General features: G+C 30.5%; 3 protein-coding genes and 1 non-coding gene across 4 annotated transcripts; 3 read left to right on the forward strand and 1 right to left on the reverse strand.

Annotated features, from left to right (window-relative positions):
- Positions 1–12,059: 12,059 nt before the first annotated feature.
- On the forward strand, positions 12,060–17,980 carry LOC115720938 (putative respiratory burst oxidase homolog protein H). The gene is made up of 14 exons (XM_030650150.2): positions 12,060–12,910; positions 13,015–13,180; positions 13,273–13,321; positions 13,441–13,554; positions 13,669–14,481; positions 14,624–14,719; positions 14,904–15,019; positions 15,103–15,205; positions 15,683–15,774; positions 15,874–16,033; positions 16,128–16,268; positions 16,999–17,127; positions 17,231–17,309; positions 17,580–17,980. The coding sequence occupies exons 1-14, from the start codon at positions 12,508–12,510 to the stop codon at positions 17,687–17,689; spliced, it is 2,571 nt and encodes an 856-aa protein (XP_030506010.2). The 5' UTR covers positions 12,060–12,507; the 3' UTR covers positions 17,690–17,980.
- A 20,134-nt stretch (positions 17,981–38,114) lies between these two features.
- Positions 38,115–42,914, forward strand: LOC115720939 (putative respiratory burst oxidase homolog protein H). The gene is made up of 14 exons (XM_030650151.2): positions 38,115–38,497; positions 38,632–38,797; positions 38,890–38,938; positions 39,028–39,141; positions 39,237–40,040; positions 40,135–40,230; positions 40,316–40,431; positions 40,529–40,631; positions 40,717–40,805; positions 40,890–41,049; positions 41,433–41,573; positions 41,765–41,893; positions 41,994–42,072; positions 42,561–42,914. The coding sequence occupies exons 1-14, from the start codon at positions 38,329–38,331 to the stop codon at positions 42,668–42,670; spliced, it is 2,325 nt and encodes a 774-aa protein (XP_030506011.2). The 5' UTR covers positions 38,115–38,328; the 3' UTR covers positions 42,671–42,914.
- A 3,938-nt stretch (positions 42,915–46,852) lies between these two features.
- On the forward strand, positions 46,853–46,926 carry TRNAR-UCG (transfer RNA arginine (anticodon UCG)). The gene has a single exon. It is a non-coding gene; the product is annotated as a tRNA-Arg (tRNA).
- Positions 46,927–52,633: 5,707 nt separating this feature from the next.
- LOC115720942 (WUSCHEL-related homeobox 3) lies at positions 52,634–54,416 on the reverse strand. The gene is made up of 2 exons (XM_030650154.2): positions 53,844–54,416; positions 52,634–53,218 (listed from the first exon to the last, which is right to left on the reverse strand). Exons 1-2 carry the CDS (start codon positions 54,270–54,272, stop codon positions 52,832–52,834), a joined length of 816 nt encoding a protein of 271 aa, XP_030506014.2. The 5' UTR covers positions 54,273–54,416; the 3' UTR covers positions 52,634–52,831.
- Positions 54,417–72,089: the final 17,673 nt, after the last annotated feature.

A 72,089-nucleotide genomic window follows, 5' to 3' on the forward strand; every position in this document is an offset into this window, starting at 1 on the left:
CCCACGTAATACATGGTCAGATTTGAATCCATACTACAAGTCATGAACCTGAACCCACAAATCCAGTGTATTAATCACAACAGACCGTGAATTCTCCCCTCACTTCAATCTTGCAAACACAAATTTCATTCTATTGAACGTCCACAGAGAACCTGCCACAACTCTTTTGAGATCTAGATCATGATAAAACTAAAATAAATATCGATTCACATCCAGCTCTTTCACATACATTCCCTTGCCATGCTGTCATAACGAGGCCATCAAGTGCCTCATCACTTCAAAATCAAGAGTCAAAAAATGACCTACAACGCACCATCACTCATTAACCTTTTGCTCTTCATTCTCAGGGAAATCACATATGAACTCATGCTCCTCTTTCCCTTCAATCACAACACATTCTTCCTCTAGATCACGAACATACCTACTACTAAAAGCTATAGTACGACCCACAATTTCTACAACTCCTCTGAATTCTCACGACCAATGTGACCACGAAACCTCCACAAAAACCCTAACCTTAAAACACACGCAACACACTTGAATCACACAAACACACTAGAAAAAAACCTAACGAGAATGGAATTTTTGGAAAAATAAACTTTTGTTAAGGCAAACCCCTATTCACAATAAATATTTAATTTAATTTCACATTTGCTTGATGAAAAAAATATAACATACATTTTTGGGTAAACAATATAGAAGAAACATAATATAAATTTTCTAATAATTTCCAATTTTTTTCTTTTTTTCTTTTTTTTTTTTTTTTGTATAGGTCTTTATTATTTCCCTTGAAAGAAAAGTTTGAAACTCCTATAAGATAGCATCTATATTCTAAACTAATCAATGATCGATCATGCATAACCGATTAATTAAAGCCATAATTTAATATGATTCCAAACAAAATATATATTAATTATATAATCTTACATTAATTGCTATTCGTGTTCTTTGTCTTCGAAAATCAGAAACCTCACTACAAATTTGTTAAGTACTTTTGGCTCACAGAAAAACATATAATATAATTAAGTAAAGGCTTATATGAGCCAGTATAGCTCAGTTAATTATAGTCTTTTTTAAAACATATATATAATCCCTTGTTCAATAATTTTCCCTAGCTAAAAAAATGCATTATTTGGTGTATATATTATGTCCAAATTAAGTTATAACAACTTCTAAAATCTGAAACTGGCTAGTCAATCCATCTTATTAGATTTTAGTGGAAGGGAATCTCATATCTCCTCTCTATATAAGTATGTGAATTTTTATTAACTGGTCTTATTAAAATTCCACCAGCAAAATGAGAAATCTCAAAAGGCAAAATGAGAATATCAATTATAATGTATCAAGTTAGTTTTGATAATTAGATAAGTATTATATTTGGTATTTATTTATTTTTTGTTTTTTTTTTCTTTCAAAAAACCATTAAAATTAGAAATGATCTAAGTTTTTTTTTTGAAACTTAGACATCATTTGAGTTGCCATGTCCTTAATAAAAGGCACATCTGATGACATCCACGAGTCAATATTTGTCTTAATTTCACAAATTTTAGGGAAAAAAATATTGGCGGTAGGGTACTTTGTTCCAGAGAATAGCTCTGTCACTTCATGAAACACCTCTAATTTATCACATAATTGTTGAGCATTTTGCCAATCAATTTCCGAAGGGGCACACCTCAATCTCAACTCACGTAACCTTGCACGTTCAAATACTGCCTTGTACGATAAAGCTGTGCTAAGCATTAGAAAAGTGGAATTCCACCTTGTTACACAATCAAGTGATATTTTTTTGGTGTATAGTACTCCAAGTTGACGAGCAGTGTCCTCAAATTTTTCATGTCTTTTTGGTGTGCCCGACCAATAAGCAACACTGTCTCGAATTTTGTCAACACTATCACCAATGACAGATAAGCCATCCTTGACAATTAGATTTAAAATATGTGCACAACAACGCACATGTAGCAACTTTCCCTTCAAAATAAAACTGTCAGGCTCAAATTGTCCTTTCAAAAGATCTATCATGGAATCATTTGCACTACAATTATCGAGAGTCACTGTACTGATCTTGTCTTCTATTTTCCATTCATTAAGACAAGATCTTAGTGCCTCAAGTAGTGCTGGAGCATCGTGAGGGCATGGAACATACTTAAAACTCAGAATCTGATTGTGCAAGTTCCAAGAATCATCAATAAAATGAGTCACATTACAGCCATATATCCCCTCTTCTGATGATTAGCAGTCCACATGTCACTGGTTATGGCTATTCTACTCCTACTTTTTTCCAAACTTTGCCTACATTTTTCTTTCTCAGCTTTATACATTTTCATGATGTCAGACCTAATTGTATTCCTTGACACCATTTGAAATGTAGGACATAGAGTACTTGAATATTCGATGAACCCGCTATGCTCAACCATGGACAATGGATACTCATGCTTAACGATCATTTGAGCCAATTTGATCCTTGCTAAATCAGGATCAAAATTGAAAGAAACTGAAGGACTTGTAGTTGGATTAGCAGCAAGTTGGGCCTTTCTAACTGGACACCTCTTCACGTGAGTATTTAAATGCGTAGTCCCCGCAGTACTTCCTCCCACCAACTTACGCCCGCAATGATTACAAACTGCTTTAATTTTACCATCAATTTCTTGTCGAGTAAAATGGTCCCATGCACGTGAAGTTCTTTTTCTCCCTGTATTCTGATTTTCATCTAATGTATTACTACCGTATTGTATTTCTTCAACATTAGTTGATGGCACAAAATCAACATCATCCTCCGAATTAGAACCGATTTGACCAGACATTATTCTTTAATCAACCTACAATAACATCATATTCTCATGTCTATCAATGCACACAACTACTTAAAAAATATGATAAATATATTTTCAAAAAAATCGGACAGCATTTTCCCTATTTTATTAATCTAACCATCTGTCAATTTTAATCACAAACAATCAGATAATACACAAGTTTTCATCCTTATATCACCGCAGCACATAAAGTCTCAGAACCTACTTCTCTATGGATGAATATATAAGATATTCAAACTCTTCTATTAATATCTACAAGCTCTTAAATAAAAGAATGTTATATCATAGTAAAAGTACCTTCAATCAAGATGCTGCCTTCGACTTTTTCATATGCTTCCTCTGCTTCTTGTAAACTTTTAAAGATAACAAAGGCAGTGTACAGTGTACTTATCTCCTTTAACTCTCCTATTTGACTGAAAAAACATTAAAATAGTTAAGTATTGAGTACTATAAAATTATTAAATAGCAAATTAAAAGAGTACTTATATGGATCATAGGTATTGATTGTCTCCCAATAATGAATTATTTAACATAATAGCTTCATGGACTCTTTCTTTCAGTTCGTCATCATAAAAACACAAACTACAATACCATGATAAATTAAAGTGCCTAAAAGAAAAGATCCAAAATAATAAATCAAACACCTTCAATTTCTCCATTAGTACCATGATAAATTTTCTCTATCCAAAAACATATGATAAGTGTGCAGTTTGAACTTGTTACTCCAACACTCAAACCGTAATTTTGCAGTGAGAAGTGGACACTATGAGCCTTTTTTAAAAATTTAGATTAATGTATACTTAAAATATAAATAAAATAGTTCAATCTATTAATTAATCAAAACTACTGGCTCACAAATTCAAATCTAACCACAATAAAAAACTACATTCTATGATAAGATTTAAAAGTATAAACTAAAACAGAACAAGCCTTTTACTTAAATAACTTGAAACACCACTAAATAAATTCTTACATAAGGCTTAAGAGAGAAAACAAGAGTTTAAAGGAGTAAATGTAATTAAGCTTCGAGCTCGAGATAAAATTGAAAAACTGTAGAGAATAATGACATAAATACATATATGTGGGGTTCAGTACAGACTACAGTCTAGCGATCTAATCAAAAATATTGAAGCAGTCAACATAAGAAAGAAAAAAGAAAAAAGACTTCCAATTCTCAAAGATACCATACACCCAAAACATCTTTACATGCTGTAGAAAGATAACTTCATGAAAAGGCTGAAACGCCAACAAAGTACCAAAAGTAAGACTACAAAACTAGAAAAGACCTTATTATAACTGATTGGATCATAAGCAAACGGATATACACATAATCATGTAAGATAATTATCAAAAACAAGGGACACAACATACCCAAAGAATAACCAACAAAAGCAGAAAAATATAGGAGAATTACCACATATTTTTTTAATTTTTTTTTAAATTTACTGTTTGAATTTCTACAGTGATCGATCATCAATAGTTTCAATAGGGGTTTCTATACCATTTTTTGTTGCAAAAACTGTTTTGAAGAGTAAAAATAAAAAAGCCCCAAAAATATATGCAAACCTAACATTATTGCAGAGCTAGAGATAGAAATTCCAATGAAATGAATCAAAAAACAAAGTAACTCATCACAATTCATCGAAAGACATTTGGTTAATAGCACTAAAAAATTTTTACAGTATGGTCTTAACACAAATTGACACTCACGAACACAGTAACAATCTCATTCTTTTCAGAGCAACATAATTAAAGATAGTAATATTCCATTGATCAAGATTATAGAGTCTCCATACTCAAAATTCAGGGCAAATGTGATAAAAACAGTCATAACGATTTCTTAACACTACTGAAACCAACAAATCCCAAAAACATAAATATTACCAAACATAAATATTACAGTATTAGCATAAAAATTAATTGAATACGATTAAAGAGCTCATTCCATATTACAGAATCCAATAAACAATAATAAGTTACAAAAATAGGATACCCCCATTTCATATCTTATCTCATACTAAATCAGTAAATGGCTTCATGAAAACGAAAAGAAAAAAATTAGAAGAAAACCTGGAGAAGAGAATTAGAGGGAGGAAAAGAGAGATATCTCTAGTTCTCTAGGAACCCTTGTCTCTGCAACTCTGAAATTTCAGATATCAAGAGTTAATTTTTCTAACAAGAACTTCATCAAGCAGGGAAGTATTTCAAAAACCAGCTCTCAAATTTGAAAAAATAAACAACCCAACAAACTAAATTACAATGTTCATAAAAATAACAAAAAAAAAAAGAAGAAGAAGAACATTACCGTTGCAAGTAGTTTGCTGGAAATTCGAGATAGTGAAGAAATGTCGTTTGAGGACGGAGACGAGGGAGTCGTGTCCGGGGCTTTGAATTATCGAGACGGTGAAGAAATAACGTTTAAGGATTTAGGGTTTTAGTAAAATTTGGTTTTTTTTTTTTTTTTAAATTATCGAATCGGGTCAGCCCCGACCCGAAAAAATTTAACCGGGGCGGGGCGGGGCGGGGCAAAGACCCGATTAGAGACCCGATTGTGTCGGGGCGGGACTGCCCCGTCGGGTCGGGGCCCCGACCCGATCCGCGAAAAAGCTTCAATTTGCCATGCCTAATTAAGAACAACAACAGCAATTCCAAGGGTAATATGAAAATGCACTCGTTATAATTAATAACATTAATAGTTACAATGTATTTGACTCTAATAATAAGAGATGCTCATTTTCTAGTACTATACGACAAAGATGGAGACCATGAAAGATGGTAAGTTCAAGCATTATAAATTTTTTTACTTTTAGTCATAATAAAATTTATAACTAAATATAAAATATTACTAATTATAAATTATCATTCTTATATTGTGATTAAAAGATTTGTAACTAAATGTATTAGTCACAAAAATTACAATTTATTGTTACTAAATGTATTTTTAGTCACAATAATTATTGTGACTAAAACTATATTAGTAACAACTTATATCTAAATATTATATTTTAGTCACAAATAATTTTTTGTTGTAACTAAAAATCACAATTAAAGTAGCTCATTTTTATTTTTTTTTTTTTTTTTTTTTTTGAATGAAAAGTGAATTCCATTAAATTAAATCACTCATCACCAAGGATGAGATTACAATAGGTAAAGAAAAATCATAACAAATACAATCAGAGTTACAGTTAGTGTTAGTGTGAACGGGTACTAAAAAAAGGTTTTTTTTTTAACTAATTGGTATAACTTATGTATTTTATATATAATATTATATTTATACATATTAATATTATGAGATTCTCTAACATATTTTAAGAAATTGATAATTTCACTATTTTTTGTGAATACATCTCAAAATAAGTAAAATGACTATTCTAATATAAGATGAAAATAATCATAATATAATTCTTTTTTGATCTGTTTCCTATAAATATTAAAGTCATTCAATTCCATTCTATTTGTATTCATATTCATATTCTCAATCTCGATTCCATTCATATTTTTATATTTTTATTTCTTTCAATAAAACATACTCTGTTACTACGAGAAATAATTCATAATTAACCTACAATATAATTAGTCATGGATTTGTCCATTTATTGTCACATTATTATTTGAATGGAGAGTTCTTATATCTATTCATGGATTAACTAAAACTTACTAGTAACAATTTTATTTTCAATGACTCATCTAGCTTATTGCAATGGGTGATTGGTCATAACTGTAACGTCCCCGCTTCAAGCCTCCATTGGGTCCTTCCACCCACGGACTCATGGCTCTTATATACGAGTACGCCACTCTGGCTGCTTCATGGACTGATGACTGACCCTACAGACCAACACGAGTGCTTTCAGCGTGCTTTGTCCTCACTCGCACACTTCCTAGGAAAACTTCCCAGGAGGTCACCCATCCTTGAAATTACTCCAGGCCAAGCACGCTTAACTATGGAGTTCTTTCGAGATGGGCTACCGAAAAACAAGATGCACCTTGTTGATATAGGTAGTACCAATCAATCCATTTAAGCTCTCTTTAACTGTGTAGTCCCATACCTACACAAGCCTCGTAATCATCCCACTAGTACCTTCCCTGTGCGATGTGGGATTGCACAGCCTACCCGCATTTCCCCTTACGGATCACGGGACTACCGACCGTCACAATCACCCCCTTACGGGGTCCGACGTCCTCGTCGACCACACTTCCGCCGGGTCAAGGCTCTGATAACATTTGTAACGTCCCCGCTTCAAGCCTCCATTGGGCCCTTACACCCACGGAATGAATGGCTCTTATACACGAGTACGTCACTCCGCCGCTTCATGGACTGATGACTGACCCTACAGACCAACACGAGTGTTTCCAGCGTGCTTTGTCCTCACTCACACGCATCCTGGGAAAACTTCCCAGGAGGTCACCCATCCTTGAAATTGCTCCAGGCCAAGCACGCTTAACTCTGGAGTTCTTTCGAGATGGGCTACCGAAAAACAAGATGCACCTTGTTGATATAAGTAGTACCAATCAATCCATTTAAGCTCTATTCAACTATGTAGTCCCATACCTACACAGTCTTAGAATCATCCCACTTGACCTTCCCCAGGCGGTGTGAGATTGTACAGCTTACCCGGTATTTCCCCTTACGGATCACGGGACTACTGACTGTCACAATCACCCCCCCTTACGGGGTCCGACGTCCTCGTCGACCACACTTCCGGCTGGGTCAAGGCTCTGATACCATTTGTAACGTCCCCGCTTCAAGCCTCCATTGGGTCCTTCCACCCACGGACTCATGGCTCTTATATACGAGTACGCCACTCTGGCTGCTTCATGGACTGATGACTGACCCTACAGACCAACACGAGTGCTTTCAGCGTGCTTTGTCCTCACTCGCACACTTCCTAGGAAAACTTCCCAGGATGTCACCCATCCTTGAAATTACTCCAGGCCAAGCACGCTTAACTATGGAGTTCTTTCGAGATGGGCTACCGAAAAACAAGATGCACCTTGTTGATATAGGTAGTACCAATCAATCCATTTAAGCTCTCTTTAACTGTGTAGTCCCATACCTACACAGTCTCAGAATCATCCCACTAGACCTTCCCCAGGCGATGTGGGATTGCACAGCTTACCCGGTATTTTCCCTTACGGATCACGGGACTACTGACAGTCATCAGTCCATGAAGCAGCCAGAGTGACGTACTCGTGTATAAGAGCCATTCATTCCGTGGGTGTAAGGGCCCAATGGAGGCTTGAAGCGGGGACGTTACAATAACACATGCACGTGCATGATTGAGATTAATGGTGTTAAAAATTGAAGATTAATTCTTCTTATTATTTTTATTATGAAAATAATAAGTACTCAGGCAGAGTAACCTAATTGACTTGTAATAACAGTTAAGACCGACACTTGTTACTTGTAAATACCGGGTGTAGTGTAAAGTAGGAGCATTGAGCATAATCTTATTAAGCTTAATATAATTAACAAAATAAAAATTATAATAATTAAGAAAGAAAAAAACTATAGTTATATATATATTGCCAGCCATGCATATGCACATATATATATTTATCAAACTCTTTTGACTTTTTTTTATAACATAAATTTATATATAATATAGTATTAATTTGTGTTTGTGTATCTGAAAGATGCCTTGCTAAAACTAAAAGGGTATAAACGTGCAAACAAGTCAGTGATCCAAAGAATTTGACCACATTATATGAGATTTGATAAATTTAATTAATTAATTAAATACAAACAGAAATCTTTTGTGTTAGAGTATAATTCAAAAATATTACACATGACATTACTATATATATATTTTTATGCGTCGGTTTTGGCGTACATGCAATGCAATGTATATTCATTCGGAGAAAAGTGAGAAATATTGTAAAAAAAAAAGTCAAGTCAAATAAAATTATGTTACAAAATTTATCATGTATATTTTTTTTAAAACTATAAATATATAGTTAGGTTAGGTGAGGTAATCAACACGTTAATGATTAAACCTTACAAAAATTATTTGAAAAAAAAACACGTTAATGATTAATGGTATCCATTCATTCAACAAATTATATATATTTTTTGATCAATATTCCATGTGGTATGTGGTTCTCTTAATGATAATTTTTTAGTTACAACATAAATTTTTTGTGACTAAATATAATTTTTAGTTATAATAAAAAGTTATTTGTGAGTAAAACATAGTATTTAGATACAAATTGTTATTAATTTAATTTTAGTTACAATAATTGTGACTAAAAGTATATTTAGTCACAATAAATTATGATTTTTGTGCCTAATATTTTTAGTCATGAATTTTTTAGTCACAATATAAGAATCATAATTTATGATTAGTCACAATTTTTTTACTTTTAATCACAAAATTTTATTGTGATTAAAAATAAATTTTTTTGTTTTGCATATATTTATAATTATCTATATACTATTATATACCTTTTTGAATCCTTACTAAATATTTTACAAAATGAAACATAACATATAATATCTTGATCAGTCTAATTTTTTGGTCAATATTTTTTATAACATCAACTCTATAGCTTAAAGTTTTATTTTCTTTACCCTATCATAATGCACACACATAAATATATATTTATTAGTGTCATAAAAATTTATAATTTTATATCGTCTTGTTTATTTTATAATTGTAAATGTATTTACTTAATTATATATATTTGAAATATTTAATAATCCAGTACAATAAACTTTTATTACAAAAAAAAATTGTCAAGAATTTATACCAAAACTATTAAAATTGTGAAGAAGAAAAAGAATAAACGGGTGATTAATATTATTTAATTAAGAGAAAAAGGATAGATTAAAATAATATAAGATAATGCTTCAGTAGTATTAAAAACGATTATGTAGAGTCATCTTTTTTTTTACATTTTAAAAATGAAAGAGTCATTCTTTTTAATATGTATCATTATTTTTTTTTATGTTCATTAAATATTACTTTATTTATTTATTTTTTTACACATATAATTATATTAGTTAAAAACACTATCATTCCCTTAAAAAAAACTATCATTTACTTCATTTTTTTTTTTTTTAATCTAAAAATTCTTAAAAGTTGCTTATCAAAAAATCTAAACTAAGAGGTTTGATATATTTTTTTTAAAGTAAAATAAAGACTGAGACTCAAAAATTTTCTAATAGCAAAGTCGAAGAACAATGTAAAAAAAAATTGTACATATTTCTCTCTCAGATCATATCCACCAAAAAATATTTTTTTTGGTAGATACGAGTAATTTTGACAAATGATTATAATAGGGAAATAAAATTAAATATAAACATAAAATAAAATAATTACACTTATTAAAAAAAAATAACTCTATGTAAAATTATTTTCAATACCTCATTATCCTAAACTATATACCAAAACTTGTGCCACCTTTTTTGTTCCGGCAAAAAGCTAGGCTAGGCATCGACAATACTTTATAATAGGCAGAAAGTTAGTTAACTAAGCTTCATTCATAAGGCATCAATAATAATGGGAGAATCTTGGATGCATACTGTACTTAGCAATAAATAAATGATTTCAAATTTGATTTCCATTTATAAAATATTTAAAAAATTTATAAATTGAGGGAGTATCTACTTTAATTATAATGTAATCAAAAATGAAAATAATTATTAATAATAATAATATAAGGCTAAATAGAATTTTTATCCCTTAAATTTAAATATGTATTAAGTTATACCCTTAAATATGATTTTTGTCTAAGTTTACTATCGGACGTCTATTTAGGGGGGAAATTACGAACAGAAAAAATAAAGGCCCAATAAAACGTAAAAAGTGTAAAGGCCCAAATAAAGTAAATGCCCAAAAGCTCAAAACCCAAATAATTAGCGAAAATAAGAAAGACCCAATACTGGATGGCCCAGTTGAAAACCCAAAAGATAAAAGCAAATAAAAAGCACAAACGACAAACGCAAGAAAGACAAAATAAGGATCATTCCCCGAAAAAAGTAACAATAAGAAAAACCAAGAAGACGTATAGGTGCCGACGGAAATTCGATAGAAAAATAAAAGAGGGTTTAAAGCCTATTGCCTCGGACCGACGGAGGAAGACCAAACGATGGATAGATTCGAAAGAGACTCAAAGAGGATCTTCTATCTAACTCACTGACGGAAAACTCACTTCCTAAGAAGTATTGGGCGGCATAGAACAGAAAATTCTTAGAATACGACAAAGAAATACCTCCGTCGGAAAGAGGCACCAAAATAAAGGTTGACATTGAGATTCCTCCATTCACCACGAGTAGTAAAAAGGAGTTTCGAGGGAAGAGAGGCCACGAACCAAAAAGGCGAGACAAACAACCCGAAGAAAAGATACAATACAGTCGGACCAAAAGAGACAAAAATAGCATCCACTACCTAACAATTAGACGCGTGGCAAACCAGGGTAAGCTGAGAGAAAGGACACGCGTCAAGAGAAGAATAGGTCAAGGACAAATCATCCATGCAATCAAAGGACATACCATATAAATAAGAAATAGACTACGTAAAAAAGGGGAGGATTAGAAACTGAAAAAGAAAGGACTTACACAAAATATTACGACTGTTTTTGGCTAAAACAATGTCTAACTTGAATTAAACTTTAAGGGTAACGATTTGATAGATGTGAAAGTGGGGCATGTTTTTGTAAATATCAAAATTATGGACATAATTTGGTAGATGGATAATCACTGCGTCAGTAAAATTGAACGAAATTAGACATAAATTTAAAAGAATTTTTAGCGACTTGAAAATTTCGAGAAGCTTCATTTAGTACATGTCAAAGTAGGGTCGTCTTTATAATAGGGCACCTAAAGCGGTTGCCCATGGTCCCTCAGTCTAAGAGGCCTTCCAATCTCTTTTATTTTTAATGATTTTTTTTTTAACATTAGTCCATTGAAGTTCTATTTTTTTTTTTTAGAAAAACAGTTTAAAAACTTATTTGAATTTTATTTTAAATGCCAATTTTTAAAGCTTTGCCCTGGCCCCCACAAAAGTTAATGACTACTATGTGTCAAAGTTAGGCAAAAATTCTAATTAATTATTTAAAAATAATGACAAAAAAAAAAGTATGTAGCATTAATCACTGCCTACTATTTTTGCATGGAAAAAAAAATCAGCCTTTTATTTTTATTGGGTAGATTAGATCTACTTTAAAATAAAAGAGAACAGCTTCAAATGAAAACACCACAAAGCACAAGTGGGAAATTTTCTATTTATTCTTAATTTTTTTTTTTTTTTGGAGATATGAGATCATTTTTTAATCAAATTATTCAGTTCACTGCAGCCACGTTCATTTTATTATTATCATATATTAATTCTTTTTACGTGTTTAGTTGTAATTTTACAATATTATATATATATATATAAGTTTCAGCACCTACACTGGTCGCGATCTTATAGTAAACCAATCACTTAACAACATACTCTCGTCGTTTTACAGTTTTTAGTGTCGTTTTGCAGTTTCTACTGTCGTTTTTGCTATTATTAGATTAAAGACACAATAGACAAAGCCTGTGTGAGCCTTCATTATATAACTCTTTCCCTCCTTCGACACCAGTTTGACCATTTCATCTAAACTTTTTTCTCTTAATTTCATTAACCAAAGATCCAAAAGCTTCGATCTTTACATTTTTTGTGGAAGAAAAACAGAGCTTTATAGAGTTTGAAAAACAGAGGGTGGTGTTGTAATGAACAACAACAATAACAACAACATTAATAATAATAACATCTCTGAAAAAGTGAGCAAAGATGAATCAACAAAATGGATTCTTGAGAGAATTGAAATTGACCAAATGGGTGATTTTCCCTCTGACCAATCAGAGGCCACAGCCACACCACCCCAATGCTCAAATGGGATTTGTTTGACCAAGATTAATAATAGCTCTGGGAAGAAGAAGAATGTTGGACAGAGTAAGCCACCAAAGATCGGAAGAATGGCTTCTGGAGCTTCAAGAGGCCTTAAAAGTCTTCGTTTTCTTGGTAGAACTGTTACTGGGAAGGAAAATGATGCTTGGAGATCGATTGAGAAGCGATTTTATCAGCACCAAGTTAATGGGAAACTCTGTCGAGACAAATTTGGTGTCTGTATAGGTAAAGTTTGAATTTTTATGTTTGTATAGGTATGTATATGTATGTATGTTTATGGGTTATGGAGTTTGAGAGATTTTGGAAAATGGGGTTTTGTTTTTTTGTAGGAATGGGAGGAGATTCAAAGGATTTTGCAGGAGAGTTATTTGATACTTTGGCTAGGCGTAGGAGTATTTCTGCAAAAGATGGGATAAATGAAGATGTTTTAAGAAAATTTTGGGAAGATATGACTAATCAAGACCTTGAATCCAGATTACAGATATTCTTTGACATGTGAGCATTCTTACTCTCTTTCTCTCTCTCTCTCTTTTCTATTGTTTTTGTTTTTGATCTAAAGAGTGAAATATGGTGGAAATTATTATTAGGTGTGATAAGAATGGAGATGGGAAGCTTTCAGAAGAAGAGGTTAAGGAGGTGAGAGCAAAGAACCAAAAGTATTGTTCTTTTTCTCTTCTGTTGTTTTGTTTGCCATTTTGTTATATTTTATGTTCATGTGTCTGAATTCTTAATTTTGTTAAAAAAAAAAAATACAGGTTATAGTTTTAAGTGCTTCTGCAAACAAGTTGGCTAATCTTAAACAACAAGCATCAGCATATGCATCTTTGATCATGGAAGAGCTTGATCCTGACCATCTTGGTTATATCGAGGTGAATCGTTGTTCATGTATCATATTGATGTTATTAAGTATCGAGTCTGTGTTAGTTTTTTCATTTTTTTTTTCGATTCATCTTTCTCAGTATGTTGTTTCCAATTTTTGACAGATGTGGCAGCTAGAAACTCTACTCAGGGGAATGGTGAACTCGAACCCCGAAGAGACTAGCAAACTTTCGAAGAAAACTCAAACTCTCACAAGAGCCATGATTCCCAGAAGATACAGAACACCATTGAGCAAGTTCTTGTCCACAACTGAGGAACTCATCTATGAAAATTGGAAGAGAATTTGGGTTATTGGTTTGTGGTTAACCATAAACCTTGTCCTCTTCGTTTGGAAATACTATCAATACAAGAACAAAGGAGCTTATCAAATCATGGGTAGATGTCTTTGCCTTGCCAAAGGGGCTGCTGAGACTCTCAAGTTCAATATGGCTCTCATTCTTGTCCCAGTTTGTAGGAGAACTCTCACAAAACTAAGATCATCATTTCTTAGTAAATTATTTCCTTTTGATGATAACATCAATTTCCACAAATTGATTGCACTTGCAATAGCTTCAATGACATTTGTACATGTCATAATGCATTTGACCTGTGATTTTCCAAGACTGATTTCATGTCCCAAACAAAAGTTTATGAAAATTTTGGGACAAGATTTCAACTTTAATCAGCCAACATACTTGGATTTACTCAAAAGTATTCCAGGCATAACTGGGATTCTAATGATCCTTCTAATGGCCTTTTCCTTTACTCTAGCAACACACTCATTTAGGAGAAGTGTCATCAAATTGCCATGGCAATTCCACCATTTGGCTGGCTTCAATTCCTTCTGGTATGCACATCATTTGCTGGTTCTTGTGTATGTACTCCTTATCATACATGGCTACTTTCTATATCTCACTCATGATTGGCACAAGAAGACGGTATGTATTTTATATTCTCGATAATACTTATCTGATACCCTGTAATTAATTTTATATTTTGTTAAAACACAAGGTACTAAACGAGTATATCATTCATAAACAAGACTTGAAATGATGATGAAATTATTATGTGTGTGTGCAGACATGGATGTATATCATGGTCCCGGTCTTATTCTATGCAACCGAAAGGACTTATTCAATCATCGACGAAAGCAACCACCGAGTAAACGTTATTAAGGTCAGTAGAACCATTATAGCACCACGATAAGGTGTCATAAAACTGCAGGTGTAATTCAATATCGAGTCTTACTTATTTTATATAAAACCGCTACTCATTTATAGGGTTTTTTCATTGTGATTTGTCTACTTATGAAGTTTTGCATTAAATTTAATTCCTTATATATATTCCTTGAACATTGCAGGCAATAATATACACAGGAAATGTACTAGCTTTATACATGAGCAAACCTCCAGGATTCAAGTACAAAAGTGGGATGTACCTTTTTGTCAAGTGTCCAGATATATCAAGTTTTGAATGGTACATAAATTATATATATGTTTAGAAAAATTGATTATCATGTCATGAACTAAATTTAACGCTCAGATAAATGATATTTTCAGGCATCCCTTCTCCATCACCTCTGCTCCTGGAGATGACTACTTGAGTGTCCATATAAGGACATTAGGAGATTGGACTACAGAGCTTAAAAACAGATTTGCACAGGTGATATATCTATATTAAGTTTTTGTTATTGCCTAAATGAGATTATTTGTGTGGAAAATGTGAATTGGAATGGAATCACCATTCTTAAACATATAAGATTCATTTGTTTGGTTTTTGCATATTATACATTGGAAAGGAATGAGTGCTCTAGTATTTAGTGGAATAACAATTTGTTATCATTTTCAAAAGAAGAATGAAGTAGGAATATTTTTAAGCTAATTATGGTTTATTCCACTTGAATTTTCCATGCAGTTAAAATTTTTTCCCAAATTATTGAGATTGTCGAATTTAATGATTTCTGTTCAATTCTATTAAAGGACTAAGCATCTGTTAATAAAATTTAACGAAAGTTCTTGAATCCAACAATTTTAATAGTTTAGAAAAAAAATTGAACGGTCTGAAAATGCATTAATTAACATTCTTGTTCTTATTCTTATTTCATTCCACTTAATCAAACGCCACCTTAATGAAATGCAGGCATGTCAACCAGAAAATACGCAAGCAAGGAGAGGAAACCTCGTTCGAATGGAGACCAAAGCAATCTCAGACTACAAATGTCCACAACCAGAGTGAGCACCAAGAATCTCAGACTAAAATCACTCATACTAAACTTGTCCATTTTTTCTATATGGTACCTTACCAAACATGTCCACTTTTTCTTATGTTAGGTACCCAAAAATCCTCATCAAGGGACCTTATGGAGCACCAGCTCAGAATTTCAAGAAGTATGACATTCTCTTGCTCATAGGTCTTGGAATCGGAGCGACGCCTTTCATCAGCATTCTTAAAGATCTTTTGAACAACATTAGGACAAATGATCCAGAATATGTGAGTCATGAAAGGCTAATCAATCAGATATAGTATCTTGTTATGTTGGAAATATGGTATTTGACTTGAAAATGTTTGAATTACTCTAATGCAGGGATCTTCACCAGGTGGTATTTCACTAGATTCAAGTAAAAAATGTCCTAAAAGAGCTTACTTCTATTGGGTTACAAGGGAACAAGGATCCTTTGAATGGTTTAAAGGTGTCATGGATGATATAGCCGAGTACGACCAAGATGTATGTTTCGAAAACTCATAACACACTTATTTATGACGTGTTTGGTTAGAAGTAATGAAATGAAATAGAATAATCAAGAAGAATAGGAATGAGGATGATATTTTTATTTCTATTATCATCTTCGTTCCTATTCTTTTGTTTTCATTCTACCCAACTAAATCTATTTTTAATTTTTTTTAAAAGAATAATAGAAATAGAAATGAGAATGAGAATAGAAATAGGAATAGAATGAAATGAAAATTTAAAATATATAAAAAAAAATTGATAAAAAAATCATTAAGTTTTTACTCATGTTACATTTAAATGATTTTTTCTTTTATTTCAAAATGGAATAATCATTCTACTAAAATAGTGAAAAGGGTATTCTATTAGAATGACATTCTAATACTGTAAAATGCAGCCAAACAAAAGAATGAAATGAAAATAATTTCCTTTCCATTCCATTTCATTACCTCCAACCAAAAGTCACCATAAATTATTAACATAATAATTTTTTTTTTCTATAATCATAATAAGTAATTTTACAACTTTTGGTGGGTCTCACCTCAAATTAATTTTTCTATCTACTTTTCTTTCTAACCAAACAAACATTTGTCTTTTTTCACTTCTCTCTACATTTTATTCCAAACTTTTCTTTTCTCTCCCTTTTCTCATCTACCAAACATAGGTAGTAGTTTTAGAACTCTTCAACTCATGTCAATCTCTATGTGGTCTTTAAAAATATTTGCAGCGTATCATAGAAATGCACAACTACTTGACAAGTGTATATGAAGAAGGAGATGCAAGGTCTGCTCTTATTGCCATGGTTCAACAGCTACAACATGCTAAGAATGGAGTTGATGTTGTCTCAGAAAGCAGGGTAATTAATCATTATTAAACCTCAAAACAAATACTAATTAATTAATAATCATTACCATTATTATGTATTATCTTTAATATTTAACATGTCACATTTAAAACAGATCAAAACACATTTTGCTAGACCGAATTGGCGAAAAGTGTTTTCGGATTTGGCAACTAAGCATGAAGCCTCTCGAATTGGTAAGCAAAACAATTTTAGTTAAAAGAATATTTTGGTTAATTTTATTCTAAGAAATCTTGAAAGTTGGATTTTAGTGAAAAAAAAAATAAGAATTCTCATGTTCGGTATGAAAAGAAAATTCGTATCGAAAAAAACTTGATTCAACAAATTTTTTTCATACCAAACATGAATTTTTTTTTTCTTTTCTCATCGAAATTCAACTTCCAAACATAATTTTAAAGAACATGAAAATAAGTTTGTTGTTGTGTTTTTGATGTTGTTATTTTCAGGTGTTTTCTATTGTGGAAGTGCTACACTTACCAAACCATTGAAGAAACTTTGCCAAGAGTTTAGCTTAAATTCATCAACTCGTTTCCACTTTCACAAGGAGAATTTCTAGATTAATTATACATAATTAACACTCAAATACTTTTGTTAAACAAGAACCAAAAAAAAAAAAAAACAAGTTCAATATTTGTTAATTACCACTGTATATTAAGAAAGTGAGAAAATATGTAGAAAATTAATGTGAAATTTTTGAAACCAAATATTTATTTACTGCAATAATGGAATCACTTGCCCTGTGAAGTAGTTCAAGGAAAAACAGTCGTAGAAGTTATGATATAAAAATGTCAAATCTATATTAGTCTTGCTGCAGTTTGCTATATATAACAATTTCATTTTATTTTTATATTTTTTGTCAATTATTTATTGAAAAAATGTTGGTGTTAAACAACTTCTTTTTTAATTTTTATTTGTTATATGAAAAAACAAATTGTATTTGGAAAAACTAAATATTCCCTAACAACCCTGTCAATTTTTGACTATGAGATCATTGTACCAATCAATGGAATACTGGAAGACACTAAGCAAAATGTAACACCCTAACTAACATAGGCGTATTACGTGATTTTTAAATATACTGTGCAGCTCGTTGCTAATCAACGAGGTTTATGGAAAAACGTGATTAATTAAAATTTTGCTTTTTAATTAAACTTATAAAATAATATTACAAAAGACTCGGGATCCCGATTATAAAATCATTTACAAAAAGATTTAACTGTTTAACTGATACACAAAATATATGTCGTCTAACGACCAGTTGCATAAATCAGCCTCGCTGTCCCGATGATCGTACGCTCCAGGCCTAACCGCCCCGACATGTACAATCTTCACAAGCTCGCTCACGGTCCATCAGCTATAGCCTTGCCTTTACCTACACATAAACGTAGATCTGTGAGTCGACAGACTCAGTAAGAAAAGCATAATAATACTCATACATAATTCTAACTGCCGTGTCCAACACGATACTGAGTCCCGCTGCTGCCGTGTCCAACACGGTACTGAGCCACTACTGCCATGTCCAACATGGTACCGAGTTCTGAACGTTCATAGAGACGGTACTATTGACACGTAACAACCTGATCGGTCGAACCGGTCATACTCCGACTGCTGGTCATACTCCAGCCTGTATCGACGTGTTACTATATCCTCCTGATCGGTCAAACCGGTCATACTTCGGCTGCTAGTCATACTCCAGCCTGTACCGACGGGATACGTCAATAGTACGGAACCACCAACCAAGTGTCAGCCTGATCGGTCAAACCGGTCATACTCCGGCTGCTGGTCATACTCCAGCCTGTACCGACGTGACAGGGTTGGATGGTTCGAAGCCAACATACATAACTAATGTAATCTAATAGGCTTCCTACATGCACGCTAAACATGTAATCTACATATGCATACTGTTATACTAATCTTACCTGGATTCCGAATTCAGGTGTGCTGGTCAACCTGACTGGAACTTTAGCTGAGCGGCGGACATGTGCTCCTAAACCATAAAAATCACAACACTATAAGTGACACGCTAAATCACTTCCCGGGGACTTAAACTAGGAACTAAAAGTTTCCCTATCGATAAAAAGCATGGCAATACCCCTTAAAACATAAAAACGAGGAAAAACACGGGTTCTGAAAATTCCCCAACGGGCAGACCGGTTGCTCAACCGGAATTCCAGTTCTGGGAATTTTCGAAGCCCATCCGGAATTCCGAATGCACAACCGGAATTCCGGTTCCTCCCAGACAGAATTTCAAAAATTCATATCTTGCTCAAATCAACTCCAAATCACCTCAAACTTTCCAGACCTATTCCATACATCCCAAATAACATTTCCAAGGCATTAAAACAACCCAGAAACCTCAAACACGAAAATTGCCATTGGAGCTCAAGCTTTGAGTTCTAAACTCAAACTTGAGCAAAACCACCTAATCATGCATTCCACTAGCTTAATTCTACTTAATCAAGCTTAACTAAGCCTCTGAGAACAATTAAAAACAATAACAACAACACAGAAACAGATTCACAACATTTTCACCAAAAATCATATTTTTGAGCTAGAAATTCCAAACTTGAAACAAGGTACTATACATGCATTTCTAACAGCTTAATTCACCTCAAATTAACATGCTTACACCACAGAAATTAACAACAAAACACAGCAGCAACAACTTCAATTTATCATGCATGCATTTCATCAAATTTTCATAAAATTCAAGAAAACACAAAGGGAAAGTTCTGAGAGATCAAACCTTGATTAGATTACACAAAAAGAGGATGAAAATCACAAGATTGAGCAGGAAAAATCCCAGCCCTAGCAGCCAAGCCTTGGCCGAAAAGAGAGAGAGAGCTTGAGAGAGTTTCTTTTTTCAAAATTTTCTATTTTCTTACTAAGTGTTGAAATGAAAGGAAAAAATGAATTAAAAGCCAATTATACCATTTTACTTCAGCCAATTAAACACATAAAATAAACATTTATTTCATTTAATAAACTCACATAAGACAAAATACTAATGGGGCAAAAAGACCAATTTGCCCCTCCACCATAAAACCACATAAATCATACTAAAGGGGTATTTTTGGGAAATTCTAAATTCCCGGCCATTCCCGACATTCCCAATGTCTAAAACCAGTCCCAAACTAATAACATGCTAAGTTGTGATTTCTATTGAGCCAAACGCCGAGTTCCAAAATACCGGGCACCGAAAATGCAAAATATGAAAACTACTGAATAACATAACCATGCATTTCTGAATTCCATAAATAACAGTATAATAAATTATTTAAATAGTTATAAATAATTTTCATAATTAATCAAATTAACTGATAATTTCCAAATTAACTAAGCGGGCTTTACACAAAATCTTATTTTGGATAACAAAACTTGTGACTAATCACCTATTATTATTTATAAAAATCATAAGTCAATGTATTTTTAATCATAATAAAATTTTATTATTAAATTAGTTTATTTTTATTAACAAGAAAGTAAAAGTTAGTTTATTTTTATTATTAAGTATTAATAAGAAAATAATTTTTTTAAAAATTAAATTAAACATGTAGTATTGATGTGATAATAACATATTAGATATATCGGTATTAATATCATATTTAATTGTTATGTCTCAAAAATTCAAAAAATAATGTGGCATTAATTTTTCTCCTAGATATGGAGGAGAATAGGAAATCATATCATCTCAACACTATTTTGGGAAACTTCAACTAAGTTTAGACATAACATCAAAAGCTTCATCTCGGTCCAAGTCGAGATAATAACTCCAAATTATTATCTCGGCCCAAGCCAAGATGACAATCTCAATATGTCATTTTGGCCCTAGGTGGGGTGCTCCTTCTTGGCCCTACGTGTCATCTTGACCTTAAGTGGGGAGATCCTCACCAGACTATCATTTCAGCCTCACTAACGTTGCAACACCAAGGCATCTTCTTGGCCCAAGTCGAGATCACAATACTAGGACATCATCTCGGCTTAAGCCAAGATCAAGACCCCCTCATCTCATCCCCATCTTTTTCTTGGCCCTAGGAGCCCCTCACCAAGCACCATATTGGCCCTAGTCGAGGTGCACATTACTGGTGCATCATCTCGGCCCTAGTCAAGATGTTTCACAACTCAGCACGTGCTTCTCGTGACTTACCAATATCATGATCTCGACATGTATTTTTCATCAACATGCATTGTGCTCCTTGTGATGAAAATAAACTAGCATATGAGGATTAAAAATATCTTCAACAATTTTTTTTTTTAGATATTTATTTTGAAATATGATTTTTGTTATCATTTTGTATTTTAAACCCAACTCGACCATAGTTAGGGGAAGGTGTGTCTTGGATTAAGAGATTTTAAATCCTAAGAAAGTCCTAGATGAAAATCTATAATAAGGTGATATCAATTGTAAAGGACCCCAATTGATTCTCACAAACTTCCACTCTCTCATTTCAAAACTCGCTTGAGGATTGAACTTTTGGAGAATATAACTCCGGAGAACTCTCCTAAAGCGCATTAAGACCAATAACAAACATAAGTGCACTAGTCTATTACCGTCGAAAAGGGGGAATCCCTATAAAATCTTCGTGTTTATTTTTGTTATTTTTTTTTATATATAAACCGGTTTACTTTGATTGACGAATACTTATGTTTATCTTATTTATTTATGATTTTTTTAGATCCATTAACAAAAAATTGCGTCAACAGTACTGTGAAAAATACAAGAAAATTATTAATAGCAAAAAGCATAATTTAGTAGTAACAATAGTTCAAATAAAAAATTCTAAAATAACTATTAATTAATAAATACTCAAATATATATTCCTCATATTTAAAATGTGAATACTCATATATGTCTCCATCTTCTCTTCTAACAATATTATATCCATCCATTACACTTCCAATCATCCTTAAACTAATTTCAACCCATCCAACCCTCCTTATATTGACTACATTACTTTTATATTCTTTGTTTATTTCTACATAAGCCCCAAATATTTAATTATATTTAAGTTAAGGTTGTTAGAAACACTTGGGAATCTATGGTTGGTAGCTACATTGAAAATAGATAAAGTATTTGATGATTTCGTCTAGTCTATTATGGCACTTAATATCTTATAATATCTTATTACTTATTAGTACATCACTCCAAACAACTTCACTTTTGTAATTTTATAGAGAATATTAATTGGCACTCACATTACCACATTGCTCCTACAATTACATTATAATAATTGAATGGAATTGACCTCACCTCTATCCACCATCATATGCACATGGATATCTTCCACAACAAATAATTACATTTCTTTTATTATATGCTTTTTTTTGGAAAAATTTTATTATATAATTTAATGGTAGGCATGTTCAATTTGTCCTTTTTTGTTTTCTACAATTAATATAATAAGTCTACAAAAACACAATTGAAGAATTATTGTGAATTTTACTTTTACTTGAAAAGTTTATGAAGTATGATGTGATACATGTCACAATTTGGAAAAAAAAAAAATTTAATTAGTCTAATTGGGTAGGTAGGGCAATAAAAATGAAAAATAAACACTATTTTAAAAATTGTATTTACATAAATTATTGACTGAACCTTTTCTTTTTATTAATTGACAATTCAGACTCTATATTTTTTAAAATAGTACAATATAATACTCTTAAGTTATCATTTCATCAAAATAAACTTAATAATAACTTAACCTATAATTATTATGAATAGACTAGTTATACCTTTTGCATATGTTTGTGCTAGAATTATCTTCAGATTAATTATATTAAAAAAAATTAAGCTCAAGAAATTATTTTTTATTATTTTAAAAAATACAATGTCTAATTTATTATATAACAAAACAAAGAGTTTGATTATTTTTACAAAACACAAAATTATAAATAGTATTTACTCAAAATTAAATTAGAAATCTTTTATTTTTAAGAAAGAAATTGTTTTGGTGTATTGTGTGTACGAGGATTGGTAACACAATTTAAGCTTCGTCAACTTAGAGAAGATTAAATTAATTTTTGTAATTGCAATTTGTCCCCACAATAATTTCTTAATTAATTTATTTCTACCAAATATTAAATTTAAATTAATTTTTTTTTCAAAGAAATCGAAAATCTATCCGTTAGTGAATTGTCGATATATGTATATTATATATGTATTAAATAGTGATGTACATATATTATATAGGGGTCTTTTCAATATTATACGTAAAATTGATTTTATTTATAAAAATACCTTTAAGAAAATTATTTGTACAAATACCGATTGCCACGTCAGCATAAATACCGAAATATAAAATAATTACCGAAAATTGAAAAAAATAAAAAAATCTCGCTTCCAGAAATTTTAGTGTTTTGCAAATTTTAAAAAAAGCAACCTTTTGGTTGCTTTTGATGTAAATAATATATCAATTAGTTACTTTTTATTAGAAAAAAATTAATTCAAGATGATTTTTTTCTCATACACATTTGGTTGCTTATTTTGATCAGACAACTTTAAAATTAATATATATAATAATTTTTATATTGTAACTAATTCTATTATGTTTTAGATACTATTTGGTAAATTACTTGGTGCCCTGTGTTGGGTCTGTAGCAGTTATGCAATCTTAACAGTTTTTAGCATTTTAACTACCTTTTCAAACTCCTCCCTTTCCCTCCATCCCGTTCTGACCGTTTCCCATCCGCCATTGTCGTCTCTTCCCTTCCTCCTTTCTTCCTCTGTTTGCACCAGCAGTTTTACCATGTCTTCAGACATTGATCCTCTCCTCCATTCTATGGATTCCACTTTGAAATTAACTGATGAAGAACGTTCAGTCATCCTTCTCCATGATGATGTGATTCCCCCCACCAATCCCATCTCAACCCCTACACTTCTTGCTCGAGTCATCACCCACAATTATGTCCACAAGCCCACTTTTATCAATCAAATGTCCGATCATTGGAAGGGTCGTTTTCCGGTTACAATCACTGAATATAGGGATGAGTATTTTAAGGTCACCTTCGGCTGTGAAGGAGATCAATTCCGGGTTATGAATAAAGAACCATGGCACTTTCAAAATCATCTTGTGGTTTTCTGCACACCAGATGCTCTGCAAAATGCCTCAGCCAATACCTTCAATTCTACTTGCTTTTGGGTTCAAGTGTATCGACTACCTTTTCTTAGCAAATCCAAAACTCTTGCCAAGGCCTTAGGGAATATCATTGGTGAATATGTCGATGTCCATGAGGAGTCCCTTGATGAAGGATGGGGCCCCTTTCTTCGAATTCGGGTAAAGCTTTTGGTTAACAAACCGCTCCCTAGAGGGCGGATGATTAGTTTGCCCCGTATAAAAGATGATTTTTGGATTGATTTTCGTTATGAGCGTCTACCGGAATTTTGCTTTGAGTGTGGACTCATTGGACACCCTTTTGAAAAATGTGTTGCTTTTATGGAAAGGATGGACAATGGTAATGATGCTGATTTGGAGTACGGACCATGGATGAAGGGTGCTAGGCTTCCAACAACGGGATATGATAAGTATAGAACAGATTTTTCTAAAGCTAATGCATGGCCTTTTGTTACCCGACTTGCACGCAAGGCTATAGTGTCATCTATTCCTAATTTGGTTTCAAGATCTCAGCCTTATCCATCTCCTCTCTATCAAGGTGAATCCTCTAATGCTGGCCCTAATCCAAGAAGTGTTGTCAATAGTCATGCCTTTGATTCCCTGACAGTGTTTACATCCCACTCACGGCCTCCTAACCATTACCATTCCCCACCAACTAATCACTTCAATGTCACTGCTGATCACACCAATTGTTATCCATCCATTCCCACTACTTCCAATTCCAACCGTGACAGACCCCCTCTTCAATCTCCAATATCGTACTGCATCCCTCCCACTCAACAATCTCCACCAAATAACAGCTCCCTTTCCAAAAATCATGCTCATTTTGACTCCACACAACATCCCATAAGTCAGCCCCTCACTCAAAATGTTGATGTAAAAGGCAAACAACCAATAATTGAGTCTCTTTCAACATCACATGTTTCCTGCCCACTCACTACCTCCAAACCAAATACCTCGGCACCCCCATTATACACAGACCTCTCACATATTTATGTGCCTGACATTCACTCCTCCACTTTTGCAACCTATCCACCTGTTCTCAATCCTATTGCCATCACCCCACGCCTTCAGCAAAACACCCTCACCATGCCTTCACAGCCCCTTACCACGCACTCTGCCTCTGCTGTTTCTTTTGCTAAAGAAAATCAGTCACCTAACACCACCCCTAAACGGCCAAATGACTCTCTCTCCATGCGAAAATTGCTCAAGAGAAGCCGCAATACCAATAATACATCTTCTTCTCCGTTGTCAAGAGATGAGGATCTTGAGACTCTAGTTTCCGATTTTGAGGATTCCAGCTTCTCCAACGACTCAAATGCGGAGGTTGCAAGGCAACCCCGCAACTCATCATGAAAATAATAAGCTGGAATGCACGGGGATTGGGGAACCCGAATGCATTACGACACCTTAGATTGCTTGTTCAACAACAATCTCCCCACGTTTTGTTCCTTATGGAAACAAAACTCGCTCAAAATTCTATTTCTAGAATCCGACAGCTTTTACATTTTCCCAATGGTCTTGAGGTTCCTCGGGTTGGATTGAGTGGTGGTTTAATGCTTTTTTGGTCAGATGTGGTAGATGTTACTTTGCTGAATATGGGACCAACTTTCTTTGACTGTTACATGAAATTTAATGGCTGGCCGAACTTCCATTTTACTGGCTTTTACGGTGCTCCTGAGCTTGCTAATAAATCGGACTCCTGGACTTTATTTCAGCGTTTTGGCGATGTTGCTCCACTTCTACCTTGGCTTACTATGGGTGATTTCAATGAAATTTTGTCCAACAATGACAAATCGGGAGGTACTTTAAGACGTGAATCCCAAATGGAGGCTTTTCGATCTACTTTGGATAAATGTTTTCTACAAGAAGTGCCTTACATTGGTGATCCTTTCACTTGGATAAAAAATCGGACTGCTGTACATACACTTAAGGAGCGTCTTGACTGGTGTTTTGTCAACAATCATTGGCTATCTTTTTTCCTTGCTCCAACCGTTGAACACTTGGATTATTACCACTCCGATCATAGAGCCATTGCTGCTGTTTTTTCATGTGCCACACTGCCCGATACTTCAGCAAAGAGCAGAAGTAGATTTCGCTTTGAGAAACTATGGCTGGCCGACCCTGAAAGTTCTGAAATCATCTCAAAAAGCTGGAATATTAATTTTTCTGCTGACCCGATTGCTGCCATGGTACATAGTTTAAGTTCTTGTGCAACAAATTTGCAAAGTTGGCATATTGGCAAGTATGGTAAAATGAAGAAAAATATCAATGCTTTGCAATCTAAAGTGGCTGATTTAAATAATAGCACTTTTCGCACCAGTGATCATGTCCAAGAATTACAAAGTGTGGAATCTGTCCTTGAAGAACTTCTTGAGCAAGAAGAGGTCTATTGGCATCAACGATCACGGGTTGATTGGCTTTCTTGTGGCGATCGCAACACTAAATTTTTCCATGCTAAGGCATCTTCTCGAAAGTCGACCAACAAAATCAAGTTCCTTCTCAATGATTCGGGTCAACAAGTTCATTCAAAGGAGGAAATCGCAACTGTTGTTCAAGCCTATTTTGCTGATATTTTTACAGCCTCAAACATTGATGATGCAGCCCTTTCCTCCACGCTCTCTTGTATTCCAACAATGGTAGGTGATGACTTGAATGACTCCCTCATTAAGCCTTTCACATCAGATGAAGTATACTCTGCTTTGCACACTATGGGGGCTGATAAAAGTCCGGGGATCGACGGTATGTCAGCTATGTTTTATCAAAAGAATTGGGCTGTTGTTGGTGATCTCGTAACAAAGGTTGTTCTCAGCATTCTTAATGATCATGCCGATCCTACTACTCTCAACAAGACAATCATTACTTTGATTCCCAAAGTCAAGAAACCTCATCGCATGCAAGATTTTCGACCAATAAGCCTCTGTAATGTGATCTCTAAACTTGTCACCAAGGTGCTAGTATCTCGGTTCAAGCTTGCTCTTCCATTGGTTATTTCTGAAGCTCAAAGTGCTTTCTTACCCAACCGCTTAATCACCGACAATGTCTTGGTGGCTTTTGAATTGGTACATGCCATTAAAAATAAAACGGCTGGTCGTAATGGTATTGCCTCTTTTAAGCTTGATATGAGTAAGGCATTCGATAGGGTGGAATGGAAGTTCATTGAAGAAGTTATGCGGAAAATGGGGTTTGCTGAAAGATGGATTTCATTGATCATGTGTTGCCTTACCACTAATAGCTTCTCATTTCTCATTAATGGTGAAGTTATGGGCGAATTGACTCCATCCCGAGGTCTTCGACAAGGATGTCCATTATCACCATACTTGTTCTTGATTTGCTCTGAAGGCTTCTCTAGACTTTTACAACATGAGCAGGATTCTGGCAATCTTTTGGGTTTCAAGTTGACACGTCATGCTCCTCCAATCACTCATTTGTTCTTTGCTGATGACACCCTTCTTTTTTGCCACGCTAACGAGAGATCTTGTCTTGCTATTAAGAGGGTCCTGGACACCTACCACAAAGCTTCTGGTCAAGAACTTAATTTGGCAAAATCAGTTATGTCCTTCTCTCCAAATACCACTCTTGCTGCCCAAGTGTTTTTTCATCAACAACTATCTATGCCGATTTGTGAATGTCATGAAAAGTACCTGGGCCTGCCTTCTTACTCTGGTAGGGATAAAAAGGAGATGTTTAGTCACATTAAAGAGAAGATTTGGAAGCTCATGAATACCTGGCATGAGAAGATTTTTTCAGCAGGGGGTAGAGAGGTGCTTTTAAAAGCTGTTGTTCAGTCAATCCCTACTTATGCCATGAGTTGTTTCCGGCTACCAACCTATTTCTGCAAGCAAGTGGAATCCATGATGGCGAATTTCTGGTGGGGTTTAAATGAACATGGCTCAAAAATCCATTGGAGATCATGGAATCTTCTTTGTAAATCAAAATCAGATGGTGGTATGGGTTTCCGCTCTTTCATTCACTTCAACCAAGCACTCCTTGCTAAACAAGCTTGGCGCATCTATGAAAAACCTGCTTCACTCCTTAGCCGTGTCCTCAAGAGTAAGTACTTTCCCAATAACAGTTTTTTGGAGGCTTCTTTGGGTCACTCCCCGTCTCTTACTTGGCAAGGGATTCATTGGGCTAGAGAGCTCCTTGTGAAGGGGTTACGTTGGAAAATTGGTGATGGTAGAGCTATTCAGTCGGGCTTTGATCCTTGGTTACCGGGGCATAGTACTTTCTTGCCTTATCATTACAAGGGTCCTCCCAATGGTGTTGTTGCAAATCTTATTACTGAGGAGCGACAATGGAATGTACCCCTCCTTCATGAGTATTTCACTCCTTTGGATGTGGAAAGAATTTTAACCATTCCTTTGAGCTTTTTTGGCAGCCGTGACTATCTTATTTGGCATCATACTAGTAATGGCTTCTATACGGTAAACTCGGGTTATCATCTTGCTGCTAGTCTTGATGCTAGTGAACAAGGTTCAAGCAATAGTGTGAACTCTTCTTGGTGGAAATTCTTTTGGTCTTTGCAACTCCCACCAAAAGTTAAAATCTTTGCTTGGAGGGTCATTCATGATGCGCTTCTGTTGCCACTTCGCTGGTCAAGAGAAAAGTTATTACTGACTCCACATGCTCAGTTTGTAAACAAGCATGGGAATCAGTTGGACATGCTCTTTTTCATTGCCGTTATGCTAAAGCTGTGTGGCGAAACTCTGGTTTGACCTTTGATTGGCAACATGCTGCTGCTATGTATAAAGGTGACTACCTTCTTCATCTATCAACATTATATTCTAAGCCTGAAATGGAGCAACTGTTTTGTACCCTTTGGACTATATGGAACGAACGAAATCGTGTCGTTCATGGACAACAAGCACGGCCTGCTCATGAGTTAGCTTCCTTTGCTGTCATCTACCTCACCAACTACAGAACTGCTCAGCTACGACATGGAATATCAGCACCTACTGGCTCTTTCTCTCTCGCACCGGCCGCACGGAACTCGACCCCGCAGCTGGCGCTCAACGCTCGACATCACAGCCTCCAATACAAGCAGTCCCTGCTGCTCACCTGTGGCGACCACCTGATCGAAGTCACTTCAAAATGAACGTCGATGTCGTTAGCCGACTCTACCAAAGGTATAATCGGTGTTGGTGCTGTAATTAGGAATTCTAATGGTTATGTTGTGGCTGCTCTTTCTAAGAAACTTGTGGGAAACTTCAGCTCACATGAAATGGAAGCTTCTGCTCTTTTTCATAGTTTCAATTGGGCAATTCAACATCAACTTCCATTGACTCATGTTGAATCCGATGCACTGATGGTGGTGAATGCTTTACGAGCTCCCTTCAATTCAATCTCATCTTTTCATGATTTGATTGTAGATATCTCTTGTCTCTTTTCCTTTCTCCCTAATGTAACTATCTCACATGTCAAACGTTCGGCCAATATGGCTGCTCATGGTTTGGCAAAGTTTGCTTTAGGGGTGGATGAGACTTGTTCTTGGTTTGAGGAAATACCTCCTCCAATTTGCTCTGTTATTGTAAATGAATGTTGTTTCTAATTTATAATAACAGGTCTTTTACTCAAAAAAAAAAAAAAAGATACTATTTGGTAACTTTATAAGTTTTTTTATTAACATATTAAATTCTTTTTATTAAATAAATTTATTATTAGTATACTATATTTTAACTTTTAAATACAAAATAACAAAAGACTTTAAGTTAAGTTATGATGTTACTTGATATGTTAAAGTTTATTAAATTTTAAATTTTATTACTTTTTGTTACAAAATATAAAAAAGGAGCAAAAAAGTTTCTTTTAACACATACTAAAATGTAAGAGAGATATCTAAATGTTAGAGGAAAAATAAAAAAAAAACTAAGAGAAATAATAAATTTAGAGAAAAAGAATAATAAAAAAATAATAATAAATGAAAAGATTTTTTCAAAAAAACAAATTAATAAATAAATGAAGAAGATAATAATGTCAGAAAAAGAAGAAGTAAACAAAAAGGAAAAAAAAAAGTAAAAAGATAAATATTGGAGGAGACTTATAATTTCTTGTTTAGATTTTAAATTATAGTGTGTTATTTTGTTGTTTAAGAAACCTTAGTCTAACTTTTAATTTTAGTCATTTTTTTTTTGTAGCAGAAAAATATATGCTTCCAACATGTCAAAATGATCACTTTAAAAAATAGATTATAATAGTGTAATTTTTGTGTCCAAATAATAAATTGCGTGGCTGAAAAAACTTTAGAAATAAAAAAAAAATAAAGAAAGTAAGAATAATAACAATTTGTGTCGTTTATTCACATAATTTTTTTTTTTAAAAAAAAAATCTGATTGCATATCAACTAGGAGAGTCAATAAAATGTAAAAGAAAAACATATGGTTAATTTTTAATTTTAGTAGGCGTGTAGCGGTATTTAAAACAATAAAATGGTCTAAGAAAATTTCATAAATACAATTCACGTTGATACATATAATTATTTTTTTCTAAAACTACTAATTAGATTAATAAACAAAAAAGAATGTAAAATAATAAAAAAAAAAAGAATAGAATGTAAAAAAAAAAAATATATTTGATCAACCTAGTTTACTGTTATTTTGAAAAAATAAGATTTTTATTTTAAAAAAAAAAAAAAAAAAAAAAGCTACTGTCTAGAAAAAGAAGAAAAAAAAAAAGCTAGCATGTAGGCAGAGTTTAGGAGAGAGAAGCAATAAATATACATTGGTATACCTATCAAAAAGAAATGCCTAAATTGTGAGTATTAAAATAGGTAAGGGTAAATTCTTAAATAATTTAATAATAATAGTTGTTGGTGCAAATATTTCTATTATATATGTATACATACATTATATATGTATATTAGATCATGTTTTGAAAGATATCTAATCTAATTACAATCGACCGATTCAATTTCAATCGATCTAATAGAATCAAATATCTAATCATAGTTAGATCGGATCGGGTGTAAATTTTGAAAATTCAATTAGATCAGATCGGTTGTTAGATGTGACATATGATCTAATGGATAACCGAACCAAACCGATCCAGTTATTTTTATATTTTTAAAATACATTTATAATTTTATATATTTAATAGATTTTATTTAAAAAAATATATATTAATTAATTTAATATATATTTAACACATGAAATAAAAAAAATATATTTAAAATATTAATTTTTATCTTCCTAAACGTTAATAAAATTGTAAATACATATTAAATAAGTTATATTTTTTGACGGTTTTATTATGGGATCATGAGAATTAGTTATTATGGGATCATGAGAATTATGTTGGACTAAACTAATATTTATTTTGTATGTTGGATTATTAGGTTTTAAATTATATTTTTTATATATATTTTAATTTTTAATGAAATCAACTTAAAATGGTAGCTAAAATAGATTGGATGGATCCAATCTAATCCAATAAAAAATCAGCTAATACATCTAATGGTTAGAACTGATTCAATCCAATACATCCATTTAATTGGATCGGATCGAATGAATCAATTCGATTCGATTAGATCAGATGAAAAAATTTAACATCTAATAAATAGTTGGATTGAATTCGTTAGGTTAGGTCTAAATTCATTAGATGTGATTCAATAAACACCCCTATTAAACATAAGACTTCTTTTTTGCTTTGCCATATATTATATTTTTTTTTATAACCTACACGTATATTATAATTAATTAGGTAAATTGTGGCAAAAGTCTCAAAAAATCTACTTTGATACAAATAAGTTCTAAATTTCGAAAAATAACGGCAATAGTCTCCAAGTTCGAGATTCTTGTAAATCTGTTAGTTCTTATTTTAACAGATCTGTTAGTTGCTCCAAAAATGTCACGTGTTGATATTAAATTGCAGCATAAGTTCTCAAAAAGTTTATTTTGATACAAGTCCCCAATCTCGAAAAATTGTGGTAATAGCTCCAAGTTCAAGATTCTCGTTAGTCCGTAAATGCCTAATTTAATTATTTTGTCTGTTACTCCCTAAAATACCACGTGTTGATAACTTATTGGTCTAAATCATAATTATAGTTTACAATAATTTAAAATAAATAAATAAATAAACAAATAATTTTCAAAACTAACTAATTAACTTTTTTTTTTTATATACCTTTTTTATTTTTTTTCTTCTTCTTCTCGTTCACCCCAAGACCAACCTGCCCAGTCCCGATATGCTCTACCAAAACTCTCCAATTTCCATTAGCAAGAGGAGCAGTTCTAAAAAATATTGTCAAAGAATCGATCACCAAAAATCACCACCCACCACTACCCATCTCTCCTTCTCTCCCGCATACGCCATCCATATCTCTTGGTTATCTGGAAACATAAAGGAAAAAAAATAAAAATCTTCATCTCTCTCCAAGATCAAGATCGCGATCGCGATCCCAATCTTGATCTCGATCTCGATCTCGATCACATCTATTTTTTTTGCTTAATTGGTTCACTACTAAAAAAACTCAAAATTTTCGAAGAATTTACACCGTCAGGTAAAGAATTCCTGACGATCTATAGAACCGTCGCCTATGCGAGCGTCGTGAATACTGAGTAGAGTAGGTGACAGTTACAAATATCAAGGAAACAAATTTTTGATGGTTGAAAATTGTCAGCTATAGTTAATACTATAGGCCACCATTTAAAACCATCGACTAGCCGATGGTTTTAAACCGTGGCCTATAGTATAGTTGACGGTTTTAAACCGTTGCTATAGTGGATTCCCCCCCCCCCCCAAATCATCACCTTCATCCTCCTCGAAACCAAGATGGAAGTTTTTTTTGGCCTTAAGACCCCTGAAGAGTCGAGATCTGGACCACAAATCTACCGAAACCACAATCCCAAGATCTCCGACAATCTGTGAAATACAAAATATCAAAAATACATAAATCCCAAAATAACAATCATTATAAAGAAGTTACGAGAATAAGTGGACGAGAAAGAGAAAACTGGTCGGTGCTCATGGTGGCTTGTGGTTGCGCATCTGTCTTCGGACGAGAGAGAGAGATGAGTTGAGTGACGGTGGTGCTCATGGTGGAGCTCGTGGCCATGGCCGACTGCGGTGGAGCTTGAACGGGCTTTCGTCTATGGTGGAGCTCGTGAAAGAGAAAGCGAGAAAGAGAGAGCGAGAGACATGAGACAAGTGGTGGAGCTTGTGGACTGGAAGCTATGAGAAAGAGAGAGGAAGGTGGAGAGAGAGAGAGAGAGAGAGAGAGAGAGAGAGAGAGAGAGAGAGAGAGAGAGAGAGAGAGAGAGAGAGAGAGAGAGAGAGAGAGAGAGAGAGAGAGATTGACGGAATGAAAATGTATAGATTTGAAAATTTTCATATTTGAAAACACATTATATTGGAGCAAGGGAAGACGTATTATTTGAAATTTTTCAGATTCAAACTAATTGCCGACGGTTAAAAACCGTGGTCTATAGCACTACAGGCGACGATTTGAAACCGTGGCCCATACTGTAGGCCATAGTTTGTGGGTAATTCTCCTTTAAAAAATTTGTAATTTTTAAGGCACACTTAAAAATTGTCGAGTATACCTCACGAGTATTTAAAATTGTCGGAACTACCCAATTTTCTGACAGTTTTAAACACTCAATTTTTTTTGCGACGATCCAAAAAAATGTTTTTAAGACCGTCGGGAATAGTGGTTTTCGTAGTAATGGCTTTTGGGGGTAGTGGGATGGGACAAGGAAGAATGTGAAGATGAAGGATGGTACTGGTCAGCAGCAAGCCTCCACCACCGTGAAGGGTGGGTTACAAATCTTAGAAGTTTGTAATTTTTTTATATAATATATTTTTTAATCCTTAATAATTATTTTTATGATGCGAACCAATAAAATTTTGACATGTGGTAATTTTAAGAACTACAAACGAAATGGTTCAATTGGGTACTTACGGATTAACATGAATCTTGAGCTTGAGGATTTTTACTGTAATTTTTTGAGATTAGAGATTTATTAGCATCAAATTGAACTTTTAAGGGACTTACACCGCAATTTAATATCAACAAGTGATATTTTTAGACCAACTAACAAATTTGTTAAAATGAGAACCAACAGACTTACAAGAATCTCGAGCTTAGGGACTATTGCCGCTATTTTTTGAAATTAGAAACTAATCTGTATTAAAATAAACTTTTTACGAACTTATACCACAAATTTCTCAAATTAATTAATAAAATATTAGAATTTGAGATAAGATGAATGTTAGAATTTATTTCTACATTTTAGTAATGTGGGACTAACTCTAATACACCATCCTCACATTTTGGTCTAAAAGTGTGGGTATAACGAACAATCTTTAAGAGACTACAGGGCCGAACGTAACATTTGAAAGAATCCTACAAGGCCAAATATCGGGAAATTTATGGGTGTACACGTCAGAAAATTTGTGGATTTTAAAACAAGTCAAAGACCCCAACACTTTCGACTCACAATGGATCACAAATGGCTCTTTTATGGCTCACATTTTTGGACCGGCCACTTTGGGCTCACAACGGATCACAAGCGACTTTGATACCATGTTATAATTTGGGATAAGATGATTGAGATTCTATCTCAAAATTAATTGACAATGAGAGGAGTAGCTCATTCATCTTATATTATATAACAATTTATTTCTACACATTAGCAATGTGGGACTAACTCTAATATAAAATGTATATAAACTTGTAAATTTTCCAAAACATGTCCTTAATTCATAGGTCATGTAACCATGTTGACATTTATTTAGGGATAATTACATAAAATACAATTTTTTGTAAAAAATTACATTTTTACGTTTAATCATTTTTTTTTTTTTTTTACATTTTTATAATTTTCTATAAAAACAATACGAAAACAATAAAAAAAATTATATAAAAGTAACAGAAAAATAACATCCAAATAATATCAAAACAACGATAAAAATAATATACTGATAACAAAAAATCAATAATAAATTAACAAGAATACAACATAAAAAGACTGTATTTTCTGTAAATAAAATCATAACAATTGTAAAAATATTTAAAATTCCATACAATCGTATATTTGTAATTTTTATTAATTTCGCGTATTTATGAAATAATCCCTTTTATTTAATTATTTATTTATTTATCTACTCGCTAATAAAATTGTTATTATAAAAGATAATAAGATAATAACAGTTTTATTAGAGAGTACATAAATAAATAAATTTTAAAATTGTTCTTCAAATTTTTTTACTCATAATTTTGTCAAAATGGCTCTCTTCAGTTATTTTGCGAAAGTTTGGTAGTCAAATTTACTTCATTTTGTGTTAGTCTTCTTGATATTTTTTGAGATTGACCTGATGAAGATTTATTTTCATTCAAACAAAATAAAACTGTTATTATCACAATAAATTAAAGTTGAATGAAAATGAGCACTTACGATTAAAGCTACTTTGTGTTGTATCACATTAAGTAGCTTTTAAAAAAGGAAGCAAGAAAACACAATTGAAAATGAGAGTTTTAAGAGAAGGTGTTTCACGTGTGCACCTCAATTTACCTATTATAGAACATTGAAAATTCAGGTTTTTGGCTCAATATATGGACAAAAATAATAATGCTTCCATTCCAAAAAAAACCATTTTTATTTTGTAATGTAATTAATGTGAGTAGGAAAATACACCATATATTATTGTGAGTAACTCCAAGTGCACAAACACATTTATATATTATATGTACATTTAAGTATGAGAATGATTGGATAGTGATTGTTTTTAATTATTATTTATAAATATTTTTAGATTTTTTTTTACTTGTAGTTAAGTACAAATTTTAATAATAAAATCATCTAAATTATAAAACCATGAACCAAATATAATTGCTAACTTAAATTACTTATTTATACACTTTTTCACACATGATATATTTATGATATATTTATATTGATACATATAATATTATTATTTAAAAATTATAATATATATTTTATTTGAATAATTTTATTTAATTTTAAAATAAATTTTTTGAAATAATAATATTAGGTTTACGAATATAAACTTGTTATGTGTAAAAAAAATGTACATATAAAGTCCATGATGACAGTTAACCGGATAGCACCTTAAATTTGTCAATAGTTTAGTAGTTTGAAAGATTTTACTGTCAAAAGTTAAACTTAAAAAATTAAGTACAAGTTATCGACAGAACCACTCTTAACATTAGCGGCTATAACCCTCCCAACAATTTTTTTTTACATACATTTTCATATGTATAATATATTTTCACATATAAAGATAATTATCTATAGTAATTAATAATTTGCCTCTACAAAATTAATTTTCTTAACAATTTACCCCTCACACAACTTATAAATCCTTCTTTCCGTGTAGGGTGCAAGTGAGAGTTTAGTTGTAAAAAATTCATATTGTTATTAGTTTTGATAAGAAAATAAATTATAATTTTATATATTTTTTCATAGGGGTATAATATAATCTAATCATTTAATTGCATATGCTTTTGTAATTTGATATTTATACTCCTATATTTTATATTCTTAAAAATTTGAGAGGTCTAAAAAAAAAAGAAATTACAACTTAAATATAAGCTGAAAATATAAAAAATATCTATAGGTATAAATATAGGTGACGTTTGGTAATACTTTTTCAATCAATTTTCTATTTTTAAAATTGAAAAGGTAAAAATATTTTTCAAAAACAGGTTCTATAAAATTATTTTTAATTTTTTATTAATTGAGAATCAATTTTTTTTTTTTAAAAAAAAAAATCACTTTCAATATCTTTTTAAACAGTTTTTTTTTTTCTTAATCAATATTTTAGATTCCGACCAGACCCGGATCTAAATCTCCCCTCACGGTCCTGGCGTTGAACTCGGCCTCTGACCCAAATCAGAATCTGACCCAAACTTAGACTCGACTTAAATAAAATAAAAAAATTAAAATAAAAATAGACTTTAGAGAACACACTTTTATTTTCTGTTGCTAAAATTGAAAAACAAAAGTGATTACAAAATATATTTTTATTTTTTAAAAATAAAATTTTTACTTATTATAAAAAAATTAAAAAACAAAAATATTATCAAACAACACTATAATTAAATTACCAACGAGTTTCATGGGTTCAAATATTAATCACATACCACCAAATGTTATCATGAAGGTGGTCCCAATAGCCACATGCATAATTTTGTCAAAATAAAAAATAGTAAAAATGCAATATTACAATTCAATTATTATTATTGAAGGGGGTCAATCCAATTAATTGATAACACTAATAAATGACTATGTTTTACCACAAATTAAATATGTAATTACTAGCTAGCTAGCTAACAAACACCACTAAAACCATAGCTGGCTTGGGCCTACATCATACCCTGTGATCCTTATTTCAACTTTCATGTTCAATAAATACAAGTTTTTGGTACATCACACCTTATAATATAAATATAAAATAACAAAAAAAATAATTACAAAAATAATCTTATCACAACTATCATGTAATTATAAATAAAAATTATAAAACAATAAAAAAACGATTTATTATTTTTATTAAACATGTAATTTTATAAATAAATAATTTAAAGCATAAAAATAAAACTTTATTCATATTAATATATTTTCATACTTTTTTAATTTTTAATCTATTATATAAATTTTTCTTCTTTAATATACACTCAAAATTTTATTTTTTTTACTTTACCTCAAACTCAACATACCATTCATCAATATATCATGAAAATAATTTTATTTTTTTTAAAAATTAATATATTCTATTATTTTAAATATATAATATTAATATATACACATAAAAAATTTAATTTAATTTAATTATTTAAATTTTTTAAATCATTTCTATTTTAGAGCATTTGATATAAGTGATCTTATATTAATTAGAATAAAGAAAAATATGTTACACATAAATATCCAAACAACTTTCTTACCCTAAACTTTATTTCTCTTTCCATTAAAAAAAGAAAAAACAGAAGACCAATAACAGTACTACTCACTCTATTTAAGATAGACATCTCTTATATTAATCTTATAATCAAAAGTGCTTAATCATAAGAAAAAAGAAGAAGAAGAAGAAGAACTATACTGCTACAGCTTCAAAAAAAGCAAAAATGCCAGGAAAAATGACTTCAGTTGCTTCAAAAGGCCTAATGGGTCTTCGTTTTCTTGAAACAACTCACAGTGGGAAGGAGAAAGGTAGCTGGAGCTCCATTGAAAAGATGTTTAATCAGCATTCAGTTGATGGCAAACTCTCTAGGGACAATTTTGGACTCTGTATTGGTAATTTTTTTTTTTTTTTAAATATAACACTTGCCCACATTACAAATAGTCTTGATTTGTATGTTTTTGTATATATTTTGGTGTATTTGTATAGAATTTGAGAAATGGCTAATTGGTTTTTTTTCTTTTTTTAGGAATGGTAAGGGAATCAAAGGATTTTGCTGGTGAACTGTTTGATGCTTTGGCTAGAAGAAGAAACATATCAGTAAAAGATGGTATCACTAGAGATGAACTGAGAATGTTTTGGGAGGATATGACTAATGAAGACATTGAAGCTAGATTACAGATCTTTTTTGACATGTATGAATTTTAGTCCTAATTTCTTCTTTCTTGTGTTCCAAGTAAAATGTTTATCCAAGAGTACTAATTTTTCAAATTTGTTATTTATTTAGGTGTGACAAGAATGGAGATGGGAAACTTTCAGAGGAAGAGGTCAAGGAGGTAAGACAAAGATTCTGAAGTTGTTGATAATTTTCTCTATATAATTTATTAAGATTTTTGAGTGTTTTGTGTTAAATAAAATGAAAAAGGTTATAGTTTTGAGTGCCTCGGTGAACAAATTGGCAAATTTCAAACAAAATGCAGCAACTTATGCATCTTTGATCATGGAAAAGTTAGATCCTGACCATCTTGGTTATATAAAGGTCTGACCTTTTGACCTTTTTTTTTTACTTTCCCTTCATTTTTTTTTTCTATTTTTGTTTGATTTTGTGTTTTTGTTTTGTTTTCTAATTGTTAGATGTGGCAACTAGAAACTCTACTGAAGGCAGTGGTGAAATCTGATGATAAAAGTCTTTCAAAGGAAAAAAAAAGTTTAACAAGAACAATGATTCCCAAAAGATACCAAACGCCTTTAAACAAGTTCATAAACAGAACTAAGGAACTCATCATTGAATACTGGAAGAGAATATGGGTGATCATGTTGTGGTTAGCCATCAATTTGGGACTTTTTCTTTGGAAATATTTTCAGTACAGGAACAGAGGAGCTTACCAAATCATGGGTGAATGTCTCTGCTTTGCCAAAGGTGCTGCTGAGACTCTTAAGTTCAATATGGCTCTTATACTAATCCCAGTTTGTAGGAGAATTCTCACTAAGTTAAGATCAACATTTCTTAGTCAATCAATCCCTTTTGATGATAACATAAACTTTCACAAGTTGTTTGCATCTGCAATAGCAATTATGACTTTATTACATGTTTTGATGCATTTAACTTGCGATTTCCCGAGACTCGTTTCGTGTCCAAACGAAAAGTTCATGAGGATTTTGGGGGATGATTTCAGTTTCAAGCAGCCAACTTACTTGGACTTGGTTAAAAGCATTCCAGGTGTAACTGGGATTCTAATGATCATCATAATGGCATTTTCTTTTACTCTAGCAACACACCACTTTAGGAGAAATGTTATCAAGTTGCCATGGCCGATTAACCATTTAGCAGGGTTTAATTCCTTCTGGTATGTACATCATTTGCTGCTTGTGGTGTATGCACTCTTGGTTGTACATGGATATTTTCTATTTCTCACTCATGACTGGCACAAAAAGACTGTAAGTAAAGCTATTGAGCAATATTTAGTGAAAGAAATGTTATATGTTATCAAAGGTGTTTAGAACAACACATGATCTTTTTCTTTCTGTGCAGACATGGATGTATATCGCCGTGCCTATCTTATTGTATGCAACCGAAAGGACTTATTCGATCTTCAACGAGAGCAATCACCGAGTCAAAATTCTCAAGGTCAGTAGTAGAATCACCCTCTTTTAGATATGTTGTTTTGAAAGCATTACCAAATTTAAATCAAACTCATCATCTTATGTTGCAGGCAACCATTTACAAAGGCAATGTGCTAGCATTGCGCATGAGTAAACCGGAAGGATTCGAGTACAAAAGTGGAATGTACCTTTTTGTCAAGTGTCCAGATATATCTAGATTTGAATGGTACAACAAACAATATTATCCACATAACATTTGTATAACTTTATGTTTATCTTGCTATACTCAATATTTGGATACTTAGAGGTGGGATTTGCTTCAGGCATCCTTTCTCCATCACTTCTGCACCAGGAGATGACTACTTGAGTGTTCACATAAGGAGCTTAGGGGATTGGACTAGAGCACTTAGAGACAGATTTGAAAAGGTAGCAAAAATCATGGACTGAAACTAAACTTGTAAATCATGAGTTTTGCTTGGATTTTAGTTTATTGAGTCAATATGAAATGCAGGTATGTAAGCAGGAAAATACACAATCAAAGAGTGGAGATCTTGTGAAGAAGGAAACCAAAGGCATCTCAGATGAAGAACTCCAATCAAGGTGATCAGAAACTTTAGCTAGACATGAATGTTCAGAAACTCTATCATGTGAACAATATTCATATCAAACATTGTCCTTTATCAGGTATCCCAAGATCCTCATAAAAGGGCCATATGGAGCTCCATCTCAAAATTTCGATGATTATGACATTCTCTTGCTCATTGGTCTTGGAATCGGCGCAACACCATTCATCAGCATTCTTAAAGATCTTTTGAACAAAATCGAGCTCAATGACATTGAAGCTGTGAGTTTAAAAGGCTAAACCATTTAGTACATTATTCTTGAATCTTAAATTGGAAAGCGTAAATACTATATTGGACTCTGTGTTTTGCAAAAATTATTAGTTGGATTTTCTGTTTTTTTAAATGACAATTTAGATTAAAACTTATTAATAACTTAACTTGGAGATGTTATGATCATACTGATTATATTTTTTGTATTTGTTTGTGCTAGAAACTGATCTCAAGTTCGTTATATTAAAGAAAAAAATGATAAAAATTGAGCTCTAGATATTATTTTATACTTTTTTTGAAAAATACATGGTCAATCTGATTGAGGTCCTGAATAGTGATTACCCAATTAGAAATGTTGTTTAGGTACTAACAATCAAAGGGGACACTAATGCAGGGCTCAAGAGGTAGTAGTCCATCATCAGAATTGAATGGAAATGGTCTTAGAAGAGCTTACTTTTATTGGGCAACAGGAGAGCAAGGATCCTTTGAATGGTTTAAAGGTGTAATGGATGACATTGCAGAGCATGACAAACATGTAGGCCTTAAAAACTCAATTATTATTATTATTACCATACCTTTTAGTAATTGAAAAAAGTTTTTAGAGTGAATGAGAATGAATCATTCACTAAATAAAGGGTTACCTTTAAAAAAGAAAGATAAGCAATCACATCAACTAATTGAAATATTTGGTGACATTTTGATGGATCCTTGAATATTAATTTGCAGCATATAATAGAAATGCACAACCATTTGACAAGTGTACATGGAGAAGGAGATGCAAGATCTGCTCTAATCTCCATAATTCAACAACTTCAACTTGCTAAGAATGGTGTTGATGTTCTCTCAGAATGCAGGGTATGTATTAATTTTCAATTATTTATAATGTTACAAAACATTATTTGTTAACATTATTTAACAATTGTTTAACATGTAATTAAATTGATTATTTTGACAGATTAAAACACATTTCGGACGACCTAATTGGAAAAAAGTATTTTCGGATTTAGCAAGTAGGCATCAATCTTCTCGAATAGGTACGTAATTAAACTTGACCTACATTACACTGAGTAATTTGCAGTAAAAGTACTCAACATTTTTTTCTCCATAGTGAAAATATCCAATATTTAATTTTGGCAAATTATGATTTTTGTCTCATGAACTTTGACACATATCAAATTATATCCCTAAACATTTTAATCTGTTAAAAATTCTTCCTGAACAACTGAGATTGTTAGATTCAATAACTATTTTCCAATTCCGTTCAATTTTACTAACGTGGTTATTGTCTATATATTAAATCTTGCTCTTCGAACTTTCATTCACGCCAAAGTTCTTGAATCAACAATCTCAATAGTTCGGAAGAAATTTCTAACATCTTGAAAAATTCAGGAAATATAATTTAATACATATTAAAGTTCGGGAGTTAAAATTCTTAATTAGCATTTCTAATTAGTGATAATAATAAATTATTAAAAAGTTTAGATATGAAGATTTATATTTTGGTTTATTGATTTGGTTAAAGGTGTGTTCTACTGTGGGACTGCTGCACTCACCAAAAAGTTGAAGGAGCTTTGCCAAGAATATACTTTGAATACATCAACTCGATTCGATTTTCACAAAGAGAACTTTTAGACAACAGTTGAGTTGTCCCATTAGTATTACTACCAAATTTGTGTACAGAAAAAATCAACTACTTTCTTCTTATTATCTTTATCTCTATCTTATTTGGTATTTTTTTGTGTTTTGAAATTAAAGTAGAAAAGTTGAGCAAAAAGTAGTGTGATATAATCCTACTTGTGGAGCAATGCTTGTCTATTTTTAATATTGAGTGGAATAAAAATTTAAAATAAATAAATAACAGTTGGGATTTATTCAATTGTCTTAGTCATCTCCAACTATAGCACTATATTTAGTATTGCACCAACATTAAAACTAGCACTATATATTTTTTCCTATTCCAACGGCTAAAAACTACTCCAAATATTACTTTTCATATTATTATATTAATTTCATTATTAATACATACATAAAGTTATATAATATTAATATAATTAAAAAAAATAAAAATATCGTAATCTACAATGCACTGCTATATATAATGGGATACTATAACAAAACGGTAAAGTGGTGGACATTATGTCGTTCAGTTGGAGAAAAATTACACACTATAAATACATAGATTATTTCAAAAATACATAAAAACAATAAAAAAATTTATAAAAATACGGTTTTATAGAATTTTAACATATTTATGAATTTTTTTATTTTATTTACAGAAAATACGGTCTTTTTATGTTGTATTCATGTTAATTTGTTGTTGATTTTTTTTATTATCTGTATGTTATCTTTTGTTAATATTTTGATATTATTTAGATATTATTTTTATGTAGTTTTTTTGTTATTTTCGTATTAATTCTACAGAAACCGTAAAAATAATAAAAAAAAAATTAATATAAAAAATATAATTTTTTTACAAAAAAATAGTGTTTTATGTTATAATCCCATAAATATATTATACAATCCGGTTGGAGCAACCCTTAGCTCAGTATATATGAAAGAACCCTAAGAAAATGGTGTATCTCAAGCTTTTTTTATTTTCAAAAAAAAATACAATAAAATAAAATTAGAAGATATTGATATTTTACTATAATTAGTAATACTAGAGGACTTCCAACAACTTCTCACCTCTACTATTCAATAAATATTATTCAATAAATATTATTAAGGAGAATTATCTCATATACTATTTTTTTAACTTTTTTTTTTTTTTTCAAATTTACGGTTTGGGTTTCTAAAGTAGTTGCAGCGCTAGTTATAATAGAGATTTCTATACAATTTTTTATTACAATTTAGTTTGCAGCGCTAGTTGCAATAGGAGTTTTTATGTAGAATTTCGTAAAAATGTAAAAAAAAAAAAAAAAAAAAAAAAAAAAAACTAATTTAAAGTGTAAAAATAAAAAAAAAAACCCTATTATTAAATCCATACACTTTTTTATATTTTCACTTACCTTATTTAATTATTATATCATTAAGGGCCAGTTTGGCACAGCTGTGCTGTGGGGAAAAGCAGCTGTAGCTGTGCTGTGGGAAAAAACAGCTGTAGCAGAACTGTGGAAAAAAGCTGAGCTGAGTGTTTGGTAATTATAATTTTTAAAGTGCTGTGAGTTGTTAAGATTCTATTACAATAATGATAATATTTTAATCTAGTTCATTATAATTACAAATATATATAAAAAAATATGTTATATAAATTTTTTATTTTTTTATATATTTTTAATTATTTTTTTCTATAGTATAAATTTATATGCATTTGATAAAAATAATTTTTAATATTTTTAAATTATATTTTTATCACTTGCAAAAGATAAAATTGTAGTTTATAAGAAACATAAATTGATATTATTTATTAATAATAAAAATATCAATATAAAATATTTTTTAAAATAAAATAAAAAATTAGAAATTTAAATATTATTTATTTTTAAATATTTTTTCATTTAAAAAATATTTTTATTTTTTATAATATATAATAAATAATTAAATAAATTTTTAGTAAAAATAATTTATTATAAAGTCTTTTAATCAAAACAGCTTTTTTTAAAAGTTGGGTTGTACCAGCTTTAGCTTTTAGCTGTAGCTTTTCCATAATTTCTTCAATAAGCTGTTTTTTAACTGCTTACCAAACACCTTTTTGTCACAGCTTTTTTGAAAAGCAGCTTTTAGCTTTTCCAAAAGCTGTGCCAAACGGGCCCTGAATACTTTTGTAATTAAAATAATAAAAGAGAATAATTTAAAATGATAAAAAAAAAATAAACTACTAATATATTTGGAGAGAGAAAATAGAAAAAATAATAAAAAAATGTTTAAAGATCTCCAATAGAGAAAGAATATAGTATAATATAAAAGACCTCTAAATTATATATGGAGTTTAAAGGAGGAAGGATTCAAATGCTTGGAAATTTAAAGAAGTTTTAAGAGTGCACTCATATGGAGTATATAAGCATGTTTTTCCTTTAGGGCCCGTTTGGTACGCAGGACTGGATTGGATTAGACAAGCTAATTTGTCCAATCCAGTGTTTGGGCATGTTAGAAGTCTGGAAAACTAATCCAGTTAACCTCATCTGTCCAGCAGGGTGGGATAAATAATCCCATGCAGGTGAGATTTTTTTTTTATTGTTTTTTTAATTTAAATTTTATTAATATATTTTAAATTTAATAAGAATTTAAAGGAAATAATTATAATACATTTATTTATACATTTTTTTTATCAAAAACTTATTCATTAAAATTAGTGAAAATGTATAATTTTGAATTATTATACATAAGTTTTTAAAATTTAGAATATTATTAATTAAATAATAGTTACTTAAATTGATTCTAAGAAAAAAAATATGACAATAAAATTATATATTATTTTTAATTTACTAAAAAATTAATATTTATATTAAATTAGTGATTAAATTAGTGTTTAAGATAAACAATTTTATATTATTCAAGTATTTTTATTTTACTATTTTTATTATTTATTAAATAAAAAATATGACAAAATATTTTATTATATATTTATGATATATTCTTAATTATATATGATATATTATTTTTTTTTGCGACGAATTATTTATTTATATTTATTTATTATTATATATTTTAATTTTAATTTATTATTATATATTTTTATTTAATTTAAGTTTTTTTTTTTCTAAAAGCAAATAAATAAAATAGTCCAGTCCATTCTTAAACCAAACACAGGATTACTTTCAGCATAATCCAATCTTGTCCAGTCCAGTCCAATCCTTTTCAGTCCAATCCAGTCCAATCCTGCGTACCAAACGGGCCCTTATGGAAAAAATGACAACATGGATGGACCACAGCATAAAAACATAATAAACAGAGTAATTTTAATCAAATTGTTTACAACAGGATAAAAGACCAGGGTGAGGTATTATTATATAATAATTTGCGGTATAAATATTTAAGTTTAATTTTTAGCGATAATAATACAGAAGTTATATTTTTGAAATTCTGTAGATATCTGACCGTTAAATGTCAAATTATTATTCACTTGTTATTTTATTATTGGTATATTTAAACTTTTTTCTTTTAAAAAAAATAAAAATTTAATGACGTAGACCAATTAGGAATTGTTATGTAACAATTTACTTAACACTTTACAATTAGATACCTACAGAAATTTTAGAAATATAACTTAAGTATTATTATCGTTAAAAATTAAATTTAAGCATTTATTAGCAATTAAAAATTAAATTTAAATATTTATACCGCAAATTACTTTATATTATATATAACCAAAAAAAAAAAAATCATTAATATATCACTGCAATTAATAGGGCATCCAAACTCCACAACAAAACAAACACAAGCTCACAAAAAGTCCAAAACTATATTATTAATCAAAGCCCCATTAAAATAACAAGAGACCAAAACATGTCAAAATTACCAACCATATATAACAAGACTATTATATATTAGCAAGATCAAAAGCACTATAGTATCCATTCAACAAAAAAAAAAACAAAAAAAGCACTATAGTATTAATTAAATTATTAGTTCTTAAATTAATATAATGGTAATAAAACAAATATAAATTATTCTCATTCATTAATGTTTTACCACAAAAATAAAGTTAATTAAATGTTAATGGGCACAAATTTAGGTCTAACTTTATTTCAAATTACAAAAATGTCTTCGATTTTTTTTATTTTTTTTTATTTACTATAACTAAATAAAGTGCCATAATTATGAAAGACAGAAACGTTTATAGAATATGTTATTAAATGTGTTAGATTACCATAAGACCGCATAGCGCAGTGGATTAGCGCGTTTGACTTCGGATCAAAAGGTCGTGGGTTCGACTCCCACTGTGGTCGATCATTATTCTTTTTTAGTTTTCAGCTTTTAAATTTATTCAATTGTTTTGTATTTATTTATTCTTTTTTTTTTTAATAAGTATTTATTTATTCTTGAAAGTTAAAAAAAAAAAATTGTTATAGCACTGCAGTAATTGTCTCCATCGTGTGTAATAAACCAAAGAATAATGGCCGTTAGAGACTATTACAACTTATAAATTCATTTACTCATTAATATGCATGAGTGTATTGTGTAATGAAATTAGCTAGGCTTATACATTAATTTATAATAGTAACTACAATGGACATGTATTGTGTTAATTTTTGGGCCGAACCAACCACGCACATGATTTGACAAAAAAATGAGTCTCATAACCTTAGAGGTGTCTGTATGTAATGAATCTCTTGCATTAATTTGAGAGGCCGGGGCAAATGGAGTACTCTCTCTCTATAAATATATAAATATATATATATATATATATATATATATATATATATTTCAATACAAGCTAAAAGACAACATCGAACCCTCAAAATCGTCATCATTAGCCGACCATTGTTCTCCGAAAACACTAAAAACCATCAGTCTAAACTCTCACATCTACCCTCATCAAATGCATCAAAAACTGATCAAGACGAAGCCATTGGTGTTAGGCAGGGTATGAATTCAAGCTGGAGGAGGATTGGTGCTGAGTATATATGAATCCATCAAGAATGTATGCACGCACAACAACTAAAACGAGTGATTGCCAGAACGTGTAGTTAGATCGATCCAGGCAAAGATTCAGAGGAAGAAGGTTGTTGTTGGGGAGTGCTTGTGGAACTTCTGGTGTATCACTTCATGCAGTGGACTCTACTCCTTTCAACGCCATGAATGCCTAAGCATCTGATACCATGTTACAATGAAAGAGAGAGAGAGAGAATGGAAGATGGAATCGAGAAAATGAAGCTGTACCTTGTAACTGAAAGGCATGCAGATATATGTATACACACAGTCAGTTAGTTACATAAAGAGAGTAACAGAAAAGATACAACTAAACTAACTGACTAACCACTTATAATTAACTAGCAACCATTAACAGAATGAACCAATCTTGATTATCTCTAATAGTGAGAAATCTAAAAGATTTAAAAAAAAAATGAGAAAAAATGGTGTATGGAGAAAATAGAGCTTTAAGAGTGATTATGATGGTTTTTTTTTTAGTCATAACACATGCTGTGACTAAAACTAAATTAATAATAACTTGTGTCTAAATGATATGTTTTAGTCACATTTTTTTTTTTATTGTGGCTAAAAGTCACGTTTAGTCAAAAAAAATTTATGTTTTGACTAAAATGTTGTTAACAATTTTTTGTATTGATATGTCAATTTGATATTTGCTTATAATACTTAAGTTTTGACATAATATAAGTACAACATGTGAATACAAAGTACCATTCCTATCTCGAATGCTAACTAGAAATGACACATGTTCTATGGACGGCCCATCAATCAAACTCCAATTAATATAAGGAATTTTACAAAAATACTGCTTTTTGACCAAAACTTTGCATTTTTACTGGGACACGGCAAAAACAACTTTTGTACTGCCCAAGCCCAATTTCATTACTTTTGTACTGCCCAAGCCCAACATCATTTCATTTATACTGTGTGTGTGGGGAAACAACCTTCTTCGTGTGTGGGGAGACGCCGGAGACGGAAATCACCAAGAAAAAACCATTAAAACCGGCAAGAATAAACAAAAGCAGTAAAATCGACGTCAATAAATAATCATGGCAAAACAACAGTAAAACAACAGTAAAACAACACTAAAACAATCAAACAAAACAAAAGAAAAAAATGATTAAAAAAAACAAACAATCTGCTGCACAACCTCAACACCAGATGCAAAATCAACTATATTTGCAAGTCTATTCCTAGAAAATTATAAAAAAAAACTACTAAAACAACACTGAAACAACACAAAAACAAATGAAGCAAATATAACTACTTAGAAAAATATAAAAGAAACACACACCTCCATCTTCCACACTCACAGACATAACCATCACAACAACACGAGAACACCCAGAAAATACCTATTAATTCAAATAAATAAATCATGAAAAACAACAGTAAAACAATACTAAAACAATACTAAAACAAAAAAAACAATAAAAAAAATGATCAAAAATTAACTATGTTGTGCACATCCTCAATACTAAATGCACTATATTTGCAAGAAAAGTTCTAGAAAATTAGAACAAAAAAAAACCACACTAAATCTTATATTTTAAAAAAAAACATAACTAAGAACTTCAAAAAATTAAAAAAAAAAAAAGAAGAAGAAAAGAAAAGAAGATGAAGAAGAAGAACTAAGAACTATCACCTTCATGGTCTTCCTTCCCCTCATCATCTCAGCCATAAAAACATAGCTTTTATTTGGGTAACATTATAGATTTGGGAAAAAAAAAAGAAAAAAAAGAAGAAGAAGAAGGTGAATAGTAGAGAGATTAGTAAACACATAAGAAGAGAGAATAACCACAAAAAATTTGACCCTAAGACAATAACTGGATGTGTTTTTTTTTTAAAAAAAAAAAAAGAAGAAGAAGAAGAAGAAGAAGAAGAACATAGAAGAAGAAGATGAATAATTAAATGGGATAGTAGGTATAAAAACGTGGTGTGAAAGAGAGTAATTGTATTGATATGATGATTAAATTGAATTAAAAGAAAAGAAAAAAAAAAAAAAAAAGTCGCCACAAATGTGACAATTCCCAGTCACATCATTTTTTTATCACTTAAAATAAAAAAAAAATAAATAAGCTAAAGTTTTAAAGGCAGTAAACTGCCAAAAAAAAAAAAAAACAGTAAAAAGGTTGTATTTTCCGTGCAACAGTAAAAATGTAATAAATTGAGAAAAAACAGTAGTGGGTGTAAATTTCCCTTAATATATATATATATAATAAAAATAATAATATGTGCACTTAAAATATTATAACCACGCCACATTTTAGAATAGTAAAAGTCCCACAAACGTGATTATTAGTTAAAAATAACTCTATCATGCTACTTATGCAAATTATATAACAACAATTTTTCTTGGTGAAGGTACTTACATACATAACTATATAGAGTAATTCAAATGAGGATAAAGTCAAGTAAATTTGAGGAAATTACATTCTATACCCTTTTTATATTGTCTTCTTTTATTTTTACTCTCTTTTTTAAAGTCCATCATTTTTACCTCTTTTTTTAAATATTGTACCAATTTTGGCCCTATCACTTCAAGATACTCTCCATGTGACTCTCTTATGTTAGGGTATTTTGGGTACAATACATATAAAAAGAGGTATGTTTCAAATAAATATAAAATTAGAGGTAAATTTGATTAATTGATATATAAAAAATGTATCTTTCAACGTATTTTAGGGTATCGCCCAAGGAGTAGCAACAATATGGGCTTGTCCAGTGTGGACCCAAAGCCCAAATAATTAGTAAGTGGAGAAGAGAAATAACATGAGATAATTGTGACACCCTAACCACAACCTGGAAACGGTGCCTATAACTTTGTTTTTATTTTGAAAAAACCCCATTGGTTGAAATAAAGAAGTGGAGCCACTTTGCATTTTAATAATAGATCTCACATATTATCATTTATCATTTATGTTGGCAAACAATACTCTTATAAATTTCTTGTAGTACGTACATATTAGCTAGACGCCAAACGAATATATAACTTTCTATATATAAACAGTATGTACATAGTTTTGCAATGAAGAATCTCACTCTCTTATATCCTATAAATACCTATAAATATAAATATAGCTAAGGAAGCTGATTGGTATGATGATGAGTATGAGTTGGACCCTTCTATCCTTTCAAAAGTAAAAGAAAAATGATTTATATATATAGCTAGACCCGTGAGTTAGTAGAGAGAGAGAGCTCGTATCTCAACTTAGCTATATATTCAAACACATGGCTAGCTTTATTTTGAAGAATCTAAACTCTGAGTGAGTAGGCTATACCTATTACAGATCTATATATATATATAGATAGATATTTATATGTTTCTTTCACCTTTCAGGTCATCATGATGAGTACTCATCATGCATGCATGTATAATCCCCTAAATATGTTAATAACGTAATATTATATATTAGAGTTATCAGGTGTGCTTGTGGTGGTGACTGGTCACACCATAATAAAGAGGACCCTTATATAAATAATAATATTGAAAATTATGTCTTCGTTTTCTTTTTTTTTTCAAGAAAAAAAAAGTAAATTATTTTGGTTATTATTAGGCTTTTGGGAACTTTTGCCGTCTTTATCAATAGTGTGAAAATCCTTTTGAAAGCTCAGGATCTAGCTATAGCATATTAAAAATCAAAGTCAATTTAATAATAATTATTAATATTATAATGTTATATTTTGAGAGGTGTGGTATTATTATAATTTTTTTTTTATTTTTAGTTATAATAAAATTTATGACTAATTATAAATAATAATTTTTATGTTGTAATTAAAAAACTATAATTATATAATAAGTATTATTAATCACAAAAATTAGTTCAATTTATTATAATTAAACATATTTTTAATCATAATATAAATTGTAAAACAAGTACTTTTTATTGAGACTAAAATTCAATCATAAAAAATTTATATTACTGTGACTAAAGATTGTTACTAAATATAGTATTTTTTCGTGTAGTGCCCCTTAATTCCCAAATAATGTTGATAATAATGATATACCAACAAACACTAACTAATTAATTACTCTGTTTTAATTTAAATTAATTCTAGAAAATTAAGATGTTGTTTTGTTAGTATAGGTATATATAGATATGTGTGGTGTTGTCAGAACATGTATCATATACCCAATAATACTGCTCATTATATAGCATTGACTTGTCTAAAGTATCCAAAGGTCAAACTTCATAAAAAGCTGATAGATATGAATTATAAGCATCACTACTCTTTTGGTTGTTTTTACTATGTCCATCAACTACGACTACTGCAAATTATGGTCTTTTTTCAAATACCATTTTGGCAGCTTTCACATGCAAAAATATAAAATAAAATTTTGAGATGAGACAAAAGCTGATCAGAAGAAATTACAAAGAAAACAAACACCTTTTCCAACCCCAATCAATCAACATATACGGATTCAAACTACTATGAGCTCATGTTCAAGAAATGCTAATCACGTTGCATGTTAATGTAATTTATTATATATTGGGTCTACACATTTGAATAGAATGAATAATATAAAAAATGGTAAATATTATTTTAGACGTTAATTGTTTTGTAAAAGTTATTAATTGGACCCTTTATTTTATTAAATGATAAAATGAATCTTGTATTTTTTAAAATTATACAAATAAGACCCTAAACTGATTTTTTTTATTAAAATAAAACTTAATAATGTTATATGATAAAACTGATTACATTTTTTTGTATCTGTTCGTGTTAGAAATTATCTTAAAGTTGGTTATATTAAAAATAAATGTTAGAAATTGAGCTCAGGATTCTATTTTTACCATTTTAGAAATTATAAAGTTTATTTTGTCATTTAACAAAACAAAAAATTTAATTGATAATTACTTTTACAAAATACAAATCCAAAATAACTTATTATTTAAATAGTGATCAACATATAGCATCTTCTTCATCAAACAAGGCATTGTCTATTTTCATATATAGTAATATAGATATATAGATATAAATAGTGGATATATATAGAGAGTAGGACAGTAAGAACAGTAACCTATTACTCGTTAGACAATTGAGATCTTTCTCAACCTAAAGACAAACAATAATAAGAGCAGAAACCCAAGAAAATAAACAGCTCACAGACACATTTAAAACCTTATATAATTCATCCTAGCTAGCTATATATAGGTCTAGCTAGCTAGAGATCAGAGAATCAAAGAAAGAAAAAGGCATTCATATTTTGAGTACTGAATGATTTTCTTTTATTTTTGGGTGAGAAAGTAGTGGTGAGTAGTCCGTACGCTTAATTTCTTTGAGATTATTATTATTATTAGGAGTAGAGGTGATGGGGAAGAGTTCAAGTGTCTTGAGAGGCTTTCTGTTGCAACAATCAACATCATCATCATCATCATCATCATCATCCATTATCCTCATCCAATCACGATCGTACATTCTCATCATCATCATCGAATTACCACTCTCATCATTATTATTATTATTATTTATGTCATCATGAATAATATTATTATTCCTCTGATGATTATTAGTAGGAATTTCCACTACTTTATTATTCCATGATGATGATGAGTAGTGGTTCAGATGATCATCATCAATCCCTCCCTGCATTTAATTGATTATATTAAAGATTATCATTACTTCAACTCAAATTTATTATACATACAAATGCATATATATTATATTTATATTTGAAAGATTTTTTTTTGTCTTATGTACACATATATACATGCATTTAGAGTACTCACAATAGCTACTCTAAAAAAGAATAAATCCTTAAAATAAAGAAGAGGAGTGCAAAAACTATGTTATATTAATTTGAAGAAAGGTATAGAGAATTATATAGTGCTTCTCCACATGTGGAGAAAGACTATTCATGCTTATTTAAATACTATTTTGTTATCATATTTGGTTAATATATATTATATTATTTAAATGGTTTTGAGAAAAACAAATAGAGAAAGTTTAATGTAAAATAGAAAAAGTTAAATCTTAGAGGAGAAACTAATGGGAGCCTTCTTAGATAGTAACTAAAAACAAGTGTCTTTTACAAGAAATATATAGCTCTATTGCTTCACAAAAGTTGTACGTATATATATATACTATTAATTATTAGCAAATAAATTAGTGACTTCATCAAAAGAGAATATTCTCCATATATTAAACATATAACAAATCAAACACATCATAATATGGTAACTCTTTTAAAAGTACAAGTAATATTACGTACCTGGGGGGAGATAAAGGAAAGTGGTTGATGAAGAAAAGCACTAGAAGCAGAAGATGAAGTTGTTGGTACAGATGAAAAGTGATGATTAGGAGGAGTAGTAGTGATGAGTTGGTGGTGGTGAGTATTATTATGATTATGATAAACAGCAGCAGCAGCAGCAGCTAGTTGGTGTTGTTGTTGTTGAAGTTGTTTATAAAGCTTTCTCCTAAGCTTTTGTCTATCTCTAGCCTTGTGATTTTGAAACCAATAGAAGACATTTTTGCCTTCTATTTTTCCATAAAAGGAGAGATGAGCTGTGATTTGTTGGATTTGAGAGGCATTAGGTGTTCTTGTCCCAGCTCTGTACATTTCTTCAAGTATCATAAGTTGTTCTGGTGTTGGACACCATCTTGATGTTGATGATGATGAAGAATTTGGTGCTGGACTCATAATATTTCTCTTTTCAATTATTTGATTTGGGGAAAGACAAAGGTATATAAAGCTATATATATATATATATAAGAAGTGAGAGTGAGAGAGGAAGTTATTATTAATTACTATACAAGTAGTACTACTTGCTTCATATATATATATATATGATAAAAGGTGAGATTATTAATCAAGAATAATCATGATGAGTGGGAGAGACAAAGAGAAGGGAAAAAAAAGAGAGGTTAAAATTAACTTATTAAAAGAGAGAGAGAGAGAGAGAGAGAATAGTAGTATAGCTAGCAACAGTTTTGTCATGCTGATGCATATGTCTCCCTCTGAGAGGCATTCAATTCTAGGGGTTTCAGTCCTTCAATTATTATTCATTATAATGCCAATTTTATTTATTTATTTTCTATCAGCACAACACATAATATATATTAGGGTAACTGGTAACTGGTAACTAATTGTAAGGTATATCATGTTGGTGTTATAAGGGGTGTTCATACAAACTAATAAACTAAAATCCACCATTAAACCGACCTGACCGTAATTGAATTTTTGGTTCTACATGCTCACAGAATTTGGCATTCGGTTTCGGTTTCGGTTTTTTTTAACATGGCGCGGTCGATTTTGATTTTTAAAATTAAAAAAGGTTAAACCAAGAAACTGCTAAAAATCATTTAAAACTGCTAAAAACTGCCAAAAAATGCTAAAAATTGTACGTCGGGTTTATACAATTATAATTTCTAAACGGTCAGTTATGAATTTCGTAAAATAAGATTTTCGTAAAATAAAAAATGTAACCGATCAATTAGTTATAAAATTATAAAAACCGCTAATAACCGACCCATTTTCACCTATTGGTGTGATGTTAAAGTGACAAATATATAGTAATACTCAGTGAATAAGTGGTAAATGAAAGAGAAGAAAGATGAGAAGATCACTAGTCTCTAAAAAAAATATACATTTTAATTAGTTATTTGTAACAAAAATTAATATTTATAAATATAATATTAATTTTGTATTTAAATTAAATTGTATATTCAAATATCTGAACAACAGTACTTTTATCTTTTTAGTCAAAAAAAAAAAATGGTCGCCTGTGTGGAGTGTGGTAGCTTGAATTATAATGTCATCATCACCATATAATTCCTATTATTATTATTATTATTAATATTTATTTATTTATTTATTTATTTATTTATGATGAGAATTGAATTCTCAGCAGAACGAATAAGACACAACTAAGTCGGAATTCTTCAGAGAGAAACACAGACCAGAATGAACGTACACTACTCTTCTATCTAAACGACTCGCATCTATGGCACGTGTTGGACACGCTCTCTACCTATATATATTACTGTAGTGCTTTTAAATGCATGCATTGTCTTATAAAAACAAATGTCAAAATACTTTTTTTTTTTTTAATTAACAAATTGCTTTAAGATTGAATAAATTTATATATATATATATATATAAAGAACAGTATTATTGTATTTATTAATTATTAAAGAGCTCATTAAGACTATGCAAAGTCCAGTCGCTATAAAAGAGTTGAAATAAGAAACTTAGACAGGAAAATTATTAATTTTAAATAAAAAAAAAACACGAGTTAATTCGAAAAGAGAGGATTATAAAGGAGATTAATATGTGAAAATTGTTAACGAATACTATTATGTGAGCTGTCATATGCTATGCTGGTCATTGATGCATTCATTTTTAAGCTCACATGTTTTAATGGGAAATTTTATTTATTATTTTATTCTTTTGACAAAGTTAACAGAAATATGTTTTTTTTTTTTAAGAAAAAAGAAATTCTTTTAATGAGAAAAAAATATATATTTTATAAGTTTTTGGCTAGTAAAACATAACTAACTAATAGACATTAAAACATAACAATATCAAGCAAACATTATAAAAACTTAACTAACTAATTGTAAGATTCCACTAGTAAAACCGATACATGCAATTATTGTCTATTTTACTCGTTGAAATATAAAAAAAAAATAATAAAGTTCAAATATAGCCATTATGTTTTTCACAATTTGAATATTTTGTGTCAGATATATATATATTAATTAATGTGGCGTGGGGTATTAATTATACAGTGTGATTACAAATGGCATTATATACTGGTAAGAAAGAGACAAGTAAAAGAGAAATATATGTGTGTGTGACTAGTGATAAAAAATGTACAATATTAATATATATACTTTCATTATTGTGATTGAGCTGAAGATTTGCAGTGATTCCAAACATGAATTCCATACATATTGCATGCACCTTTACCAAAGAGACTACTTTCTCATGATCTTTCTATAAAACTGTTCTTCTTAAAACTGTTTACAATCAAACCAACTTTTTTGTTTTTTGTTTTTTTTTAATAAAACTGTTTTTCTTAATTTTAAGTACTTTTTCAACAATATTCATAGTACGTTTATATAGCTTTATTTGATTTTTAATGCTATATACATTAATGGATTTTATATTAGAAAAATAAGATGGATATATATATATATAAAAATAAAGCGCGTGTAGGTATAGATAAGTTATATAATTAATAGTGAAAAATTGAAGGGTTGAAATAATCTATAAAATGACTGTGGAGAACGTAAGAATTCCACATGCAGAGTCTTACATAACAATAAATGCATGCAGAGAGAGAGAGAGAGAGGAATGCCATGTCTATTTGTTTGGCTCTCTTTTTGCCTTGTCCCTCTCTTTAACATTCCTTCTATCTCCACCGTTCATCTATTCCCTTTTGCCCTAGTATATAAGAGCATTCTTATTGGGTATTAGTGGAGCCCAAAATATTTTATAAGTGACATCATACGATTGGTTAGTGATATTTCTTATAAAAATTATTTTCTTAGATTATATGAGACTTGATACTTAATTACTCGTGATTTCACACGCAAAGTTTCATTATAGGATGCAATTGTTTCTAGCAAATAATGATTGTCATAAGAATTTAAATAACCAATTTCAATAACATTTGAATTTAAAAACAAAGTAAACTGATTGTTTCCAAATAAACAACAATATCCAAATTTGTCCAACAAAGAAATAGAAACTAAATTATGTCTAAAAGACGGCACAACAAAATTGTCTTTCAAATCCAAATAAAAACCAGTTCCCAATAACAATCTGAAATGCCCAATTGCTTCCACTTCCATCGATTGTCCATCGCCCACAAAGATGTATCTTCCACCATAAAAATCCTGCATAGAAACACTTATGTGAGTAGTAGCAACAGAATCTATCCACCAAGTGTTTCTAGGTACTGAAACTAAATTAACCTCAGAATAGACCAAAGCAAGATTAATAGTTTTCTTTACACGCCATGCGTGATATTTGGCACAATCTTTCTTCACATGTCCAGGTTGGTTACAAAAGAAACAACCCTTAGAATCATGTTGTTGTTTCTTTTGAATTGGACCTTTAGTAGCTTCATTCTCAAATTTCCTTTTCTTGCCCTTATCCTTAGTGGTAGTGGCCAAGTTAGCACTTTCAGTTTTGTCCCTTTTCAACCTCTCTTCCTCTTACACACAATGGTAAATATGCTCGTCGAGACTCCATTTCTTCTTTTGACAGTTGTAACTAATTTTAAATTGGTTAAACTGTGGAGGAAGCGTTAACAAAACCATGAGTACAAGTACATCATCCGAAAGCTCAATCTTAAGTGTCTTTAATCTTGAGACAATATGATACATTTCTATAATGTACTCCCTTACATTTCCTTGACCCTTATACTTCATGTTCATTAAAGAACCAAGAAGTGTTATCATTTCAACCTTATCAGTTTTAGCAAAATGTTCCTCAATTTGTTCAAGGAAATTCTTAGCCATAGTAATCCCTTCGGATTCTGTGCCCCAAAAGGCTTCTGGAATGTTGTGTTTCATAATCATTAGACTCATGCGATTTGAACGATCCCACCTCTCAAATTCCCTTTTATCATCATGAGAACTTTCCTTAGTGAGAGGTGCGAGTTGTTCATTCCTTAGTGCATGGTCTAAATCCATACATCTCAGAACTATAAGTAAGTTCCTTTTCCAATCCTTAAAATTGGTCCCACTAAGCATAAGAATAAAATTAATTTTATCAGATATTGAGGTAGCAGAAGATGAACTAGCTAAATATAGAACAAATAAAACAAGCTCATATTAATATGCATAACTAAACAATAAATTCAAAAATTGGTTAATCACATTTCAAGATATCAAACACACATTAATATCAAGTCTTTGGACAGTAATATTAACTGTAAGCGGTACTCTTGGTGTAGCAATCAAATATTGACAATAAAACTGTGCCAAACAATAGGTCAATCTTTGGACTAACGTATTGCTCACACAAAATACCTTATAATTGTCACACTTTTATTGCCACAGGTATGTTTGAAATTTAGCGAAATATTCACTTACCTTTGGTTAGTCAATATATGCATCAATATTATAAACACACAACCATCTTAATATTTAAATAAATTAATCTATACAAAAAAGATGTACTTTAACGACATATTGTTTCAATTAATTTACTCAAATATTAGACATAAACCAATACCAGAATTTGAGTTAAATTGTTTAAACCAAAATATATATTTATCAAACTATAAATATTAAACATAAACCAACACCAAAATTTGAATTGAATCATTTAAACCAAAATATATATTTACCAAACTGTAACATATATATATATATTACACAATACTGGAACATGTTATATATACATATGTATAAAACTTTAATAAAATTACAAGCATGTAATTGATAAAGAAAAAGAAAATAGGATTGTTCAAACGCATAAGAGCCATACCATAGCAATACCATCAGGAAAAAAAAAAAAAAGAGACCTACTGAAGCCAAAATAGTCGAATAAATATATATATTCCTACTGAACTGAAGCCTCGATTACATATGGAGCAAGTTCAATTCGTTATATATATATTCAACGAATCAATCCAAATTATAATTGACATATATATACGTTTAATTTATCAAAAGTATGGTGACGTACCATAACCATTAATCATAAATAGCCCATTAATTTATCTAATAATTTCATGAACAATATCTGAAGTCAATAATCACACCATATATACAATACCCAAAATTCGACAGGAAAACATGTGTCACGATAAAAAAAATGTGAATCGATGCAATATCTTTTTATGGAATAACTCATTAATTACGTAAGTATTATAACCCACTAACTGTAAGGTCTTACGTCTTAGGCGAGAAATCAATATACAAACTGACACTTAGTATATTAGCGAGAAACCATATGTCGCTAAAGGTGAATCGCAAGGCACCGAAAAAAAGTGACACATACCTTAGCTTGAAATAAGCAAACTAAATGTAAAAATCAGATCGACTTAAAGAACAAGTATATGCGAGATAACCATCTCGCTGTGAGAAGACTTCCTATATCTTTATTCAACTAACAGGAGCGAGGCTCATAACCCTAGCAAGTCAGAAGATTTCTTTATACCCGCGATCGATGTAAGACATACATTGTCGACCTCGAAAAGAAGAATGGTCCCAACTCGCTATTGGGATCATTATAATCAAGTTTTTCTGTCGAGACATCTCCAGGTTCAGCAATTAAAGACGTGTTTAATACACGATATTTCTGACCCAGTAAAAGCGGGAAAATCACAGCTTTATGATTTTCAAAATCATAAACCGCGTTCACATTACAAAATATGTAATCAAATCTCACGATTTTAGGGATGAAAACTGTAAAATTATTTCGGTCAACTTTGTAATTAATTGCCCACTATGTCATTATAAATACTGGCAAGCAATCTCAAAAAGGGACGAAAAAACTCATATGAAAGAGTCCTTAAAAAAATACTTAGAAATCTGAATAAGATTGACTCGTGGACTATGCAGAATTTTAACTGCAAAACCACGTAAAAATTCCTGTGTTCAATTTTTATTTTTCTATAGCTTTTATTTTTTCCGTGTGGAATTATTACCGTGAGACTCAAATTTAGTGAACGAAAATCTGTGTTAACATACAAATATGTATATATATATATATAAGTAGATCAAAACCTTAATTTTTAAAATTCCAAATTTCATAAATAAAATCTTCAGATCTTCAATTAATTTAACAAAAGGTGGCTCTAATACCACATGTTAAGATTTATAAAACACTCAAGAAATATATAAATCACAGATTTAAACATATTCCTAAAAATGCTTTAATATAGAAAATCCTAAATCATAAATCTATAGAACCTTTGCTAAATTAAAGAAGAATAAGATGATAAAAGATGAGCGAAAGTACTAACCTAAAGCCACTGTTGGAGATTGCAGAGAAAATTTTGATCTTCCAAGAATACACTATTTTCTAAAGTATCTTCTCTGATGGGGAAGGAAATAATACATAAACCCATGTGTTTCTTGAGGACCACTACCTATTTATATACTCATCTTAGAATAAGTTTTGGGTATAATTTAGTCCCTCAACAAATTATAAATTAACTTATAGTATTTACACTTTATTTCTATGACAATTTAATATCTTTTTTATATCCATAACATAATTGCTTACTTAATTTTGTATCACACTTTATATTAGTTGAAAAGCTTTTTACCCACTCTCTATCATTTCAAAAGTCCTTTGTTTTTTTTTTTTTTGGTAATGTTTAAATTAGTAGTTATAAGCAAATTAAGCATATAAATTTATCAAATAAGAGTACATTATGTTTTTGAGTTGGAAGGTGGTCTTTTTATTTTTTAACATTGACTTTTGATAGGAAGTGATACTTATAATTAACGTCACCAAAAACTGTTTTTCCTCAAAAAGAATAACTATTTGTTGGACAGTATTTGTTTTTAATTAGTGTACAGTATCTGAACACCAACAAAATGGACTATTCATTTTTTCATTCTTATTATTTCTCTCTTAACAAAATCAACGATTGAGATCACTTCACATAAATCGATATAATGCTCTTTGAATGGGGAGATCAGCAAAATATGTCAGTCATTTTTTATTTTATTTTTTCCATTATTAATTGTTTTATTTATTAAAATATTGTGTATGGCATTGGCATTTGGCAGCAATCGCAGTAATTTTACATTACTATTTTTGCTCTATAGGTTGGTAAAAATTGATAATAATAAATAAAATAAGTGAATAAATGTAGCGTAAAGGGGGCTATTGGAGAGTATTATTATGTACGCCTGAAGTGAAAGGTCACATACATGACACATATATACAATTCTATTCATGTTTTTAACAAGGTTAATGAGAAATTAAGAAAATGCTTATTAGAATTTTGTTTCTTAATTCTGACATGTATTAAATTATGTTTTTGTAAATTTTTTTAGACCTTCTAAATTATTTTTCGAATTATTGAGATTATTAAAGGCTCATTTGGTACGCTGTATAAGTGTCGTATTGTATTAAATAATAAATAACACTATGTTTGAATTAAACAATGTATTATATCAATTATTACGACCAATTTTTTTAATACAATGTATGTTGTATTATAATATTTACAAAGAATTTGGGGTCAACACCAATCTCTGACGCGGACCTAGACCCGGACCCGGGACCCTGGCCTAAACCCCGGCCTAAACCCAGAACCTGGACCCAGACCCCAGACCCGGACTCGAACCCGGACCCGGACCCAGACCCGGACTTGGACCCGGGACCTCGGACTAGGACCCAAACCCAGGACCCAGACTTGGACCCCGGACCCCGTACCCCGGACCCGGACCCAGACCCCGGACCCAAACCCGGACCCAAACCCAAACACGGACCCTGGACTCGGACCCGAACTCGGACCCGGACCTCAAACTCGGCCCAGAACCCCGGACCCAGACTCCGACCCAGACCCGGTACCCGGGACCTGGACCCGTAGTTGGTGTTGGGATCAAGTGTATTAAAAATATATTATAACTTTACACAATCAATTAATACAAGTCAATACCAAATATTATATTGTATTAAATAATACTAATACAGTACAATACAATACAACACAATCCAATACAATACAATACGGTGTACAAAACGAGCCCTAAATTTAAAAATTTCTGTTCAATTTCATACAATTTTACTAACGTTATAATTATCTATGAGCCAAATTGTGCCTCTAACTTTAATATGTATTAAATTGTACCCTTCGAACTTTGATATGTACGTATCAATTGTGTCCCCAAAATTATCATCCACATCAGGCGCTCGTTAGTAAAATTTGACGAAAGTCCTTAAATCAAACAACTTCAATAATTCTGGAGAATTTTTAAAGACTTGAGAAATTCTAAAGGCACAATTTGATGTATGTTAAAGTTCAGAAGACAAAAATCTTAATTGGACTTAAGAAAAATTTAGAACCTTGTAAATTTTTGAAAAAATCAAAAAATTTAACGCGCTAAAAATAAGGTTCGAACATTCAGTTGAATGCATGTCTATTTTATTTTATATGTATGTAAAACTTGTTGAATATTGCTTTATATATTGTAACAATTATCCCAAATTTCTAAAAAATTTGCAAGATAATAACTATATTATACAAAATCATGTTTAAAAATAAAAATAAAATTATAATTATTCAAATATTAAAAATACGAAAAATATGTATCGGTGCGCACCTAAAACTGTAGAAGCGCCTATATATACAGAAAAATTCATATCTATATAAAAGTATAAAAAATTTATATAATTTTTTTTATATAAATAAAAATGAGGGTAGCTAGTGTGCCCTCCATGATTTATGTGGGTCTGCCAGTATTTACGATGTTTGGTAAAATTTAGTATGCTAATATACTCAATCGAATCAAGTAATATTATAAAAATAAAAATTATTTTTACGAAAATTAATTTACCAATTACCAAAAAATAATCATTATTTCTATTAGTTAACAATAAACTGTTTAAAAAATTGCAGACAAACAAAAAAAAAAATTACAATCTAAAAGAAAATAACAAAATTAACAAATAATTTAATGAATAAAAAGCGTTTAATTTCATCTTTATCCATTCTATCTTTGCAATAATACGATTCCTACTATTCTTCTTCATAATATAATAGCATTACCAAAGAAATCTATATCAATTCGTACTAAGATATAAAAATTTCAATCTATATGTAATTTTTTTATATATCCGTGATAATTAAATTTAAGCATATATATACCATTCAACATAAAAATCTTAAATGCAACACAAATCATAATATTTTTGTCCAATATTAAAATATATATATAATTTTATATATAGTATGATTAATTCTCATTTTTCAGATTTTGAATTAAAAACATTAAATGATAGTAATAATTAAGTTTCACAAGAGCATTAAACACAATTTTCATAAATCATAATAATGAAAAAGGAAATTAAATAAATTACATTAATCCTTAGAGAGTTTCAATATACTTCATTAAAACCCTAGAAAATAATCTTGTTCATGCTTGGCTAAAACATCAATAAAATTAAAAATAACCATAAAAAATAAAGAAAAAAGAAGAAAGAAAAACTCTAATCTTTCCACGGTGTTCTAAGAGGTCTCCTCCAACTTTCAACCGTCAAAAACTATGTTTATATATATGGATGCACTTTTAATGAGTATTATCCATGAATGGGTAATATTAAAAATTTTTTAGTTTTTATGATTAATTTTTCTATTTAATTAGAAAATTTTTTCATTTTTACATTATATGAACTGAGACTAGTTCATCAGTTGAAAAAAAAAAAAAAATTGATAAAAAAGTTGAATTTGTCTTAAATATTTTTTCATATAAATATATTTTTATATAGTGTAAAAAGAAGTATTTTTTGATATTTTCTTTAATTAAATAGCTAAATTAAGCATAAAATTTAAATTTCTCTTTTATTATTCGCTATCGGACCAAAATCTAATGGTTTAATATTTTTAATATTAATATTTATAGTTAAATTTGTTTATTACCCATTAATGGGTAATACCCATTAAGAAGTATTCTATATATGTTTAAAATTGCACTTAAAGCTCTATTGCGGTGTTCCCTAAAGTGAAAAGACAAAATAATCTTATTTTTATTAAAAGAGAATTTTATTAATCAAAACAGAACAATTACAATACAAACCAACATCCACAAGACAACAACTAACCGACTCACTTACATATTACGAATAAAATTAAAAACTTGTTGGTCCCTCTTAGAGAGTTTCTTCCTATCCACAAGCAATAACCTAGTTTTTAACACTACTCTAATCAAATTATCCACATAAGAGATCATAAACAATTTTTACTCAAAAATACAAGTATATATTCTGGTTCCACCATATGAAGTATATTGTTGTCGCACAAGCATTCACAGTATCACTATGAAGCAAGCTACGAGCTCGTTTTGTATTCAGCCACATCAACCAATATGGGTAAGACTCTGGCCAAATGACAATACCAAGCCAAGACTAAATAACCTGCAAGAGTTTCTTAAAGAAATGACACTAAACGAAAAAATGAGTATGCCAATTATCTCCAATATCACACACTAGGCCAAATGAAAAGTAACAGTGATACCTCTTGTCATCAGGTGATGTCTTATTAACAAGTTATTATGGAAGGCTTGCCAAATGATAAATTTATATTTTGGCATGGATAAGCGACACCAAATTATTTAACAATTATCGACCTTAACATAAGGAGCGAGAAAGGTTTAAAGCTTGCTTACCCGAAATCTACACTCTTAATTTTTTAGCATCTAGGATTAACTCTCGTGTGAAAACATCTCTATGGTTGAGGAGTTTATGCCAATACTAACTCACATCTCCTTTCTTATCAACAACACAAAAATCTTGATTTTTTATATAGATGGTAATGATCCATTTAACCCAAATAGCATATTGCTTCATAGAAAGAGCCTTAATATACAAAGAAATCGATGCTTTATTCCACTTGGCTCCTTCATGGAAACCTAAACTGCCATAGTTCTTAGATTTGCAAGCAAGATCCCACGATGCTAGATGCATCTTACTAGTATTACCTTTCGCATCCCATAAAAAGTTCATGTAGAGTTTTTCAATATCCTTGACTACCTTCTACGGGAGCATACTTATGCTCATTGAATTGCAATAGATGCCCAACAAAACTGAATGAATCAAATGCACTCTACCAGCATACGAGAGATATCGACTTGCCCAATTATGAAGCTTCATTTGAATCTTCTTCAGAAAATATTACATCCATTACTTTTTATTTTTTGGTCTTATTGTCACACTGAGGTACTTAAGAATAAAATGACTCTCTTTAATGGAATCAGATCCCAAATGGCCAGTTTAATCGCTTCATCAACCCCACCAAAGTAAATATGTGACTTATTCGAATTGGTTTAAAGGCCCGAGCAGCTGTTAAAGGTAGCAAAAGTTTCTTGAATTACATGAGCAACTTTTTCGTCCTTTTAATTACTAAACATGATCAGATAATCAGCAAAACAAAAACTAACTAACTTTAAAAGTTTATACATTGCATGATACCTAAAATTTGAGTTATATGGAAGCAAAAAGGCACATTACACACTAATTACGTAGCAAAAAGGTAAAACAACCCATTTTTTTTCAACAAATTGATTTTCAAGATCATTTGTGCAGCCACATTACTCTTTCTAGAAATGACACTTCGAAGTTTCCTCATTTTTTTAGAAAATCACAATTGTAGCATATAGTGGTGCAGCCATGCCAACAACCTATGCAATCGCACAACTCCTCTAGAAGCAATTTTTTTCAGTTCTCTTCATGTTTGATCAAATCTTCAATATTTTTACATCGTTTCCACTCCAAGTCATACTAAATCCATCTAACCTGAAGATACATTGAAATAAGTATAAATCCACACAAAATAAACCTAAATACCTAAAACTTAACCTAAATTAACACCTTAAAAGTGAGTCTAAAACTCATTTACATATGCTTGGTTTTTTTTCTTTGGGGATGGAAATATATAATATACTTTAAATATTTGGCTAAAAGAAATTAAATGTTTATATATATAAATAAATACTTGGAAAATAAAAATATACATCATTTTTTTTTAAAAAAAAGTACTAAATTAAAATAAAAGATAAAATATTGAAATTAACACAAAACATTAATTAAAAAGTCAATAAAATTACCATTATTTAATAGTAAGAACTTAATATTATTCAATAACTAAAAGTTTAGGAACTAATTTGCTAGTGACGATTTTGCTAAAATCTAATATACCAAAAATAAAGTGGGGGACCAATTGAGGCTAACTCAAGTGATCATAGAGGGTACGAGGGTGTGTGTGTGTAGTGAGTCTGAGGATCGAGTCCTACATTATACAATATAGTGTATACATAAACGCTTAAATAAAAAAAAAAAAATAAGAGACGAAATTTGATAAAACCTATATAATTTAAGGACCCCCCATAAAATAAGCCTACAAACAAAATACCAACCTTACCATAGACAATACTGATCACCATCAATATGATTCCAAAACCTGCCACTTTAACTTAACTGTCAAATCAACATTCACTCTTCAGTACTCTTCTATATATCACCACAAATTTGTATTCAACCAAAAAAAGTTAAGTAAACCAAAAAAGACAATTTCCATCTAATCTCAACAAAGATTGAGTTCTTAAAAATTTGATTTGTTTTGGTTATATACAATACACAACATTTAAAATGGTACTATAGATAAGACACTATTTTCTGTCATTTAGTAACCAATAACTTTTTCCCTTATCATTCTGTCATAATTGTGTCACAAGTTTTAGCCTTATATGCTCTGTAGATTGTACTGCATATATAGTCCAATATTTTATATAATTTTTATATATGTAAAAGGTGAAAAAGAAAAAGAAAAAAATAGCTGTTGTATACGAAAGAATGACCAATATGTACTGAACAATAGAACATGATAAGGAGACAAGTGAAACCTTTATTTTTGAAAAATGAATAATGCATGTAAATATTTAAATTTGGCTATAAAATCTCTAATGTCTAGTCTGTGTCACTTAATTACAAAGGACATAATAGAGAGAAGACTTTAGAAGGGTCCTATTATTCTTGAATTTTGAACAATGAGATATATATATATATAAATTTATATATTTATATTAATGTGGGTACATCAGAACAGATATATAGTATTATAAGTTATTGATTATTGTGGTCCAAAAACTTTGTGCTAAGGCAAAATGGGAAAATTGAATGACTGTTCTGCATATATAGTAGTGTGCAGTTGTTATCTCAATGAATAGTAGTTGTCCAAAGTCTTAACTCTTAAGTTGTCCCCTGACCTAATTTGTTATATAATAATTTTAAGACTGATGATATGAAAACCCATTAATATTAGTTAGTTCAAAACATTAATATCATAGGACACTATTGGTGGTTACTATAACTACGTACAGTTAATATATGCAGATTTTAAATTCCCACACAACAATTGAATGTTGGATCTCATTCATTTTCTTTTTTACACTTAAATTGCTATATAGGAAACATATGGTAATTGTTGTTATATTGTTTGTTATTTAGCATAGAATATAATATTAGATTAAAATATGATGATATAATATATATTAATTATGTGTTGGATAATATATTATATGATATATAATATAATATAATATAATACATAAATTTTAATAACCTCACAATTACATGTGGGGATTATAGATTCAAAGAGATAAATTTCTAGCCGTTAGCATTAAAATTAGTATTGGGACGATGGGGTATATATGAATGAGTGATTCTACAATGCACTCCCTTAAAAGGGATGTATTGATGCACCCTTAACTTATTTTGGCATTTAGAAAAAAAAAATTAGTCTAATTTTTTTTTTTATATTCATGTACATTATAGCTATTTAAGATATCTTACAAAATTTTGAAAAATTCGGAATAATTTACAATATAGAAAACAATGTTCAAACAGTTAATTTTAAACGCGTATAAAATAAAATAATCACGCGTACAACACACTGTTTGAACATAATTTTCGGTGTGTTAAACTTTTCCAAATTTCTTGAAATTTTGCAGGATGTCTTAAATAACTATAACGTACATGAACATGAGAAAAATTTGACTAAAAAATTAGTTCGGATGCTAAAACAGATAGAGGTGTATCGATATATTCATTTTAAGGGGGTGCATTGTAGAATTTTCCTATATGAATTGGTTCCATATAGATGAGTATCTTGGAAAAGCACCAGACGACATGTCGCTTGGAGGTATTTTTTGTGAAAACCGTTTGAAACGTTTAGCAATTTAATGGGGGTGTTTCTAGCAATCTCATTTAGTGCCCTAAATCGACTGGTAACAACTATTTGAGTGTGTAATTTCAAATATTTAGTCCCACCACTATATAAACCTACGAGTTCACTTTGTGATACTAAGTTTCTATCAAGAGACACTACAAGAAAAGAGAGTATTAAGAGCGACTTTAAACTTTTATCGCCTCAAAATATTTTTAGATTTATCAAGCCTAAAATATTTTTTTAGAGCACATTGTTAGAAATATTTTAGGCTTAATAAATCTAGAAAGTTATTTCTATTTCTCTTTCCTAAGTAGTGGTAGTATATATGGGCAAATAAGCTTTTATACTAAAGGTGTAAGACATTGTTTAAATTTAATAATTCTCCTACTTATTACTTGTGGTTTTTTTTAGTGTTAGATTGCTCTCACATTACTTTCTTTTTGGTGCTTTTTACCGTGTGGTTATTTACATGTTTGTTATATAGTTTTGAGTTATGATTTGATCTCTTTATCTTTTATTTTTCATTTTATGTGTATTTTTATAATAAATTTGTAATATTATTTAATCTTTATTATAATAGTTCAATATATATAGTTGTAATTTTGTTGAATATGTTCACTTTTTTTTTTTTGTGTTACCCATGTTATTTTTACGTGGATATCACTTAGATAAAATTATTATTTTTATCTCTTCACTACTTTATTAAATATGTTAAACAAAGGGATTTTATGGAGAGAGAGAGGTTGGTGTTGATAAAAAATAAGTCATATAAGTGGGGTGCCCAAAAGGGTATATAATTGTGTAAATATTATTTTGGACTCTGCGTTTTGTAAAAATTATCAATTGGACCCTCTATTTTGTTAAATGATAAAATAAACCCTGTATTTTCTAAAATGGTACAAATAGGACTTTGAATTGATTTTTTGTCAAAATAAAATTTAATTATAAAAGTGTTATAAAATTATTTACATTTTCTGTATTTGTTCGTATTAGGAATTGTTTTCAAGTTGATTATATTAAAAAAAAAGTTGTCAAAAATTAAGCTCATAATCGTATTTTTATTATTTTGGAAAATACATGGTCCATTTTGTCATTTAATAAAATACAGATCCAATTGATAATTTTTGTAAAACACATGATCCAAAATAATATTTACCCTATATAATTAGTCATGACTCCTCTCCTTGCCCAAAGATATGCAACTCTAGTGGATGTGAATAAAGTGAAAGAATAGTTTGAATGGGAACATTCTTAACATAGCTTAATAAAGAGTCATGGCTATGGTTTGTTGAAAGAACAATTAATACTGTGATCTTAAGTTTATCAATTCTACATGCCAAAGGATATTTTTATGAATTGGATATTAATTTGCACCTATTTATTACATCATAATTTGACATTAAGCATTTTAGTTAAGATGCCAAATTCAATAATAACAATATTCTTCTAATGTACTGTTTTACTGAGATTAATTAATGTTATAATTTTCATTTATTTTAAGAGTGTTTGCAGTAATACCACTAAATTATTTATTTTATTACACAAACAAATTGAATATTTGGGAATGATAGTATCTTAAAAACTTCATTTATGTTCTAGTATTTAGTATTTCGTCCATAAAAATTTGTTAACAGTTGATGTGTATATAATTGTACATATGACATATCAAGAAATGTCACTTTTACAAGTACAGTTCGCTACTGCGTTAGTAAAAGTAACTTTTACCAGCACTGTGAAATGTTAGTTGGTTAGTTACCTATTGTACACGTGTCAAGTTAGTAGGCTCTAGTTCGGTATGTTAGGTAAGTTAGTTAATAACTAACTCCTAGCTTTTCCTAAGACATGTATATAAAGGTCTAACTAGTGCTAATTCATTGTTGTAACATTCATACACACTCAAATCAATACAATTCAATTTACTAAAACTGTTCTTGTGTTCAATGGCCAATCGGCCAATCACCTTGTGAGTTCATCTTGAGAGTTTGAGAGAGATTCATGCAAGGCTTTGCATAACAAGTGGTATCAGAGCATTGGAGAAGGAAGTTCGAAAAGGATTGTCTTGATTCTTGTTCAAGAAATTCAGTGAACAACCAAGAAAATGGGGACTGCAAAGTATGATCTCGAGAAGTTTTTGTTGGGTTTTATGCCCTAAATAAAACTCATTTCAATATAATCAGATTTACTTATTAATATAGATCAGAAATAACATTTAATGTTGCATGGTTCACATGATTTATTTCATGATTATATGTACATAATGTATAAATTCATCTGAAACCCTTTTCACATACTTGATCCTGTTTATTGTGTCGTCAACACATTGGAAAGTAAACATGACTATGTGAATAAAGTTTCCTAGATTTATCAGACATAGGGTTTTACTGATATGATAATCTACAACAAGAGTTTACTTGTATTTGGAGAAATACTATGTTCTTTCCAGAGCATTGGTTAAAGTAAAGCTCAGGTTGGATGCATGGAGTATGCATCGGAAGGGACCGATATTGAACTTTGACTTAGATTTATTAAACTTACCGTAATATCTATTCAAGTCAATATCGCCTAAGTTGATCCTAGAATCAAATGATCTTAATCCTGATATGATTAGGCTCAATCTTGAAAGGCTATTCGTGTTCTTTGATTTGTTAGTTAAGCCTACTTTTAGGTCAGGGTGATACGTACATTTTGGGAACACGGTAGTGCAATTGAGTGGGAGCGCTATCATAAACATGGAATCTATAGCTTATGCGGCGAATAGTAAGCAAAGGATGATCTCCTTCGAGCTTGACCAAACGAACATAAATGGTGGAGTACTCATTTCACATTAGCTGAAATATCATTTATACGGGGTCAAGTGTTTTAAGGAATAAATACATTGTAGGGTGTAACGGTAATTTAATCCCTTTACAGTGTAGATCATTCATATAGAGGATCATTGATCACATTAGGATTATAACAATGGATAACTAATGATGTGTCTATATGGTGGAACATATAGAGCATTCTATATACTGAGAGTGCAATTCTGAGTTCTATGCGTGGATTCAACGAAGAATTAATAAGTTAGTGAATTTTAGTGCTAAATTCTTGATCTACTTATTGGAAGCTCGGTTATATAGACCCATGGTCCCCCCACTAGTTGAGATAATATTGCTTGTAAGACTCATGTAATTGGTTTTGACTAATCAATTATAATTCACAAATTAGACTATGTCTATTTGTGAAATTTTCACTAAGTAAGGGCGAAATTGTAAAGAAAGAGTTAACATGGGCATATTTGTTAATTATGATACTTTGTATGGTGCAATTAATAAATATGATAAATGACAATATTATTTAATAATTATTTATAGTTATTAAATAGTTAGAATTGACATTTAAATGATTGAATTAGGAAATTGGCATTTTTGAGAAAAACAGATACAAAAGTGGTAAAATTGCAAAATTGCAAAAATCAAGGCCCAGTCCACCTAGACTAGGGCCGGCCACTTATGTCATCTTTTTTAAATGATTTTTTCATTATTTTAATGCCATATAATTCAAATCAAGCCCTAGAGGAATGCTATAAATAGATAGTGAAGGCTTCAGGAAAATTA

This window comes from Cannabis sativa, chromosome 2 (genome assembly GCF_029168945.1).
Source record: "Cannabis sativa cultivar Pink pepper isolate KNU-18-1 chromosome 2, ASM2916894v1, whole genome shotgun sequence".
Lineage (NCBI taxonomy): Eukaryota > Viridiplantae > Streptophyta > Magnoliopsida > Rosales > Cannabaceae > Cannabis > Cannabis sativa.

What these genes read in the sequence shown, in the direction of transcription:
- LOC115720938 (XM_030650150.2), top strand. Translation starts at nt 12,508, where the DNA reads ATGAACAACAACAATAACAACAACATTAATAATAATAACATCTCTGAA. An exon ending in TTAAAAACAGATTTGCACAG is followed by an intron (nt 15,206 to 15,682) that starts GTGATATATCTA and finishes AATGAAATGCAG; the next exon opens with GCATGTCAACCAGAAAATAC. An exon ending in TACAAATGTCCACAACCAGA is followed by an intron (nt 15,775 to 15,873) that starts GTGAGCACCAAG and finishes TTCTTATGTTAG; the next exon opens with GTACCCAAAAATCCTCATCA.
- LOC115720939 (XM_030650151.2), top strand. Translation starts at nt 38,329, where the DNA reads ATGCCAGGAAAAATGACTTCAGTTGCTTCAAAAGGCCTAATGGGTCTT. An exon ending in GATATATCTAGATTTGAATG is followed by an intron (nt 40,432 to 40,528) that starts GTACAACAAACA and finishes GATTTGCTTCAG; the next exon opens with GCATCCTTTCTCCATCACTT. An exon ending in GATGAAGAACTCCAATCAAG is followed by an intron (nt 40,806 to 40,889) that starts GTGATCAGAAAC and finishes GTCCTTTATCAG; the next exon opens with GTATCCCAAGATCCTCATAA.
- LOC115720942 (XM_030650154.2), bottom strand. Translation starts at nt 54,272, where the DNA reads ATGAGTCCAGCACCAAATTCTTCATCATCATCAACATCAAGATGGTGT. An exon ending in TTTCCTTTATCTCCCCCCAG is followed by an intron (nt 53,219 to 53,843) that starts GTACGTAATATT and finishes AATTAAATGCAG; the next exon opens with GGAGGGATTGATGATGATCA.